Source organism: Perognathus longimembris, chromosome 28 (assembly GCF_023159225.1).
Source record: "Perognathus longimembris pacificus isolate PPM17 chromosome 28, ASM2315922v1, whole genome shotgun sequence".
NCBI lineage: Eukaryota > Metazoa > Chordata > Mammalia > Rodentia > Heteromyidae > Perognathus > Perognathus longimembris.
Genome location: NC_063188.1, coordinates 62,546,849 through 62,618,937, shown reverse-complemented (window position 1 = coordinate 62,618,937; position 72,089 = coordinate 62,546,849). Strand labels below are relative to the sequence as shown.

The window sequence follows — 72,089 nt, the reverse complement described above, 5'->3', positions numbered from 1 at the left end:
GAGATGCATCTATCACACCTGGGGAAAGAGAGGAGTCAACCCTGATTATAATGATCATATGCTTTTTTTTTTTTTTTGACGCAGCATCTCTTTGGAGTGTCATGCCTCCCAAATTCATTCATGAGATTCAAAGGGGAAACCATCCCATTTGCTACTCTCACAGAGTGCTAAGAAAAAGAAGACACACTATGCTTCCCTAGTAGAATCTTTCCTTCTGTTAGTCTTTTATGGTAAATTGTATTGAACACAGGGAGAAGACTTTAACAGGAAATTCCCTGTCACTTCTTCTCCTCCTCACTAAGGTCTGGGAAGAGGCAGTCTCAGTCAATCAAAAAACTTTTTTACAATAGACCCAGCAAAGCAAGAAGCAGAGACAAAAGGGGGATACAAGCCAGGAGCTGATGGCTCACACTTAAAATTCTAGCCACTCAGGAGGCTGAGATCTGAGGATCATGGTTCAAAGCCAGCCCAAGCAGGAAAGGTCATGAGACTCTTATCACCAGTTAACCACCAGAAAACCAGAAGTAGCACTGAGGCTCAAATAAGTAGAGCACTAACCTTGAGCCAAAAAGCACCCAGACCCTGAGTTCAAGCCCCAAAACTGACAAAAAAGAGACAGAGAGGTATACATAAGTGCTTGGTGATTCAGTTTGTGGTATGGTCCAGCTGTAACTGAAACCAGTTTTATTCCTGTCTATGTCAAGTTGGGCTTTTGTTGCTTAAATGTCCTGAATGTAGCCTTCAAACTTCATTCTTTTCATATTTCCTCTTTTGGAGATACTGATGCAAACAAGCCATTAAATATATTCATATTAAAATCATGGAATTTATGAAAATGCAATCGTGGCAAGTTAAAACTTTATACCTCTTCCTTTTTTTTCGTCTTATTCATTTTTTCCATTTTTTCTTTATTGTCAATTTGAAGTACAGAGGGGTTACAGTTTCATATGTAAGGCAGTGAGTACATTTCTTATTCAACTTGTTACCTCCTCCCTCATTTTTCCCCTGCCTCCCCCCTTTCCCTTCCCCTCCCCCTGCCTCCCCCATTTCCCTCCACCCCCCATATACACCAAATGGTTTTGCAAGTATTGCTTTTGGAATGGTTTGTCTTTTTATCCTTTGTCTCTCAATTTTGGTATTCCCTTTCCCTTCCCTAGTTCTAATACACATATATACAGTATCCAGGGTACTAAGGTCATATACAGTGATAGCGGGGGGAGGGGGGGGAACACAGGAAGGAACACAGAGAAAAAAAGAAAAAAAAGGGTATGGTTTCACACAGCATGTTGAAAATAATTACAACAATAATATAACACTTGTTTCCATAAGATGGAGTTCATTTCACTTAGCATCATCTTATGTGTTCATAAGGGCATAGCTATTGGGCTATTGTGATCTTCTGCTATGACTAGCCTAAACATGCACTAAACATGCACCGTAGAGTCCATGTTTCTTTGGATCTGGCTCACTTCATTTAGTATAATTTTTTCCAAGTCCTTTCATTTCCTTACAAATGGGGCAATGTCATTCTTTCTGATAGAATTTATGCCTCTACTTTAGTCTTCTCCCACAACTCATACATTTCTAGAAGCCCGCATGGAAAACTATAGAAATTAGATACATTTGAGTGGCTTGGATATAATCTTGGAAATACTCTTATTCTCTTTCTCCTGAGTCCTTTGGAGATTTCCTTTGATGAAGATTTGGGCTTCTTGAAAATAGTGAAGGGATCAGGAGTCACACAGTGTTGTTTTATTTAATAACCAAAGAAATAAAGGGACCATAGCAACTACACGAAAAGAGAGGACAGCCTCACCCATACTGTCTAAAATAATCTGTTTCACATTTTGGGTCCATTTTCTTTCTCTTTTTGCTTGTATTGGGGTCTGAATTCATGGCTTTGTAGTTGTTAGTTAGGAACTCTGCCGCTTGAACCATATTCTTAGCCCTCATTTGCTTTAGTTTATTTTTCAGATAGGTTCTCACACTTCTGCATTGCGGTTGGCAGCTTCATCCACAATCCTCCTTCCTCCATGTCCTACCTAAATGGATGACAGACGTAAACTTCCATGTCCTGCTTGGTTTTGAGATAGGATCTCACTAATCCCTGCCCCCTCTGCCCCAGCTGGCCTAGAACTGCTATCCTCTGATCTCTGACTATTATGTATGTGAGATTATAGGCCAGTGTCACCGTGTATGGTAAGCCCACTTTGGAATTTGAGGGCATCATGAAATGTAAAACTCTGAATTTTGGAACCACTTTCTAGAGTCAGATTCTGAAAAACTTGCTTTACTTCTTTGAATCTTGGTTTCTCTCCATATAAAATGAAAAAATGTGCCCTGTGAATTTGTCTGTGAGGAGTAAAGAATATTTCAGTGCCTACAAAGTAATTGCAATATCTTCCAGTGAATAGCTCTGCCACATTTGCCTTCTACCATCCATTCCTGACAGAGCATCCCCAAAAGAAAAAAAAAACATGTACAACCAGCAAAACCAGTTCAGTAGTAGCATTTGATGATTTGATGATATGACTTAACAGTATGGCTTGATAAATATTGAAAGATTAATCAACGTATGAAAGCACCACTGTGGTAAATACATCACCTCCTCTATGTCCAGACTCACAGTTCACAACTGGAGTAATTTTGAACATGGAGCTCTATCCATGGTAGTTCTCTGCTTCATGCCCTACAAATTACTTGCCACCCTTCAGGAAATTAAGTTTCCATTGATTCTTGTGCCTTTCAGTGTCCTTTGTGTCCTACATCTTGCCACCTTACATAATATGGCCCCCTCTCAAGGCTCTGTTGTAACCACACTGGCCTCCTCTGTGTTCACAAAGCTTGTCTAGCCATTTCCCACCTCCACACTTTCTGTTGTAATTTCCATTTCTTGGTATCTTCTTTCCCCAGTTATAATCACATGACTTTTCACCTTTCAAATCTCAGCTTAAATGCCACTCCTTCAGAGAAGTCTTCATAAAAATAGACTTCTCTGATGACTCTCTCTCAAGGTATTCCAAAATACCTTGCTTCTTTCCTTCACAGCTCTTATCTTATTATCTGTCTCATTCTGTTTGTTCTCCATGATAGAAAGATCATAGATCTTTACCCTTCCTTATTTTATTATAGTGTTTAGCATACATATGTCACTCAATAAATATTTGTCACAAGGCTTAATGATCATTAATATACTTAGAAGAGTGCCTAGCATAGAAATACATGTGCAATAACTATTAGTTTCCTTTGCTAACTCCTATTCACCTTTCTCCACATGATAAAGTGCGTATATAAAACACTCAAAGCTAATATCATTTCTATTGGTGAAAACTGAAAGCTTTCCCCTAAAGATCAGGAATGAGACCAAGATGCTCCCTTTATCCATTTCTAGTCAGCATAATACTGGAAGTTCTAGTTTGATCAATTGGTCAGTAAAAGAAATAAAAATTTTGCTGGGCACCAGTAGCTCATGCCAATAAACCTAGCTACTCAGGATGCTGAGATCTAGATATTGTGGTTTGAAGCCAACCCGAGCAGGAAAGCCCCTGAAACTCTTGATTCCAATTAACCAACCAAAAGCTGGAAATGAAGTTGTGATTCAAGTGGTAAAGTGCTAGCCTTGAGCGCAAAAGCTTGGGGATAGTGCCCAGGTCCTGAGTTCAAGCTCCAGGACCACACACACACACACACACACACACACACACACACACACACACACGTGGTAGAGTGATACCCTTGAGCAGAGATACTCTTGAGCAGAGAGAGAGAGGTCAGGGACAGCACCCAGTCCCTAAGTTTAAACCCTAGGACTCAAAAACAAAACAACAACAAAACAAAAACACTCAGAAAATAAGCACTGGACAAATTGGAACCTGCATGCATTACCAAGGGAAATACAGAAAGTGTAGACACAATGTAAAACTATTTGATGATTCATACACATAGAATTTGTATGTTATCCAGAAATTCCACTAATAAGTATATCGGAAGCAATTGGAATTAGAGACCCAAACCTGTGTCACAGCATGCATGAATGTTGAAAATCTAGTGTTAAGTGAAGTAAGCCAGACACAAAAGGACAAATATATGATTCCAATTCTAAGAGACTTAGAAGGACCAAATTGGTAGAGACAGAAAACAGAATAAAAGCCACTAGAAACCAGGAGGAGGAAGGAACTGGTGGCTATAGTTTAGTGGGCACAGAGTTTCTGTATGGCATGATGAAATTATTCTGGGAATGGATGAGGGTGATGGTTGCTCCATAATGTACTTAACGCTACTGAATTACAAATTTAAGAATGGTTAAGCTGAACACTGACAGCTCATGGCTGTAATCCTAGCTACTCAGGAGGCTGAGATCTGAAGATCACGGTTCAAAGCCAACCCAGGCAGGAAAGCCCATGATACACTTATCTCCAATTAAGCACTAAAAAAGGAAGAAGTGGAGTTCTGGCTCAAGTGGTATAATACCAGCCTTGAGCACAAAATCTTAGGGATACAGTGCCCAGGCCCCAAGTTCAAACGCCATGACTGATACAAATAAAAGTTTGAAATTGCAAACTTCATGTGGATTGCTACATTAAAATGCAAAAAACAATGATGATTTTTAAGACAGAATTGCTTTTTTGGAAATAAATAAAGGTTTGGAAGAAGTTTCTTGTTTTTTTGTTTTTTTGTTTTTATATATAGACATAGCTCCAGGCCAAAGCCCTAGGCATTTTTTTTAAATTATCAAATTGAATTACAGAGAGGTTACAGTTTCATACATTAGGCATTGGATACATTTCTTGTACTGTTTGTTACCTTGTCCCTCATTCCCCCATCCCCCATCCCCCTTTTCCTCCCGCCCCCATGAGTTGTTCAGTATATTTACACCAAACAGTTTTGTTGCAAGTATTGCTTTTGTAATTGTTTGTCTTTTTTTACCCTGTGTCTCTCGATTTTGGTATTCGCTTCCAATTTCCTAGTTCTAAAACCAGTATACCCCGTTTCCAATAAACTCAGATAAGATACAGAGAAAGGGTAGGTACAACCACAGGAAGGTGATACAAGAAGATCCTCAATAATAGAGGCTACAGTTACATATGGCACATTGAAAGTAGTTACAACTGTGATATAACAATCGTTTCCATAACATGGAGTTCATTTCACTTAGCATTATCTTAGGTGTTTGTAAGGGTATTGCTATTGGGCTCCTGTGATCCTCTGCTGTGACATGCCTAAAGCTGTGCTAACTATTCCCTATAAGGGAGACCATAGAGTCCATGTTTTTTTGGGTCTGGCTCACTTCACTTAGTATAACTTTTTCCAAGTCCTTCCATTTCCTTACAAATGGGGCAATGTCATTCTTTCTGATAGAGGCATAAAATTCTGTTGTGTATATGTACCACATTTTCCTGATCCACTCATCTACTGAGGGGCATCTGGGTTGGTTCCAGATTCTAGCTATGACAAATTGTGCTGCGATGAACATTGTTGTGCTGGTGGCTTTAGTGTGATTATGTTTGTGGTATTTTGGAAAGATACCCAAAAGTGGGGCTGCTGGGTCATAGGGGAGTTCTATATTTAGCCTTCTGAGAAATCTCCATACCGCTTGCCAGAGTGGCTGAACCAGTTTACATTCCCACCAACAATGAAGGGTTTCCTTTTGGCCACATGCCCTCCAACAGTTATTATTGTTGTTTTCTTGATATAGGACATTCTTACTGGGGTGAGATGGAATCTCAATGTTGTTTTGATTTGCATTTCTTTTATGGCCAGTGATGTAGAGCACTTTTTCATATGTCTCTTGGCCATTCTCATTTCCTCATCAGAGAAGTCTCTTTTTAAGTCCTTAGCCAACTTGATGAAGGGGCTATTGGTTCTTTGCGGTTTTGTTTTTGGAGGAATGTAATTTTTTTTAGTTCTGCATATATTTTAGATACGAGGCCTTTGTCCATTGAATGGCCAGTAAAGATCTTCTCCCAATCTGTGGGCTTTCTGTTTATCTTGCAAGCTATGTCCTTTGCCCTGCAGAAGCTCTGCAGTTTGATGCAGTCCCATTTGTCTAACCTTTCTTTGATCTGTAGCCTTTCTTGGTCTTTGTTAAGAAAGTTCCATCCTGTGACAAGGAGCCCAAGTGTTTCTCCTACTCCTTTGATTAGTGTTTTCATGGTGTCTGTTTTGATTTCTAGGTCTTTGATCCATTTGGAATTGATTTTGGTGCAGGGTGATATACAAGGATCTAGTTTTAGTTTGTTGCATGTGTTGAACCAGCTTGGCCAGCACCATTTGTTAAAGAGGCTATCTTTCTTCCAGACTATTGTTGTAGCACCTTTATAAAAGATTAAGGCGTAGTTCTATGGGTTCATTTCTGGGTCTTCAATTCTGTTCCATTTGTCTTCAGGTCTGTTCCGGTGCCAATACCAAGCTGTTTTTTATTACTATAGCTTTATAATACAGCTTGAAGTTGGGTATTGCAATTCCTCCAGCACCATTCTTTCTGTTTAGGATTGTTTTTGCTATTCTAGGTCTTTTATCGTTCCATATGAATTTCTGGATTGCTTCCTCTATTTCATTAAAAAATGGTGTTGGGATATTAATGGGTATGGCATTGAATTTGTAGATAGTCTTTGGCAGTATTGTCATTTTGATTATATTAATCCTCCCAATCCAGGAGCATGGGAGGTTTTTCCATTTCCTTAGTTCTGCCTTAATTTCGTTTTTCATGTTTTTAAAGTTCTCATCATAGAGGTCTTTCACTTCTTTGGTTAAGGTTATTCCTAGGTACTTTTTTTTTTTGAGGCTACTGCAAAAGGAGTTGTTTTCCTGATTTCAGCCTGTCTTTGGGTCGTTAGCATAAAGAAAGGCCGTTGATTTTTGAGGGTTTATTTTATATCCTGCAACTTTGCCAAAATTTTGGATCGGCTCTAGTAGCTTGGGGGTATCGTCTATGGGGTTTTTAGGTATAGGATCATGTCATCTGCAAAGAGAGAAAGTTTAACTACATATTTTCCTATTGGGATCCCCTTTATGTTTTCTTCTTGCCTAATTCCTCTGGCTCGGAATTCTAGTACTTTGTTGAAGAGAAGGGGAGAGAGTGGACATCCCTGCCTTGTTCCTGATTTTAAAGGGAATGGCTTTAGATTTTCACCATTTAGAGTTATGCTTGTTGTTGGTTTGTCATAAACTGCCTTGATTATATTCAGGAATGTTCCCTGGAATCCCATTTTTTCCAGGACTTTTAGCATAAATGGGTGCTGGATTTTATCAAACACTTTCTCCTCATCGAGTGATATAACCATGTCGTTCTTTGTTGATTTGTGTGATGAATAGCACTAATTGACTTGCGGATATTGAACCAACTTTGCATCCCTGGGATGAATCCAGTTTGGACATGTTGAAGTCAATTGGCCATAATTGTGTTGAGAATTTTTGAGTCTATGTTCATGAGGGAAATCGGTCTATAGTCCTCTTTCCGTGATGAATCCCTGCCTGGTTTTGGGATGAGGGTTATACTGGCTTCATAGAAAGTGTCTGGTAGTGAATGTTCTCTTTCTATTTCATTGAAGAGTTTGAGAAATATTGGTGTGAGTTCTGTTTTGAAGGCCTTGTAGAATTCTGCAGTGAATCCGTTTGGACCTGGGCTTTTATTGGATGGGAGATCATTTAATGCCGTTTCTATTTCAATACTGGATATGGGTCTGTTTAGGTTTAAATCTTCATGGTTCAGTTTGGGGATATCAATTTTTTCTAGGAATTCATCCATTTCTTCCAAGTTCTCGAATTTGTTGACATAAAGGTTTGCAAAATAGTCCCTTATTATGGTCTGAATTTTGGTTGTTTCTGTGGTGATGTTACCTGATTCATCTCTTATCTTGTTTATTTGAGTGTGCTGCCTTCATTTTTTGGTCTGGTTTGCTAGGGGTCTGTCTATCTTGTTGATTTTTTTCAAAGAACCAACTCTTGGTTTTGTTGATTCTTTCGATGTTTTTTTTTGTCTCTAATTGATTTAATTCTGATTTGATTTTAATTATTTGCTTCCGTCTGTTGTCTTGTGGTTTGGCTTGTTGTTCTCTTTCAAGTAAATTAAAATGCTTCCTTAAATGATTGAGTTGCTGTTTCTCCAGTTTGTTGGTGTATGCATTCAGAGATAGAAATTTTCCTCGGAGTACTGCCTTTGCTGTGTCCCAAAGGAGCTGGTACTTTGTGTCCTCAACTTGGTTGTGTTCCAAAAACATTTGAATTTTCATTTTAATTTCTTCAATGACCCACTGATGGTTCAGCAGTGTGTTGTTTAGTCTCCACGACCTGTAGGATTTTCTGTGGTGGCTGTTTGAGTTGAGTTCTAATTTTATTCCATTGTGTTCTGAGAGAATGCAGGGAATGTTTTTGATACTTCTGAATTTGTACAGATTTTCTTTGTGACCTAAGACATGATCTATTTTGGAGAATGTTCCATGTGCCCCTGAGAAGAATGTGTATTCTGTTGTTGCAGGGTGGAATATTCTGTAGATGTCGATTAAGTCTAGTTGGTCTATGCAATTGTTTAGTTCTGTGGTTTCTTTGTTCAGTTTTTGGCGTGTTGATCTATCCAGAGGTGATAGTGGAGTGTTAAAGTCCCCAACTATCAATGTGTTTGGGTCTATGAGTGTTTTTAGAGTCAGTAGTATTTGTTTGATGAAGTTGGGTGCTCCTGTATTTTGTGTGTAGATATTAAGGATGGTTATATCTTCCTGTAGGAGAGATCCCTTTACTAGTATGTAGTAACCTTCTTTGTCTCTTCTTACCTTTTTTAATTTGAAGTCAATTTTGTCTGATACTAGGATTGCAACTCCGGCCTGCTTACGGGGCCATTTTCCTGGTAGATTTGATTCCAGCTTTTCACTTTTAGAAGATGTTTACTTTTGCTGGATAGATGAGTATCCTGGAGGCAGCAGAAAGATGGGTCTTGATTTTTCATCCAACTTATGAGACTGTCGTTTGATTGGCGAATTAAGTCCATTAATGTTGAGAGTTAGGATTGAGAGCTGGTCATTTGTTCCTTTCATTATCCCTATCTTGTTAATGGCTGAGTCTTCCCATTTGTTGTTCTGATATTCTGGTTTACTATTTAGGGTCCATTTCTCTGTCTGCACTGGGATCTTGATTATTTTCCCTGTATAGTACATCTTTGAGTATTTTTTGTAAAGCTGGTTTGGTGGAGATATATTGTTTCAGTTTTTCCTTACTGTGGAAGACTTTTATTTGAACTTCAGCTATGAATGAGAGTTTAGCTGGGTACACTATTCTTGGTTGGTAGTTATTTTTATTTAGATTTTGTCATACCTCATTTCAGGCTCTCCTTGCTTTCATGGTTTCTGCTGAGAAGTCTGGGGTAATTCTGATTGACTTTCCTTTATATGTGATTATTTTCTTCTCCCTAACAGCTTTAAGGATTCTTTCCTTGGAGTTTATTGATCCTGTTTTGATCACAATGTGTCGGTGGGATGTCCTATTCTGGTCTGGTCGGTTTGGGGTTCTAAATGCTTCTTGTATCTGTATCGGCCTATCCTCCTGGATATTTGGTACGTTCTTGGCTAATATTCTGTTAAATAGGTTGCCTATTCCATTAACTTCCTTCTCCAGGTTTTCCTCAACACCTATTATCCTTAAATTGGGCTTTCTGATAGTATCTTGTATCTCCTGGAGCGATCTGTTTTGTCAATTGGATTGATTTTGTATTGCTTTTTGATCTTTTTTTTTTTATTATAAAACTGACGTACAGAGAGGTTACAGTTTCATACGTTAGGCACTGGATACATTTCTTCTACTGTTTGTTACCTTTCTCCATAGAATCTAGGGAATCTTCAGCTCCTGAGATTCGATTTTCTGATTCAGTTAGTCGGGACTGTAGGCTAGCTACTTGATTTTGAATCTCTTTTCCTTCAGATTGGTCTTTCCTGATGATTTCCATGTCCTTGCTGTAATTATCTCTTAGGTCCTGCATGGACTTCTTTACTTCATTAACTTCATTAATTTGGTTTTGAGTGCTGACTCTCAAATCTTATAGCTGGGTAGTTATCTTTTCATTTGATTCTTGAAGTTCATTTATCTTTCTATTTGTGGAGGCCATGAAATTCTCCATTAATTTTTGCTTTGCCGCCTCACGCTCTAGTATAATTGACCGAAGAGATTCAAACTTTTCATTTATCATGTTTATCAGTAAACTTTGTAGAGTATTTTGAGGGTTCTCTTCTATGTCTTTGATTGACTGCTCTGCTTCCTGCTTGTTTTGAGTGGGAGATAATACTCCATTGTTTGCCATCTTTCTTGTGTTTCTTCTGCCCACTTGAATTGGGAATGCCAGTCTACAAGCACCTGTGAGCACTGTTTAAGACCCAAAGCAGACCTTACCAAGCACTGTTGTGTAAATCTTAGAAGTTCACAATTATATATGAATACTTTTTATACCTGTGTATAAAATTATATTTGGTGTTCCTAAAGAAAACAATTTCAATATAACAACCAATCCTGAGCCCTGTATTCAGTAGTTACTTATTTACTGTTACAACCCTATGAGCAATTCTTGTTCTTATACTAAGTTCTTTTTGGACTGGCTTTCTCTATGAACCCCTTTGATTCACTCGGAATAAGCAGGGATACTCTCTATCCAGTAACCAGGAGTCAATGGAATCTGGAGGTCCTAGAAATAAGTCAGGAGGGTAAGTTAGAGGTAGTAAAGAGAATAGAGTAAAATGTATTGGGGCGGGGGGTGATGATTTTGGTTTATTTTCACTTTTGTGGAAATGTGGAGGAGAGTAGAATCAGTAGAAAGAACAAGGTTAAAATGATAGACAGTGGAGAGTTAGCAGTAAAGAGTGGAGGTGTTATTAATAGGAAAGTAATTTTTAAAGAAAGAGAGAAATGAAGAAAAATACTGGAAGACAGATGCACATAACAGAGAAAAATTATTAAAAAAATAAAAAGGAAAAACAAAAAAAAATCAGGAAAGAAAAAAAAACTACAAGTAACAAACAAAAAAGAAGTTGATAGAACCAACAGGTAAAAATGGAAAACAAAAACAAACCAATGACGTTTCAGAAATGAGAATATATAAAAAAAAGAAAGCTTAAAAAACGTTTGAGAAAAAAGAAAAAAATAAAAAGTTGTCTTCCTTGTTTGGGTGGACTTTCTATAGTCTCTGGTTTCCTTGCGATGGTCTGCAGTCTATTCTGCTGCTTGGCTGGTTTAACTTGCTTTTAGTTCGCAGGGGGTGGATCTGCTCTGACCCTCTTCCCCTGTCAGTGAACTCCTGGGGCTCTGTGGTTCCCTCAGCTTGCAGGTAGGCGCGTCCTCTGTAGGTGGCGGACGTGAGCCATCTTGGGAACCATGGTTCCTCCCGTCTGCTGTAGGGCTGCTGCCTTTAATGCCTGCCTTTGAATAGCCTGTGGACTCAGCAGGACGGGCTGCCTCTGGTCTGGTTTACCCAGCTGAGTGTTGCTCACCTGGGGGAGGTTCCTCCCTCCTGGGCGGTGCGGCCTCCTGGGTAGAGCAGGGTATGGAATTCAGCTCCATTTCAGGCTGGGAACTGGGCTTCTAAACAGGACCGTTCTCTGTCTCGGGAACTGTTTGTTCTCCCGTGTGGCTGTTCTGTGCCGCCGGTACGGTAGCTGTTCGCCGCTTTCGCTTTTAATTTAGAAATTCCAGCGGTTCGGGAAGGCACCTCTAGCTGAGCAGAGGCTCAGGACAAGCCCCCCGCCTGGACAGGGGTCATACTCCTGGGTGGAGTTGGCTCTCACTGTTCGGTCCCTCTTGCCCTTCTCAAAGATGGCCGCTTTGTCCTCGCTTTCCCCAGGCGGGCTTTAGCTCCAGTCAGGTCTGACCCTATGCCAGTGTCAAAGATGGCGCTTTGCTCTGGCGGTGGGGGAAGGAGCTGCTCTGTGGGCATGAGTGAGAGTGACTTTTGTGGGGGGTACTCATGCTTCCTCTGCGATTTCGGCCTGTCCGTGCTCAGCCTGGCATCTGTCTGTACGCCGCCATCTGGAGGATTTCTCCCTGGTCTCCGCTGGGTGCTTTAACTGCGGGGAGTGCGGGGCGCTGTGCCGGCGCCAGTACTGGTGTGGTGGCAGAACACCTCCCTGAGCTCAAATCTGTGTTTTCAAACCAGCAACATCAATTTTTCCTTCCTGGCCAGAATCCCTGTACTGTTATAACTTACTTTTGCTATCTTTCTAGGGGTAAAAGTTTCTGTGGGATGGGAAAACTGTGATGTCAGAGGGAGCTCAGCTAGGGCTCTGCTGCTCCTCTGCTCTCTTCCCAGAAGTCCCTCTGGAAGAAGTTTTATACTATGCTGATAGTAACCAAACAAAGATATAACTCATATACAAACATATTCATGTATATACATGCATACACAAAATAAACTAACTTCAGGACAAGGAAAGTTATCAGTAATAAAACAGACCTTTCATGATGATAAAGGAGTAAAAATTTCATATAACACTCTTTAATGCAAATATGTTAATAGGTTAAAACACCTAAGACAAAAACAGATTTTGTAGAGAAATAAACACATCCACAGTTTTATGTTTCAAGCTTCAACAGACTTCTTTTAGGAACAGAGTGGAGAAAATCAGTAAGGATATGGTGGTACTGAAGAGCACCATCAATCAAATAGATAGAATTGACATTTATAGACTACTTCATCCAATAAGAGCAGAATACACATTCTCCTCAAGTTCATATGGATCATTCACCCATACATATTAAAAGCCATAAAACACCTATATTTAAAAACAGAAATCTTACTAAGAATGTTCTCATTCTAGAGTGGAATTAAACTAAAAACTCTCTATATAAACAGAAAGATAAATGGAAAAATTCCAAAAAATAGAGATTAAATCACATATCTCTAAACACATGAGTCAATGAACTCACAAGAGAATTTTTAAGCACTTTGAGTTTTTTTGTTTTTGTTTTTGTTTTTTTTTTGCCAGTCCTGGGCCTTGGACTCAGGGCCTGAGCACTGTCCCTGGCGTCTTTTTGCTCAAGGCTAGCACTCTGCCACTTGAGCCACAGCGCCCCTTCTGGCCATTTTCTGTATATGTGGTGCTGGGGAATCGAACCGAGAGCTTAATGTGTAGGAGGCAAGCACTCTTGCCACTAGGCCATATTCCCAGCCCCAGCACTTTGAACTAAATGAAAATATAGCTTGTCAAAGTTTGTGGGATGCAGTGAAATTTATAGTATTAAATGCATATATCAGAAAGGAAGATCTAAAAACAGAAATTGAAGCTTCCACCTATGAAACTAGAGAAAGTAGAGTATCTAAGCTGAAAGCAATCAGAAAAAGAGAAATAATAAAAATTAGAACATAAAAGTCCATGAAATTATAAAGAGGAAAAGAATACAGAGAAAATTAGCAAAAGTTGATTTTTCGAAAAGCTAAGTATGATGGATAACATTCTAGTTAGGTTGACCAAGAAACAAAAGGAGGCACAAATTCTCAATATGGGAAATGAATGAAGATTGGAAGGATAATAAAGGAATATGAACATCTTTAGGCCTACAACTATGAAATGGATCAATTTCTTGAAAAGCATAAAACTACCAAACACACACGAGAAGAAAGCTTAACTAAATAGGCCTACATCTAATAAAGAAAGAAATTTAATCAGTAGTTAAGAGTACTATAAAAATAGAAATGCTAGGCTCAGGTAACTTCACTAATAAATTCTACCAAACATTTCAAGAAAACATGATAGCAATTCTCTACAACATCTTCTAGCAGATAAAATAAAGGAACTATCTCCTAATTCCATATGAGGCCAGCATTATCCTAATGATAAAGATATTACAAGAATAGAATACTACAAACTAACATCTCTTATGAACAAAGATGCAAAATTGTTCTACAAAATAGTACCAAATCAAACCCAACAATGTTTAAAAAGAATTACACATGTGACTAAATGGGATTCATTCCCAGTATGCAAAACTGGTTTAGCATTTAAAAAAATCAATTAGGGGCTGGGGATATGGCCTAGTGGCAAGAGAGCTTGCCTCGTATACATGAGGCCCTGGGTTCGATTCCCCAGCACCACATATACAGAAAACGGCCAGAAGTGGCGCTGTGGCTCAGGTGGCAGAGTGCTAGCCTTGAGCAAAAGGAAGCCAGGGACAGAGCTCAGGCCCTGAGTCCAAGGCCCAGAACTGGCCAAAAAAAAAAACACACACACACACAAAAAAAAAAATCAATTAATGTAATCCATCATAACAACAGCCAAAAGAGGAAAAACCATATTATCATATCGACAGACACATAAAAAGCTTTTAAGAAAATCTAACCTCTTTTGCAATAACTCTCAGCAAGTTGGGAATTAAAGCAAGTACTTAATTCTTTTTGTGCAGGTACTAGGCTTGAACTCAAGGCCTTGGGTGCTGTCCTTCAGCTTTTTTTTTCCTCTAAAGGCCATCACTCTACCACTTGAGCCACAGTTCTACTTCTAGTTTTTCAGTGGTTAATTGGAGTTAAGAGTCTCCAAGTCTTTCCTGCCCAGGCTAGCTTTGAACTGTGATCCTCAGATCTCAGCCTCTTGAGTAGATAGGATTACAGGAGTGAGCCACTAGCTCCCAGCAAGACATGTATTCAATCTGATAAAGAACACCTACAAAAACCCTACTGTTAACATCACACTTCATGGTGAGAAATTGGACAATTTTGCCATAAGGTCAGGAATAAGGCAAGATTATATCTTTTTACCACTTTCCTCGACATTGCACCGAGTCCTAGGTAGTGCAATAAGGAGATCATCAGGTGGGACAAAGTAACCACATTCTTGCTCATCAGTGGAGTATAGACCGATGAAGATGATGATGATGGTGACGACAGTAATGGTAATGGATTATGAGAGATGAAGAGAATACAAAAACATTACAAATTTGTAAATATTATGTTGTATGCATATATATGAGAACATTACATATACATAAATATGAGAACATTATACATAAATATGTCATATTCATGCAAAATAGTGAAACCCATCAAATGCTGATTAAAAAAGAAAGAGGAGGGAAGAATGGAATGAAAATATGGCAGAGGGGTGAGTTTGTTCAAAGTGCACTGTGTATATGTGTGGAACTAACTAAATCAAACCCCCTCATATTACAAATGTATGATAATTAAAAAAGAAAAGAAATACAGACTGGAAAGGAAAAAATAAAACCTTTTTGGTTACTGATAGTATAAAAGTCTCCAAATTTTAATCTAAAAATCAAGCCTCTTAGAACTAATAAACCGCTTCCCTCTTATACTAGAAATGAGCAATTAGAATTTGAAATTTAAGACATAGTAACATTTATAATAGCACCAAACCCAAAGATAATTAGATGTAACTATCACAATGTGTGCAGGATCTACACGCAGAAAATTATAAAAATCAGATGAAAGAAAAAATTTTAAAGATCCAAATAAATAGGAAATGTTCTGTGTTTGTGAATTGTAAGACCTGATGGTTAAAGTCTATTCTTGATCTCTATATTTGATATCATTCTTATTTTTTAAAACTCCTAGCCAGTAATTTTGTGGATATAAACAGATTCTAAAATTTAGATGGAGAAGCAAAGATCTCAGAATAAGCAATGAATAGGAATACTAGCACTGCCAAGCTTCAAGACTTACTATAAAGCTAAAGTAATTGAGTCAGTGTGCTATTGGAGAAAGAATACACAAATAGAACACATCAATAAATTAGAATCCACAGTCCAGAAAAGAGACTCATGCAAACCTAGTTAGTTGTTGCTTGATTAAGGAGCAAAGGCTACTCAATAGAGAAGGGATAGTCTTTTCAACAACTTGTGCTGGAAGCACTGGGTATCTATATGAAAAAAATGATTGTAAACAAAGACCTGGTATCATTCATAAAAATTAACTCAAGCTAGAACATAGACTCAAATATAAAATGTAATATTATAAACCTAAGTTATGTGCATATGACCATATAAAATGATACTTATCAAAATAAACTCCAAGCAATGGAGTACTATTTTTTCCTTTGGTTTATTCCCTTTTGTCGCAGTTTTTGATTTCTGTACCCTTTGTCTTGTATGTAAGTCTATCTCTAGAATATGGAACCAACCCAGCTGCCCCTCAGTAGACAAATGGATCAGGAAAATGTGGTACATATACACAATGGAATTTTATGCCTCTATCAGAAAGAATGACATTGCCCCATTCATAAATAAATGGAAGAACTTGGAAAAAGTTATACTAAGTGAAGTGAGCCAGACCCAAAGAAACATGGATTCCATGGTCTCCCTCATAGGGAATAGTTAGCACAGGTTTAGGCAAGTCACAGTAGAGGATCACAAGAGCCCAATAGCAATACCCTTATGAACACATAAGATGATGGTAAGTGAAATGAAATCCATGTTATGGGAACAACTGTTATATCACTGTTGTAACTACTTTCAGTGTGCTATGTGAAACCGTAGCTTCTATTATTGATGACCCTCTTGTATCCCCTTCCCGTGGTTGTACCTGTACTATCTCTGTATCTTATCTGAGTACATTGGAAACCGTGTATACTGGTATTAGAACTAGGAAACTGGAAGGGAATACCAAAATCGAGAGACACTGGGTAAATAGACAAACGACTACAAATGCAATACTTGCAAAACTGGTGAAAATCAACTGAACAACTCATGGGGGGAAGGGAACGGGGGAGGGGGAAGGGGGGAATGAGGGAGGAGGTAACAAACAGTACAAGAAATGTATCCAATGCCTAATGTATGAAACTGTAACCTCTCTGCACATCAGTTTGACAATAAATTTTTTTAAAAGAATATCAATCACAAGAAATGTACACACTGCCCTACTATGTAACTGTACCCTTTTTGCACAACACCTTGTAAAAAAAATTGTGTTCAATTAATAAACACATTTAAAAAAAAGAATATCAAACCAAAACAAAAAAAAAGTCTATCTGATTTGGAGGCAGGGCGGGAAAGCACAGAAATGGTGGGACAAAGTGTGAACCAATTCAGCAGTGAAACCTACTAAATACTATGTTGTAAATGAACTATATAACTTACTGGGGATGGAAGTTGGAGGGGAAAGATTGGGAAAGAATGAGGGAGAGGGTGACTCTGTTAAAAAAAAAAGAAATGTACTCATTACCTGACTTATGCAACTGTAACCCCTCTGTATATTACCTTGACAACAAAATTCTAAAAATTGAAAAAAAATCTTCTACACAACAATGAAGAAAAAAATCTCTGTGACCTCGGGTTTGGTAATTAATTTTTAGACACAACACCAAATCACAAGCCATGAAAGTAAAAGATTTATGTTAAATTGACTTTATTGAAGCTCTAAATTTCTCAGTGAAATACACTGTTTAAAATATCAAAAGACAAGCCACAGCTGGGGGCCAGTGGCTCATGCCTGTAATCCTAGCTACTCAGAAGACATGAGAAGATCATGTTTTGAACCCAGACTTTAGTGAGAAAGCCAAGGAAGAAAGTGAAACCCTGAGTTCAAGCCCCAGTACCAGAAAAAAAAAATCTCCAAAACCCATTAGACCATTACAGCACAAAGTGAATCTTTGAGTCAATTATGCATTTGGTAAGCATCATGTAGGAGGTCAAAGATCCCAGGAAAGAATGGAGATTGTGACAATAAAATCTCACACCATCACAAATTTATGAAGCAACACTGCAGAAAGGGATGGGGTCATAGGGCCTGACCTAAATAACTTGGGAAAGGTATGGAGACTGTGAGACTAGCAGAAAACAAATGTTCATAAGCACTGTAATCTAGTTGATAAAGTCTATTTCCCATGAGGCTATGTTTTCGCAATTCTCTTAACAACTATTCTTGTATATTGAAACTGAACAATTAGCTAAATACATACCAGATGGTGGGAACTACATTTCTCACTGTTGGCCTGGAAATTTATAGATAAGGAAAAGGAGGCTAGAACAATCCATGTAGCAACAGATTAGAGTTGTTGGAGACATCAGTATGAACTCACATTTAACTTAATATAGATACAGACAGTTACATGCAGAAGTGTTTGTAGATATACATCCTGATTAATATATGCACCTATATTTCTGCAATCTCTCAGCTGAAAGGACCTAAAAGCAATGACACTGCAGGAGCCAAAAGCATATCTAGCATCTGGATTTCTAATGCTACTCTTCACTAAAATGAATGAGGACTTGAGAAATGGATGATTCTAGGACCAGGGTAGGATGGAAACACACAGGATGAGTCATCTAGAATCCTGAAAGTCAGGAAGTGCTAACACACACACACACACACACACACACACACACACACAGATTGATGGGGGTATATAAAAAGACACAGGAGTAGACTGAAATACCTTATGATAGCCAAAGCTAGAATTAATTTGAACAACAAAAGAAAGTAGTATCAGATTATATGAAAGGTATAAAATGAATCTCCATGAGCCATTCATGCTGATAACTGAATACATTAATAAATGTGGGAAAGAAACAAATCCATCACAAGGTTTAAAATAATTTCTATAGATTAAGGACAGGGAACCCCATTTCCCAATCCTCCTTAGGTGTGAGCTACCCTTAGTGACTTCCTTCTAAAGAAGAGGGGGGCATTGAAGGGGAAGGCCAATATTAATAGACACAAATCATTTTTATAATATGCATCCTCAGTATGATGTCAAGAAAATGGCACTTCAACCTTGTGCTTTTCCTCCCAAAGGTCCATATCCCCAGGCTTATCTCTTGTCTTCGAAAAACATCAGACAAATTTCCAAGTAAGGAATTCTGAAAAATACCTAACTAGTATTCCCAAATTATAAAGCAAAGTCCGAGAAACTGTAACAGCCAAGAGGAGTCCAAAGAGACATGATGACTACCTGTCATGGATCTGAGAACAAAAGAGATGTTAGATAAAAGCTAAGGAAACCTGAATGAGGTATGAGCTTTGGTAATAACAAGTTTCTGTACTAGCTCATTAATTGTGACAAATTGGTCATGTCTATATAATACTGTTCATAATAAGAGAAATTGAGTGCAGAGACACTTTTAAGAAACTAGGAGGACTTAGCCAGGCACCTGTAGCTCAGACTTGTAATTCTTGTTACTCAGAGGAAGGCTGATATCTGAGGATCACAGTTTAAGGCAAGCTCTGGCAGGAAAGTACATGAGACTCTTATCCCAAATTAACCACCATAGAGCTAGAAATATGGCTGTGGCTCAAGTGGTTAGAGCCCCAGCCTTGAATGCAAAAGTGAGCAAGAGTTCAAGCCCTAAGTATGGCACAAAAGAGAAATCAGGATTATCTTCAAATATTTTATAAGCCAAAGATGGTAAAGTCTATCTTATGTGGCTCTTATTTGTGTCAGTTTAATTAAAGGTGATATGGCACTGCATTTTCTGGATTTATTGTGGGTGAGTATTTTTCTTTAGTGACTTTCTATTTGTTCCTTTTTTCCACTTTCCCATCTGGAGTATTTGTATTGTTGTTAATGGTTTCTGATGAGCAAAATTAGCCATCATAATGCTCTTTCACATTTGTGATTTGCCTTCCAGTCTTACTTTATGAAATTTTCTGATGCATAGAAATTTTTATTTTTTGTATTCAAACCTGTCAATATTCCCTTTATGGTTCATGCATTTCATATCATGCTCAAAAGGGCCTCTGTTACCCTCAGAATAGAAAAATGATCATTCATATTTACTTCTACGGCTTTCATAGACCAACTTCTTCACATTTTTATGTCATGCCAAAATTTGTATGGTATAATAAGACATTAGTCTAGACTTACTTACTTTCAAAAGAGCTACTTAGTTCTACCAATAGTGCTTATTGAAGATTTCTTTCCCCCGCAAGTTGCAATGACACTTCTGTAACAATAAATTCCACCTATAGAGACATTTTTTGGATTTTCTCTTCTGATTCTACTGATTTATCTCTCTATTTTTAGGATAACACTACAGTATTATAACTATTGTAGCTTTGCGATATAATATCCATCAGAGTAAATCTTCTCTTAGGAGTTTGATTTTTTCAAAATGTCCTTGCCACTTTTTATTATTTGTTCTTCCAGATAATTTTTAGAAGAATTTTGTAAAGTTTCAAAAGCTAAATAAAACCCCAAACTCTTGGAATTTTTATTGATTTTTTTTTTACTTACCACGTAATTACAAGACAATTGGTAGCTTTCACAATACCGAGTCTTCCTATCTAAGAACAAGGTATGTCGTTCCAATGTCTTATTGTAGGGCCAGGTATGTAGCACAGTGGTGAGTCACTAACCTAACACGCATAAGGCCCTGGGTTTGAGCTTCAGCAGCAGAAAAAGAGGAGTCTTATTTTATGTGCCTAAGTAGAATTTGTTTTCCTCACATGAGTTTTGCTCATTTTCCCTCATATAAAGTTTTTTCCTTCTTAAGTTCATATATCTAGGTAACCTTGGCATTGCTATTAGCAACTGAATCTATTCTCACCATTATATTTTATAATCTTTCATATTAGTACCTATAAAACTATGGAGGCTGGAGTAAGTTTGCCTAAATATGTATATATGCACTAATACACAGACTCTATTGAAACTGAGACCTCCAAGAGTTGGGAAGTAGTTTATCCTCAGAGGATCTAGATTTTCTTCCTCCCCTAAGTATATTTCTCCAGCTGGGGGAAGTTATCTCAAGTAGGAAAGGGAACAATTAATAATCAAGATTACCAGTGCAGTGGTTGAAAGGGCTCCCATTTCAGACTGCCTTGGATCATATACAATATTTCCCAAATGTGTGACATTGCACAAATAATGTATTGTCTCAATACCACAGTTCCCTTATATTAAAAATGGGGTGATAATAAAAGCACATACTTCATAAAATGGTTGCTAATATTTTATAAGCTAATGTCAGACAAAGCATTCAGAACAGTGCCTTGGGGCCAAGGATGGTGATTCATTCAAGCATGTAATCCCAACACTCAGCAGGCTGAGGTAGGAAGATCCTAAGTTCAAGAACAGCCTGAGCTACATAGTGAATCCTTGTCTCAAAACAACAACAACAACAACAAAGACAGTACCTTGGAATAGTAAAGATCATCTATTACTGAAATCACTCTTCTCAATCCTTTTACACTACGTAACACATTATATAACATCATTGTTTTTTCTTTTTGCTTAATTTGATATGCATCTGTATACAATCAGTGAATGTTTAACAGTTCATATTAAAAGTCAAGGTTTTATTGTGTGTTTGTGTCTTGGTATTGTGGTTTGAACTCAGGGATTCATGTTCTCATTCAACTTGTTTTCTCACAGGTAGTGCTCCACCACTTAAGCCATATACCAGTTCAGCATTGTTCTGGTTAATTGAAGATGGTGTCAGGTGGATTTTTCTCCAAGATTGGCCTTGAACTTTGGTCCTCTAGTTCTTAGCCTTCTTAGTAGCTCCAGGCACAAGTTACCAATCCCTGGTTTAAAGTCAGTTTCATCTAAAATATTACTTGGTTATGTAGCTATATTTCTGATTTAATAATTATCTTTTATTTTTGCAAAAATAATTAAGTGTATACAAGTATATATTCTTATTTTTTTCAGAGACTATAAAATAAATAAATTGAGGGTTTTTTCTATTCTCTAGGATACTTGTGCGAGATCAGATTTATCTGCTTTTTGAATATTGACAGAAATCACCTATGAAATCATCTGGGTTGTATAATTTGGAGTGGAGGTGGTAGAGCTGTAACTATTTGACTCAACTGTTTTTGTTTTCTTGCCAGTCCTAGGGCTTGAACTCAGGGCCTGGGCACTGTTCCTGAGCTTCTTTTGCTCAAGGCTAGCACTCTACCACTTGAACACCAGCACCAGTTCTGGCCTTTTCTGTGTATGTAGTACTGAGGAATCGAACTCAGGGCCTCATGCATGCTAGGCAAGCACTCTACCACTAAGCCACATTCCCAGACTCCCCCCTTTTTAAAAAAGCTATTACTTTTGTCTTTTCTTTTTTGGTACTGGGGATCGAACCCAGTACATTGCACTTGCTAGGCAAGCACTTTGCCACTGAGCTACATCCCAGCCCTTTGACTAAACTTTTAAAGTTTATAGATCAATTCACATTTTATACTTCTTCCTGAGCCATTTTAAGTTATATTTGTTCAGCACTTCAGAATTATCAATGTAGCACAGTTCATAATACTAACCTATTGTTCTTAATCTATTCTATACTTCCTGTGCTTCTAGTTATGAACACTATCATTTAAAAACTTTTTGTAGCCTCATATTATTGGATTTTGAAAAAAGTCAATGAGAAATTTAGTATTTTAATTGTTAAATTATATTCAACTACATTTATTTTGATCATCATTTTTGTCTGCATGTTTTAAAGGGTCTCATCTTTTTACTACAATATGTCCATACATACTTTGTCTTACGTGGCCTGGGCTATTGTTTGGAAGTTAATTGCTACCCAAAGGCCCAAGTGTTGACATTCTGGTCACTAGTCTGTAGTGCTACTGGGACTTGTAGAACCTTTAGGAGGTGAAAGGAAATTAGGTCATTGGGGTCGTAACCTTGAAGGAGGCATTGAAATCCTAGCACCATTCTGTCTCTCTTTGCTTCCTGCTCCATCACTTCCTCCTTGCTGTGATGTTTTGCCTTGCTACATTCCTCCAAACAATGGCTCTAACATATCATGGACTGAAGCTTCTGAAAACATCAGCCAAAATTAACCTTTCTTCCTTTAAATTGGTTTTCTCTGTATTTTGTCAGAGTGACAGAAAGCTGACTTATACACCCTGCCTTAGATTTGTTATAACTCTTGAGTGTACCAAATCATGTCTCTCATCAGTAAATAAAAATAATCAGCCATTAATTTTTGAATCTGGCTTCATTCTCATTTCCTGCATTCTCTCCACCTATAAGTGTAATTAGATTTTCTCACTGTGGTATAAACTCACTCATCCCTTCTCTCCCTGCTGAATACACCCATAATCCTACAAATAACACAAGAGTCAATCAAAAGAGAACTCTGGGAGATAAAAAAGGACTGCAGACTTGATAGAATGGGATAAAACTTGTACAACAAATATGCCTGAACAGCAATTTTTATCCCGAATACGTAGAGTATCTCTATAAGTCAGTGGTTCTCAACTGAGGGTCATTTTTGTCCCATGGAGACAATGGACAATGTATGGAGACATTTTTGGTTGTCACAAGTTGTGGGAGGGAAATTCTAGCAACACTTAGAGGGTAGAGACAAGGATAATGCTAAACATCCTCCAATGTATTGGCTGTCTCCCCTCCCACCCAAAGATTATCTGGCCTCCAATGTCACCAGTATTGTTATTGACAAACTCTGTTACATAAATCAACAGGAAAAAGGACAAAAAACTATTTTAACATTCAAATAGCACAAAAAAACATGTACAATAAACTGATGAAAGGATTCAGAATCTTTAGTCTTTAGGGCAATACAAATTCAACCCACAGGATACAACAGTACACACAGAACAATGACTAAAATAATTAATAATACTAAATGATAAGTAATACAACTGACTTCCTCATACATAGCAAGCATGTACATGTATTTGAAAAGGAGGTGGCAATAGTCCTGTAAAGTTATACATACTCATTCTTTCTATTCTTATGTACTTATCCCTCAAAGATATTAAAAATGAACTCAAAAGATGTATACAAGAATGTTTGTAGCATCTTTATTCATAACAGCCTTAAATTACAAGCATCCCAAATATCCATTAAACAAGAGGATAGGTAAATTGTAGTATATCCTTATAATGAAATACTCTTTACTAGCAAAAGAAAATAAAGTACAAACAACCATGAGATACTTCTTCACAACAAGTAGGACAGCTAAAGTCAAAAGTCAGGTGACACCCTATCTGGGAGGAATTGTTTTACAGTTAATAATCATAGAGGATATAAGCATTGTAGACTAGAGTGACAATGTAGATTAAGAATATAAGATTTTTTTTCATTTATCTTTGAAAAAATGATGAAGAAAGCAAGGGGGTGAGGTGAGGGGTCAGGGGGAGGGAAGGAGAGAGAAAGATGAGGAAGGGGATAACAGGTATGACAAGAAATGTATACGTATTACTACATTAAGCATGTAACTATAACCCCTCTGTACATCATCATGACAATTAAAAAAAGAAAAAAAGTCAGGTGACAGTGTTGGTGATGATGGGGAAAAATCAGAATTTATATGTTGCTGGAGGGATTGGAAAATGGTGCAACCTTGACTTGAAAAAGTGAGTGGCAAGGCAGGTGTCAGTGGCTCAGATCTGTAATCCTAGCTACTCAGGAAGCTGAGATCTGAGGATCATGGTTCAAAGCCAGCCCAGGCAGAAAAATCCCCATGAGACTCTTATCTTCAATTAGCAGCTCAAAACCTGAAGTGGCACTATGGCTCAAAGTGTTACAGGGCCCATGCCCTGAGTTCAAGCCCCATGGTCAAAAAAAAAAAAAGAAAAAGAAAAAAGGGGATGGCAGCTTGTCAAGAACTTAAATATAATCGACTCTACTCTTAGGTACCTAAGAGCAATAAAGACATATAACCATGGAAGAACTTGTACATGAATATTTATAGCAATATTATTCATGTTAGTCAGAAGATAGAAAAAAAACTTGTGTTCATCAACTAATAAACAGATAAGGCTAGGAAAGTGGCTTAGTGGTAGAGCGCTTGCCTTGCATTCAAGGGTTTGATTCCTCAGTACCACATAAACAGACAAAGCCGCAAGTGGTGCTATGGCTTAAGTGGTAGAGTGCTAGCCTTGAGCAAAAATCAGCTCAGGGACAGTTCCCAGGTGTTAAGTTCAAGCCCCAAGACTGGCAAAAAAGCCCCAGATAAACAAAATGTTGCATATCTATAAAATGGCATATTATTCAGTCATAAAAGGGGATGAAATGGGGATGTAACTCAGTGGTAGAGCATTTGCCTAGCATATGCAAACCCTTGGGTTAGATCTTCAGTGAAGGGAAGGAAATGGAAGAGAGGAGAAGAGGAAAGGAATATAGAAGAAAAGCAAGGAGAAATAAAGTACTGCTACATGCTACAACATGGAAGAACCTTGAAAATATGCTACATTAAACAAGTCTATCATAAAAGACCACATGTTGTATATGATCCCATTTATATGAGATGTTAACAATAAATAAACTTATAGAGCTAGAAAGTATTCTGTTGGATACTTGGGGGTGGGATTGGATGGGGGAGCTGGCGGGTGATGGTTGAGGAATCCAGTTTCCTTTTAATATAATGAACTATAGGTTGGGTGAAGGTTGGATAGCTCTGTGAACATACTAAAAAACATTGACCGGTACATTTATAGGTGTGGATCATATATTATATGCATTTTATCTCATTATAGCTGCTACAGAAAGAGAATGAAGTATATGATTCACACACATGCATTGTCTAATGATAAGAATGACTTTAAAGAACATATACTGTGTTATTCTACATACAGGAGATTCTAAAACAGTGTCAGAAAATATATCCATGGTTACAAACTGAAAGTGAAAATGAGAGAACTTTCAAGTGTGGTGGAAACATTTTACATTTTGATTTACAGTGAAAAAATAGGCTATGTGTGTGTGTGTGTGTGTGTGTGTGTGTGTGTTCATTAGAACTCAATAGGTTTGTACACCCAAAATGTGTGTGGTTCATTGTGTCTGAAAGTGGAGACAGAAGAAAGGAATAAAAGAGAGAGAGAAAGCAGGAAAAGAGAGTCAGAAAAAGAGAAGGGTGAGAGAGGTTTAAATAATGTTCATAAAGTAGAATCTGTAGATTTGGAATCTAGTTGAATAGAAAAGATCAGAGAGAGGAAGGGGCTGCAAGAATAAAAGGTAGAATAATACTGTGAGATAATACTGACTTGAAAGTTAGATAAAGAGCACCTCTAGGGCCCTGGGTAATCACTTCACCTCTTCAAGCTTTTTAGCCTTATTTATATTATATTATAATAATGTCTCTATCACTAGATTTTTATGAGGATTATGATGCCCATATTTCTAAATTGTCCCCTCACAAGCATTGCTCCATCTCTGAATGAGATTAGTCTTGAATACAGAAAGGAGTTGTACAAAAGATATCCAGAGAAAGGACAAGCAGAAGTTTCATAGCATGCTGAGAGCTGGACTTGAAGTCTAGAAACAGATTTGCTAGTTCTATACATAAGAGTAATCATCTCTCTACCAGATTTTTTTTTCCTTTTTTTGGTCGGTCGTGGGGCTTGAACTTGGGGCCTGTTCACTGTCCCTGAGCTCTTTGCTCAAGGCTAGTACTCTACCACTTGAGCCACAGTGCCACTTCCAACTTTTTCTGTTTATGTGGTACTGAGGAATTAAACCCAGGGCTTCATGAATGTTAGGCAAGCACTCTACCACTAAGTCACATTCCCAGTTCTGTACCAGATTCTTTTTTCTTCCTTTCTTTCTTTTTGGTATCAGTACTGGGGCTTGAACTTGAGGCTTTATGTTCTTGGTTAGCTTTATCTGCTCAAGGCTGACTCGACCCCTTGAGCCACTGCTCCACTTCTGACTTTTTTGCTGATCAGTTGGAGATAGTTTCCTAGACTTTTCTGCCGAGGCTAACTTTGAATTTCGATCTGTAGATCTCAGGCTTCTGGGTAGCTAGAATAACAGGCATGTGCCAGGCTCTCTATCAGATTCTTACAATAGGGAAAGGGGTTGCTGTTAGCATCCTTACTCAGAGATACACAACCTTCAACTTATTATCTGGACTATCAAGCTTGCATTTGTACTTACTTCCCCAGACTGGACAGATGGCAATGGATATTTCATTAGGTATTGTCAGCCCCTACATCTTTCTATCTTATCAAGTTCCTGCTTCCCTTTCTATTAATTCACAAAGTTCTGCAGAACCCTGAGGATGGTTCTGGGGAACCTCTGACTTGTCAGAGCCACCAGACAAAGCACAGTAGAAATCAGAGTCATAATTTCTTGGTTAAGCTGAAGAGTACTTGTGAAGGACGATGCTCTCTTTGAGATAGGTGTTTGGGTGTCTTAGAGGCTTCTGGCTGGAGATTTGGAGCAGGAGCACTAAGAGAAAACATATAAGAGAAATCATCCTATTTCTTGTGTTTTTAACCCATCCCCTGTGTTCACTTCCCACATTCCCAGAACACTGATCTGAGAAATGTGGGTATAAACCAAAGGGGGAAACAGTTTCTCAGTTATGTCGCAAATTTCACCAACTTTCGGACATGACTGAGTTGTGTTCTGACCCTGTCGTGAACAGCCATGTTCTTGGAAGCACGGAGGGGAGAGGATGCAGTAAAAACCTTGGGAAAGTGGTTGGAAATTTGAGATTCTGACAGTCTTTTTTCAAGCCTCAGGTGAGGAAAAGTAACTTCAGTTGCCATGGGGGGGCAGCAGAGGCCAGTCTACAGATCCCTGAGCCTAGCTTAGGAACCCATGGGTTAAAATAGGTGGGTCTGTGAGCTAAATCATATCTAGGATCAACTCAATCTCACACCACCCTAACTTCCCTGTAAGCCAGGACAGACTTGGCTCAGTGAGGGAAGGTGTGACCCAAAGAGCAACCAGAGGGGAAAAAAAGGAAAGGTCCCAGGACAGTAAGACAGCCTTGGGGACCCAAAATGTCACCACAGTTAAGTCCCAGGTAAAGGATGAGACTTTTATTTACATATAATTTAAATTTACTTCAGTTCTTACTGTCTATGCACAGAAATCTCTCTTGCCCCAATTAACTCTCACATAACTACATTCTTTACCAGATTTGATATTCCAGCCAAATGTCTCCCAGAATTGCTCAGAAAGCTGATACAACTCCTGCAACTCACCTAGCAATGAGTTTTTCCCATGTCCTCCATGCTAGCCTCTGTGGCCTGGAAAAGTCACCTTCTTATTTTTATATTCCATGAATTTATGGTTTCTAGATATTGTAAGGAAGAAATTCTGGGATTCTGGGGAAAAGTTCATTCCCCCTATCTTAGTCTACCAGTGGTTTGTTGGGGAAGACGATGAGACTGGTAACCTGGATCTGTTCGATTAGTTACTAAACTCTCAAACCTGGCTATTCACATTCTGAAAGCAAGCTGAAAGCCAGAAGAATTCCTGAACCAAGGGAGCTTTAAACGTGAGCTCAGACTTCAGGAGAGAAAGAGAATACCTGCTGACATTACTAGGGTGAGGCACCATCCACTCTGGACACCACACAACTCATACAATTTGGCTCAGATATGAGTTCAGATCAGCCAGTGCAGGCACTGAGATTTCCCTGGAGAATGTCCTGTGGAAGCCTCATTTGCTTTCCTCCTACTTTTCCAGATCATGTGTCAGGTTTGGGTCTGCTCCAAGGATCTGGCTTCCTTCCTGCAGACCTAGGGATGAAGTCATTTCCTTTCCTCCTTAAAGCTGCTGTTAACACTCTATCACTTTTGGTAAGGGCAGGGCTCTTCTTTGAATGAGATATTGTCACCCCAATATTTCTCCCAAAATAAACCTAAAGACAATCCTCAGATAAAGGGCTCTGTTGACCATATCAAGAAAAAACAGGACAGAGGTTTAAAAAAAAGTTACTCATTACACCTGCAAGGTTTGTGACTTGTTAGAGTAGAATAAATATAAAATGAAAAAGGCTCCACCTTCCAAAGTCTTCAGATAGCTGAAGGTTGGGGCTTTATCTTCTAATTCTCCTCCAAAATGGCCACTGTAAGTTCTTCCTTCCCCTGTCCTCACCCTGAGGGAGGAGATTATTTGGCCCTACTCTCCACCCACACCCACCCTAATACCACACACACATTCCTCTGAACCCAGTCCTGAAGCAAAAGCATTCAGACCTTGTTTCTCTGCTCTAAGAAACCACGTCTCTGGGGATGTTCACCCTGGGTGGTGAGAAGTGCCCAACCCACAAGCCTTTGCTATACTTAGAAATGGTTCCCTCTGGGATTTTTCTCCTAGCAGAGAATCAGACTTAATAACCTTCCCATGAATGTGTCTCCAGCAACAGAACAAAATAGGAAGATAGAAGGAAAGAAGCAAAGTGGAATGCTTAGCTTGGCATGCAATGAACAGTCCAAGTTGGATATGTAAAAGACATTGTAGAGCCATCAGGATATTTCATCTACACAACAATCTTATGAAGCAGTTGTGTCTCCCATTTGACTGACAAGGAAATGGGCTCTGACCACTTGTACTCAGGGATATTAGGTTGGGATGTAAACTTAGAACTTCATGACTCCAAAGTGGATGGTGTTTCTAGTATCAATGTGCTCTTCCTGAAGATGTGGGGGAAGTGTCTAGGGCTCCCACAGCCATAGGCTAGGCCCCAGAAGGCCACTCATAAGATCCAAACTGCAGGAGGACCATTACCTTCCAGGGGACAGGACAACCTCAGGTTGTCGTTGGAGGTGTGGCTCAGTTGATAGAGTGCTAGCCAATGACAGAAAGCATCAGATACCGATGAGTCCTAGCCTCTGATCTAAAAAAGAGGAAGGAAGAAAGAAAGAAAGAAAGAAAGAAAGAAAGAAAGAAAGAAAGAAAGAAAGAAAGAAAGAAAGAAAGAAAGAAAGAACAGAAAGAACAGAAAGAAAGAAAGAACAGAAACAGAGAGAGAGGAAGACAGACAGACAGGCAGCCTCAGAGACAAACTGAAGCATGTCCCAAGGTATATACCACATATCCTCCCAAAGGCAGTGATATGCAGGTTCTTATAGGCCCTGAAAGAAAGGCCCTTAAATCTAGATGATCCAAGCCTGGTTTTGTCTAAGGACACACATGAACCAGTATCCAAAATGACATCAATGGTAGTGACTAGTCAGGGTTTGCATCCTTAAGACCTCAACTGGGCTTCCCCTCCATACCCACCTCTGATAGATGCAGGAGGGTGACACCAAGAGATTCTGGAAGATGGAGTTCCTTTCTTGTTTCTCAAGTCTACCTTTTACCATCTTCATGAGGCAACATCCCTGGGCACGATGATGCAAGGAGGTGAGCAGTGATTTTTCTTGCCTTCACGAGCTACCTGCATCAGGCTTCAGATGAAGAGTCTCTAGGTCAAGGTTTTTCTCTGCCTAGTGACTTGACTCTAGATGATCTTCAGATCAGTGCTGGATCCCAGCATTCTCACTACCAACTGTCTCCTGACCCATGAAGTAACCAGTGAAGGACAAGGCCATTTCTTTTATATATATATATATATATATATTTTAATTATCAAACAATTACAGAGAGGTTACAGTTTCATACATTAGACATTGGATGTACAGTTTGTTACCTCATCCCTCATTCCCCTCCCCTTCCCCCCATGAGTTGTTCAGTTGTTCAGTTCATTTTCACCAAACAGTTTGTAAGTATTGCTTTTGTAGTTGTTTGTCTTTTTTTACCCTGTGTCTCTTGATTTTGGTATTCCCTTCCAATTTCCTGGTTCTAATACCAGTATACCTGGTTTCCAATATACTCAGATAAGATACAGAGATAGTGTAGGTACAACCACAGGAAGGTGATACAGGAATATCATCAATAATAGAGGCTACAGTTACATATGGCACATTGAAAGTAGTTACAACTGTGATATAACAATCGTTTCCATAACATGGAGTTCATTTCACTTAGCATTATCTTATGTGTTCATAAGGGCCTTGCTATTGGGCTCCTGTGATCCTCTGCTGTGACTTGCCTAAGCCTGTGCTAACTATTCCCTATAAGGGAGACCATAGAGTCCATGTTTCTTTGGGTCTGGCTCACTTCACTTAGTATAACTTTTTCCAAGTCCTTCCATTTCCTTACAAATGGGGCAATGTCATTCTTTCTGATAGAGCCATAAAATTCCATTGTGTATATGTACCACATTTTCCTGATCCACTCATCTACTGAGGGGCATCTGGGTTGGTTCCAGATTCTAGCTATGACAAATTGTGCTGCGATGAACATTGCTGTGATGGTGGCTTTAGTGTGATTATGTTTGTGGTCTTTTGGATAAATACCCAAAAGTGGGGCTGCTGGGTCATAGGGGAGTTCTATGTTTAGCCTTCTGAGGAATCTCCATACTGCTTGCCAGAGTGGCTGAACCAGTTTACATTCCCACCAACAATGAAGTAGGGTTCCCTTTTGGCCACATCCCCTCCAACATTTGTCATTGTTAATTTTCTTGATATAGGACATTCTTACTGGGGTGAGATGGAATCTCAATGTTGTTTTGATTTGCATTTCTTTTATGGCCAGTGATGTAGAGCACTTTTTCATATGTCTCTTGGCCATTCTCATTTCCTCATCAGAGAAGTCTCTTTTTAAGTGTCTAGCACGCTTGATGAGGGGGCTATTGGTTCTTTGCGGTTTTGTTTTGGATGAAGGTAATTTTTTTAGTTCTGCATATATTTTAGATATGAGGCCTTTGTCTGTTGAAGGGCCGGTAAAGATCTTCTCCCAATCTGTGGGCTTTCTGTTTATCTTGCAAGCTATGTCCTTTGCCCTGCAGAAGCTCTGTAGTTTGATATAGAAGGACAAGGCCATTTCTATAGAGACAAGAAATGCTTTGCATGGAAGAAACAATTGCCTTAAGGGAAGGGACTGTGTTAACCTACGACTTGGACCCTTTGAGTATCTCTTTTCCTGTTAGGGCCCCAAATAACCTTCTAATCTTATTACTGCTTTCCTTTTGGTAAAACAGTCTTCTGGATTGGAGTACAAAAGGTCTTGGGGATGAGGACATACAGGAGGAAAACTCTTGATCCCAGAATTCAAAAAGTTGGCCCCATGACAGGGCTTTATGACTTGATAGGGCTCTTTTTAAGAATTTAGGAATTCAAGTCCAGGGCGATCCCTGAGCGTTTTTGCACAAGGCTAAAGCTCTACCACTTGAGCCACAGCTCCACTTCTGGCTTTTTGGTAGTTACTTGGAGATAAGAATCTCATGGAAGCTGGATGCTGGTAGCTCACACTGGTAATCCTAGCTGATCAGGAGGCTGAGATCTGAGGATTGCAGTTTGAAGCCAGCCTGGGCAAGAAAGTCCAGGAGACTCGTATCTCCAATTAATCACCAGAAACCAGAAATGGTAGACTACTAATCTTGAGCAAAAGAAGCTCAGGGACAGCATCCAGGCCCTGAGTCCAAGCCCCATGACTGACAGACAGACAGACACACACACACACACACACACACAATCACACACACACACACACACACACACACACACACACACAAATGAATCTCACAGATTTTCCTACCCAAACTGGATTCATATCTCAGCCATCTGATTAGCTAGGATTACAGCCATGAGCCAATAGTGACAAGCATCTTAAGATCTCAATTGTAACATACACAATTCCAAACATGTCAGTGTCTTAACAGTTAAGTCTGAGAGGGACACAAAGCTTATCATAGTTTTTTTTTCTCTTCATGGGCCTGGTGCAGGGAATGGGAAGTATCTGTATACAATACTCAAAAATATGCAAATAAGGAAGCCATTTCTGTAAGAGATAGAGTGGAGAAACCTGACCTCACCAGGAAGAACTGCTTGAGGAAATTGTCCCTGAGGAAATGGTGCTGGAACTGAGATCTAAGAATTGGATGATACAGGCAAATTGGATGAAGGTAGAGAGTGAAGAGAATGTTCTGTGAGAGGGAAACTATGATCAAAGGTGTTGTGGCCAATGAGGAATGAATGAGGTGATCCATGGGTCAAAGAATTTAAAGTGATTCTTTAGGCTTTCTTTTATTCTGAGACAGGGACTTGAACTTGGTATCTGACACTTGCTTTTGCCCATTGGCTGGCACTCTATGAGCTGAACCACACTTCCAACCCCTCTTCTAAGGTTTTTTTTTTTTTACAAGAAATATTTGGAATTGAAAGATGGTCATTGTGGGTGAAGGAGAGAGCATAAGGGAAAAGAATGTTATACCCTAAGGCTGGAGGAACAAGTTTAGTCAAGATCTTACATGACATTGTAGGCCATGTTAATAATTTTTCCTTTCAAAGGTCATAGGAAATTATTGGAGTGTTTTTATACAAGGTGGTATGAAGATGATATGATCAAATTTGTTTTTATTTTTATTTTATTGATACTGGGGATTGAACTTAATATCTCACACTTGCTAGGCAAGTGCTCTACCATTTGAGCTACCTCCAGCCCTTAGAATGAACTTAGAAAAAATACTTTCTCAATGTAGAAAAGTAGTTGTCTGGGAACAGTGTGGATGTATAGAGAGACAGCTTATTGTAGGAGGTTAAATGAGCGATGATAATAATGTAGACAAAGATGGGGCCTTCGAAAAAAGATTAGAGATGAGGACAAGGAGATGACTAGGATGACTCCTAGCTTTCTGAATGGCATGAATGCATAACTAGGAGTCAGAAAGGTGGAAAACTATATTGAAGAGCAAAGAACATTGGTTTAGTCTTCCATTATTGAATTTGCATTGCTCTGCTGTCATTTAAATGAAGATATAGACTGTAGATGCAAGTGATGGAATGAATGAACTTTCCTAGGGAAAAGAGCCTTGAGGACCTCCAACATTTAAAAAGCAGTCAGAGAACAATAGGCTCTTAAAGGAGACCGATAAGTTCTCAAAGGCAGGAGAAAAACAAAGGAAATAGACTACTAGAAGAAAGTGTCTCAGTAAACAGCAGGTAGTGAATACCGTCAAATGCCAAAGAAGAGTCAAGTAATAAAAGAACTAAACCGTCCTTTGGATTCAGTGACCTGAAGTCATTGGTCCTGATGAAAGCACTTTCAGGTTGGTGATGAGGTGGAAGTGACATTGAAGTGGGCTGAGAATGGAAGGCAAACAACTCTTTTGAGAAGTTGGACTCAGGAGTGGTAGAGTAGATGTATATGAATGTGTGGACATTTACTTTTCTCTGTGTTGACTGAGAAAGTATCAAGACATCTAGGTGCAATCTCCTGGGTTAGTAATTCATAAAATGGCACCCCTTCTATCTCTCAGCCCTTTCTGTCTCATCTCACCCACATCTTCCAAATAATTAAAAAATGTCAAAGGTTATCAGGTCCGTGAATATAGGCAATTATCCAGAATCATGACTTTTCTTTGTTCTTGCTTGTTTGGCAGTACTAGGGGTTTGAACTCAGGGCCTTCCACTTCTGAGGCAGTTGCTCTTACTTCCAGCCCTGATTAGTCTGTCCTTCCTTCCTTCCTTCCTTCCTTCCTTCCTTCCTTCCTTCCTTCCTTCCTTCCTTCCTTCCTCCATACCTCCCTTCTTTTTCTCTCTCTCACTCTCCATTTCTCGCTTGCTCTTTCTATCTCTCTCTCTAACTCCCCTCCCTCCTTCCCTTCCCTTCCCTTTCCTTTTTTCTTCCCTCCCACCCTCCCTCCCTCCTTCCCTCCCTGCCTCCCTCCCTTCCTTCCTTTCCTTCCGGAGATTGAACACAGGGCCTGTCTCTGAGCTTTTTTGCTCAAGGCTTAGCACTACCACTAGGGCCACAGCTCCACTTCCAGCTTCTTGCTAGTTAATTGGACATCATAGGCTCATGAATTTTCCTGCCCAGGTTGGCTTCAAACTGAGGCCCTCTGATCCCAGTGTCCTGAGTATCCAGGATTATAGGCATGAACCACCAGTTCCTGACCTGGTCTTGTTTTTAAATAGGGTCTTACTTCCTGCCCAGTTGCACACCTGGGCTCAATCTGCCTATTTAGATTTCCTGTCTAGCTAGGAAGACAGGCACACTGTGTCGAGCTCTACACTGAGAAAGGATCTCATTAACGTTTCTGTCTGGGTTGCTTTGAAGCACCAATGCTCCCCACCTCAGACTCCCAAGTAGCTATATATGCATGTATGAGCCACCTGTGCCCAGCTGAAACTCTTCTTCTGAGAGGAGACAAGGTAAGATGAGCATGGACTCTGAGCCAGGTTATATGCATTCAAATGCTGTCATAGGTCCTTGCTAATTGTGTGACATCTGACCAGTAACTTAAACTGTTAATTTCTTCATCTGAAAAATGTAGACAATAATAATTCTTACCTCACAGTATCATTGTCATAGATGTGGGCACTGGTGGCTCACATCTATAATCTAGCAACGTCAGGAGGCTGAGATCTGAAGATTGAGGTTCAAAGCCAGCCTGGGCAGGAAAGTATGTGAGACTCTTATCTTCAATTAACCAACAAAAAGCCAGAAGTGGAACTGTGACTCAAGTGGCAGAGTGCTAGCCTGTTGCAAAAAAAAGCCCAGGGACAGTGCCAAGCCCTAAGTTCAAGCCCCAGGACAGGCAAAAAATGAATTACTGTCATTCAAAAGTAAATGACTTCATAGATGCTTACCACAGTACCTGGTATATGTTGAACCTATATGTAAATACTATACAAGTACTTATTTTGATTGTTACTTATTCTCTCATCCTTTCATTTAATAACTTGATATTACTTGCTCTAATCTCCCTGGCTTGGAACCTGATTTGAATAAGCACTTTGGAGCCATCACCTGAGTGGGGTTTGTTTACCACTAGATCAAATAAGCCCAGGGACCTCAACTGTTTCTCTTGTGATTTTGCTGTTGCTATACCAGCTGAGTAACTCACCTCTGGACACCTTGTATTTCATCATTGTATCTTAGTTTAAATGGATTTTCCAGAATGGACCACAGTGCTCCAGGTAGGATGTGACAAGTGTACAGAAGCACAGAACCATCACTTCCCTTGTTCTGGTTTTATACTACTATTAATGCAGCCTCAAATCTAATTACTTCCTTTGGCAGTATCATCACTCTGTTGGCTTGCATTGACTTTACAATCAAATCAAGGTCTTTTTCACATATGCTGTTGTTAAACCAGACAGGTCTTTTTTACCCTGTGCTAGAGGAACAAACCCAGCTGCAGTTGCTAGGAGAAAGACAAGTCTAGCAATCAAAGCACTGTATCTAAGGGGGTTTAGAAATAGAGACATGGTCTAGACCCCATTGGAAGGTTGAGGATCCTGGCAAATGCTACTAGCTTCCTGCCTCTACTTTACCTATAGAATTGCCAACATTATTCAGAGAAGTATTGTGCTCAGTCAAAAGTATTGTACCTCCCAGTTTCCTTTGCAGTTAGGAATGTCCACATGACAGATCTAGTGAAGGAGATATACAACAATGTCACTGGAAAGAGTTTCTCTTCTAGATAAACAGATAAACCTTCTCTGCAATGTCCTATGTCCTCAGCCTCCTTGTCCCCTGGTTTGTTTCTCTCTTGCTGCCTAGAACAAAGACATGAAACCTGAAGCTGCAGCCATTCACTCAGTCAAAAATGCACGAATGGAAACCTACCTTAAGGATAGTGTAAATAAAAAGCCAGGGTCTCTCTCTCTCTCTCTCTCTCTCTCTCTCTCTCTCTCTCTCTCTCTCTCTCTCTCTCTCCCTTTTCATTTTTTTGTGAAACAGAATCTAACTATGTAACCCAGGCTAGTCTTGATCTTTTAATTCTCCTTCATTGGCTTCCTAAATAAGTGGAATTATAGGTGAATGCTGCCATTCCTAGCAAAAGCAAATTTTTTTTTAATATATCACTGTATTGCTCTATGGGCTCCCAAGTACCTATTAAGGGAATGTTTGTTGAATGAAAGTAACATACCTTTATCTGTTTGACAGAATTGTAAAGGTGTCTATTGTTTGTGGTCAAAGCATTCCTAACAAGAAAACGAGGGATCCACACAGAGGGCAAATATGACTATAGCAATCAGGAGAGGTGTTTAGACATACAGGTGGGTGTAGAGATCAAAGGAATTTCTCAGTGATCCTCAGGCATTAGGTGGTAGTTGTGGCTCCCTAGATGGTAGACTAAAAGAGAATGGCAAATTCTGGGCCTTTCCAGGGGATAGGTAGGCAGGCAGGGATGGTACTGATTCAAGACGGTACTGAAGGATAGGTATAAGAAGTAAAGACTGAGCTGGGCACCAGTGGCTCATACCTGTAATCCTAGCTACTCAGGAGGCCAAAATCTGAAGACAGTGGCTCAAAGCAAACCCTGGCAGGAAAGTCCATGAGGCTTTATCTCCAATTAACCACCAGAAAACCAGATGTGGCGCTGTGGTTCAAGTGGTAGAGCACCTTGAGCACCTTGAGCTCAACCAACCAAAAAAGGAGAAAAAAGGACTGAGGTAGAGAATGGAAACCTGACATCAGACTCAGACCAGCTGCAAAGGGACAACCTCATGATGCTGAGCTCAGGGAACAAGTTACAGTGTCTTCAGTCTTTTTTTGCTTAGGACAGGTGTTGCTTTCAGACAGGAGGAAAGTTACTCCAACTATGGAGGGAGGATGGCATCCAGACAGAGCCTGATGAGCTTCAGTTCAAGCTGTCCTTTAGCCATTTTGACACTTAGAAGTTTGTAGATTCACCTTTTATTACATGCCCTTCTGTTGGTCTTTTGTCATGACCTTTAAAGACCTGGCCTTAGTTGAAAGCTCTTGTGTATCCACACTAGTCTCCAAAAAGCTCCCACTTTGTCTTTCTAATTGTCAGTATTTTACTGTGGAAAACCTTTCCTTCTTCCTTCTACTCCAAATTGTCTATCTCCTCATCTATCTGGTTTGAAGGTGTACTTCCTGGGCTGTGTGATGTGCTTAAAGAGTGACTCACCTTTATCCTCTGCTGGGGTGGGGGACATTGGAAAGGAAGGGCTGAGAACAAGGCTGGCTAGGGCATACCAGTTATAGGAACCAAAGGGACACTCCACCCCACTTCCTTGGCCATTATGCTCCAGCCACACATTAGCGGCCAATGTTCTCCCTGGCCCCATCCCATTTGTGTCCCCTATAGTAAGAGAATGAGAGCCTCCTCTGACTGTTGCTGTGCTACCACTTCTTTGTGTGCAGCAGGTACTATGTGGGTAAGTTATTGTTATATTGTACTTCTTTGATAAATGGATTTTTGTGATACACTTTTCACCCTGTGTGTGCTGGGGGATAGAGAAGGAGTCTTGCCTGAGTGACTTCTCACAGAAAGCTTCAGAGGTGCTCAGAGCTGTTAGCCTAGGCCTGGAAGGTTGCTCTTTCATTGGCACTCAAGGGTGACAATCATGGTGGCTCTTCCAATCAGCTTTAAACTAGGTATCTGTAAGCGATTAGACTTCTTTGTTAAACAGAACACTGAACTCTCCAAGGACTAAACAAAGAATGGCTCAGAAAAAACATGTCCTAAATGGGCAGGGGCAGTTGTTCCATTGCTACTAACTAGAACTCTGATTTTGCCCTTCTACAGGCCCTGTCTTGTGTTGCTTTCATCTGGGTCAGTCCTAGGCCCCTTCAATTCTACCCCTTTCATTTTCCTTCCATATGCATTTGTTTTCCCCATTCCCACCATGCTGCCTTTGTTCAGCCCTCATCCCCTCTCACCTGGACTAATCAAACCTGTCTCCCAACCATTCTTCCTGTTTTTTGTATGTGTATGCAGGTACTGGGGCTTGAACTCAGTACTGTCCCTTGGTTTTTCACTCAAGGCTGGTTCTCTACACTGTAGCCACATCTCCATTTCTAGCTTTCTGCTAGTTAATTGGGGATAAGTGTCTCATGGAGTTTCCTGCCTGTGCTTGCTTTAAACTGCAATCCTCAGACCTAAGCCTTCTGAGCAGCTAGGATCACAGGCATGAGCCACTGGCACTACACTCAAGCCAAGGCCTTTAAGGATCATGGGCAAGCAGGTGCCAGAGGCTCATGCCAGCAACCTTAGCTATTCAGGACGCCGAGATCAGAGGATCATGGTTCAAAGCCAGCCCAAGGAGAAAAGTCCAGGAGACTCTTACCTCTAATAAATTATAAAAAAAAAAATAATAAGCCAGAAGTGGAGATCTGGCTCAAGGGGTAGAGCACCAGCCTTGAGCAAAAAGAAGCTCAGGGACAGTGTCTAGATCCTGAATTCAAGCGCCAAGACTGGCACTACCCTCCCCTCAAAAAAGACATAAGCCAAAGATCAACAGAATGGCATGTAATAAAGAGAGAACCTAAGAACTTGTAAGATAAGAATCAGGATAGTTAAAGGCAGCCTAAACTTTAGCTCCTCGTGCTCTGCCTGGATGCCATCCTCCATCCCTTCCTGTCCCCATAGTTTGAGGAACTTTCCTCTTGTCTGTGGGCAACACCTGTCATAAGCAAGAAAAGATTATAATCACCCAACCTTCTTACTAATCTTAGCATTAGGTTGCTCCTCTGCTGCTAATCTGGTAGCGGAAGAACAGTCAAGGAGAAGAGAGGTGCTGTAGTGGCCCTCTGCTTCTTATGATTGGTAGCCTCTGACCAACCTTCTCAGCTCTTCCTCTCTATGCCCTCATCAGCAGAGGTGAAAGCCAGGGAAGCTGGTTAGGAGATAGGTTAGGCGCTCTCCAATCTAGTCTCCCTGTAGCAGCCAAGTCAATCTTTTTAAAAATAAAAGCTTATCTTGTCACCTCTCCCTGAAAACTTTTCAATCTTATCCATGACTCCTAGTACCCTTGAAATAAGCCCCCAACTACTTAGCATGGCACCCAAGGCTCTGCATGATTTGGCCCCTGCCAAATCCTCAGGCTTCTATTTGGCAGTGCTCCTACTTCACTTCTAGTCACGATGAACTACTTGGCAGGTTTCTGAACATGCGCTTCCTGGCTTTGCTACTGGGCTTTTACCCATGCCTTGCCTATGCCCACACTGCCAGTTCGCATTCATCCCTTAATTAAGACTTCAACTCATTTCCCTCAGTTTTAACACACATCTTTTACCCATGTTTATATTGCTGATGCCTAGGTACCTAGTATGCCATATGGAGCATAATAGACCTCTGATAGATATTTGTCAAATGAATGAATCTTAACTCAGGTGATCATGGGCAAAATCACCTCTGAGGGAAGCCAGAAGGATTGACTTCTCCCTCTTTCCATGGGAGGGAAATCTCTCAGCAGTGTCCTATTACACAAGGGTGTGATTCCTTCCTTTAGCCCCTGTAACTCAAGTGTGAGCATCTCAAAGACAAGGCTATGTTTGGATGTTTGGTCCTTTGTCAACTCCAGTAGATTGCTAACATAGTGATTAAATAGGCATCTAATGATTGATAGTTTTGTTTCTTGTCTCATCTCCCTCTACTTCTCCATTAATGACCTGCAGCGACTGTGACAGTTTCATGTCATACTCATGGCCTCAGAAACATGCAAAGTTGAGTTTCATGACTTCCTTGACATATACCCCCTTTACCTGGAATACTCAAGCCATTCACCAAGGAACCAGTTCCTGTTCTTCCAGAAACTTTTTATGCTCCCACCATAGTCGGCAACTTAATAGGCCTAAAGATTCTCACTAAGCTTATTTACCCTTGGCATGTTGTCATGTTCCTCAGGGAAAAAGCAAGATTCAAAGGGAAAGGATATAAGTCAGAAACAATAGCAAATTCAGTGATGGAATGTGTATTATGTTCCCACTCCATGAATCCTTCCACTAGCATGTATATACATACATACAGATATATATATATATGTATATGTGTGTGTGAATTACTCTTATAGACTGTGATTTCATTTAAAGCAGGTCCATGTCACTTACCCTTTCATCTTTTCAGGGCTTTACTTGAATGTTAAGAGGGCTCTTACAGGCTGTGTTTCTATTCCTTAGGCAATGTTAACTCTCTCTAAATCTCGGCTTCCTTCTCTGCAAATGGAGATAAGAGTAGCACTATCTCATAGGATTACTGTGAGCATTACTAGGTGAGTAATGGACACAAAGTACGTAGGCAGTGTCTCACACATACTATCTGGTCAGCATTGTTAGTACTCTTCATATTAATAAATCTTTGCCGGCAATAGTTGGTTAAAAAACTAGAACGCAAGAGTTAATGGGAGTAGGAAGGAGCAAGGAAAGGGAGTAGATCACAGGAAGAATCTGAGATTTGGGGGAGCCCAAACAAGGGTAGTGGCGCGGTAGGACGTTTATCTATCCCAGTTCCTAGTGAGGGCCCCAAGCACATGGTTCCATCCCAGCAGCACGGCGCAGTTTGCCTAACTCTAGCACAGCTATTCCAAGTTGCCTGTAGGGGGAGCCAGAAAGCCAGTGCAGGGGTTTGGGGGGAGGTTGCTGGAAATCTTCCTAAGGGCAAAAATGACACTCCACCACTACTACCCATCTTAGCCAGTCAGGCTTCCTTGAGGAAGCTCTCCAAGGGCAGCGGTCTTCGGTAGCTGAAGTGAATGGGAGCTGTCCTTCAGGACCAGGGGCCGCCTTGGCCTGGGGCAGGACAGTGAGGGCAACAGCAGAGTTAGGGACACCGAATCAGTCCGATCGGCAGCAGCCGGCTCCGGTATCTGCTAGTCATGTGGACGAGAAAGCGACCCAGGGAGGCAGCGAAACGCTAGGGAGACACGTCTTGCCTCCCAGCTCCTAGAATCACCCTCAGAAGTCTCCTCGCTCTCGGGGGTGGGGGGGGGGGGAGCGAGGGGCTGCCCTGGGGAGGGAGGCTGGCGCCGGGGTCGGTGGGGGAGGGTGAGCACCGGGGCCTGGGACTCAGCGTGTGGCGTGTGCACGCGGGGAGCGGGCGGATGAACGGAGGCGCTGAAGTGAATGGAGTTGGGGGTGGACTGGAAACATCCCCAAACAGCACAGGCTGCGGCCGGCGGGGGCTGGGTTGGGGGGGGTGAGGAGGGGGGTAGTCCTGAGGCGCAGGCGCAGTCGGGGCCCCAGACCTGCTCCCTCCTCCTCTTCGGTGCCTCTTTCTCCGCCCTGCTCCCCCCCAAACACACTCGCACACGGGCTCTCAAGGTGTTCTCCGCACAGCGGAAGATGGCGACAGACTGAGGGGGCATGGCCAGTGGGAGCCACGGGGCCGTGCCTCTGGGCGGCCACCACAGCGGTGTGAAGGAGAGGCGGAAGTGAGAGGCGCACTAAGTAAAGCTGGGTGTTGGCGTCCGGCGCCTGTGGCGCTGCGGGGAGCCAGGTGGCCCGCCAGAGCCGGTAGTCCGGGAGCAGAAGGTGCAGAGCCACAGCGGAGCCGGCCCAGGACCGACCCCGGTCAACGGCCGGAGCACGAGAGAAGCCCAAAGGGCTGGCCAGTGGACTGGCCGGCTGGCCTAGGAGGGCGCGAGGGAGGCAGGGAGCGGCACGGAGCGGACAGCGGGCGGACGGGCGAGAGCGGCGTGGGGCGGCGGGGCTAGGGGAGCAGAGAGGAGCGGTAAGCGGCGGTGGGGCACGCAGGGCGGCGCTGAGGGGCACAGAGCTGCGCTGAGCCGAGACGGCGGGAACAGAGTGGTAGGCGGGCGGTCCGCCGGGGCGGAGTGAAGTGGTGCGGAGCCGAGGGCAGCCGAGGGGCCCGACACTATGAGGAGTGCGGCGCCGCCGCCGCAGCCGCCACCGCCCCTGTGCCCCGCACCGCCCCCCGCCGGGACTCTGGGCAGCGCCTAGCGGGGGCCGGGCGGCGGCGCCGGGCGCTTAGTGAGGGAACGCGGGAGGGGCGCGGGGACGGCACGAGAGCGCTCTGCCACTCCGGCCTGAGCGGAGGGGTGGGGAGCCCCCGGGGCCGGCCGGCCTGTGTCACCATGCGGCCCCCGAGGTAGAGCCTGGACGGCGCCGGGAAGCGTGGAGCCGTGCGCAGCCTGCCCGCTTCAGACGAGACAGCCGTCCGGCCTCGCGCCTGCCTCCTCCCTCCAGCCCGGACTCCCCTGAAATATGTTCTGGGGCGCTTGGATGTGGCCCGAGAAAGACGCCGCCGCGCTGACTATCTGCTGCTGCTGCTGCTGCTGGGCTCCCAGGCCGAGCGACAAACCTTGCGCCGACTCTGAGCGGGCGCAGCGATGGCGACTGTCCCTGGCGTCCCTGCTCTTCTTCACCGTGCTGCTCGCTGACCATCTGTGGCTGTGCGCGGGGGCCCGGCCCCGGGCCAGAGAGCTGAGCAGCGCCATGCGGCCGCCCTGGGGGGCCGGCCGGGAGCGGCCGCCGGTGCCTCCTCGAGCGCTGCAGCCGCTGCCACTGCCGCCGCCGCCGTTGCCGGGTGAGCCCGGAGCACTCCCAGGCTCCTGCAGCCCCCGACACAGCAACCTGACCAAAGCCGCCCCCGCCGCCGGCCCCAGGCCGGTCTGCGGCGGCATCCTCGAGCCTATGGGGCTGGATGCAGCTTGCACCAAATTGGAATCTTTGCAGAGACTTTTCGAACCGACTACCCCGGCCCCCCCTCTGCGGCCCCCTGACTCCCCTCTCCGTGCCCCGGCCGAGTTCCCTTCCGCCAAAAAAAACTTGCTCAAAGGCCACTTTCGGAACTTCACTCTCTCCTTTTGCGACACCTACTCGGTCTGGGACTTGCTGCTGGGCATGGATCGCCCCGACAGCCTAGACTGCAGTCTGGATACCCTGCTGGGGGATCTGCTGGCTGTCGTGGCCAGCCCGGGCTCCGGAACCTGGGAGGCATGTAGCAACTGTATAGAGGCTTACCAGCGACTGGACCGACATGCTCAGGAAAAATATGACGAGTTTGACCTCGTGCTGCATAAATACTTACAGGCAGAAGAGTACTCCATCCGGTCCTGCACAAAAGGCTGTAAGGTAGGAACAGGCAATCGGGGCCACGAGGGCTGGGCCCGGGTAAGGGATCAGGAGCAGAAAGGGTCCCTCTCTCCTCACCTTTCCCAGTGCAGCCACTATAAGTTCCGCCCTGAGCCCCTCCCAAGGGAAGAGGCCCTGGGATTCAGGATAGGTAATCCATCACCTGGGCAACTTAGTGATTCAGGTTTGGGCTCCTTAGGGCTGGGTCTTTTTGGAGCCCCATCCCTGCAGGAGGAAGGAGGGGGAGAGGTCCTGGGTCCTGGGCTGGCCAGCTCCAGAGACTTCCTCCCAACCAACAACCCTCCCCCCAATCCCCAGCCAGGATGCTTCCCTCCTGAGCTGGGATCGAACTTCCTGGGACTGGCCAATGCAGGGCAAGGCCAAAAGTGGGCAGAACATTTTGGCAACAAAATCCATGCCCTTTGGCTCCTGCCACTCCTGGTGACAGGGCACACCACACTGTTGACCTTATATGACCTGAGGTAACTGGCCACAGCCTAGGCAGGTGGAGCCCAGAGGCTCCTGCCTTCTCCCTAGGACAAAACCTGCAGGCTCCTGTCCTTTGACAAAGGAAGAGGTAGGTACAGCACACACGAGGTAGGTACAGCACACACCAGCTTTAAAAGGGCCACTGAAGATTGGTACAATACAAAACTGCCTTCTATCCCAGCACCCTAGGTTGATGGTGGATGGAGGGAAGCTACCTTTTCCTACACTGCTAGCCACAGGCATCCAGAGGAAGCAAGAGGCAAGGCAGCTTCAGAACAGGCCTGCCTAGGGAAGAGCTGAGCGCTGAGAAACTTCTTCACCCCCAGTAGGGTTGTTCTGAATAATATGTGAGTAGAGGCTGTAAATATCTGGGTTCTCATGCTACTGCCATCTTCTCCTCACCTGGCCAGGTAGTCCTCTTTGGGGAGGAAGCAGAAAAAGCAAGGTCAAAGGGTCAAGTGACAAGGAGACTAAGATGGGACGGTGGCATCATACATGCAGCTGGGGCCAAGAGCTGGAGTGGGAGATGGTTTCTTCCTAGCCTACCTCATCTGCCTCCAAAGGCTTTGGGGAGAAACAGAAATTGTATCCTTTCAGCTAGCATGACCCTCATGGACTTCTGCAAGGTTCCAGCTCTGTTGGTGGGTTCCATCTGTATTTGGGGCAGAGGATTGTGGAGGAAAGGGGTAGCTCCTTGCTCCTGACTTCACTTTCTCCTCCCTTTTCCTGTTCTCGTAACCTAGCAGTCTCCCTCCCGCCTCCCTCGGCCTCAGCTGACTCACTGCCTCACTCACACTACCAAATGAGATATGCCACTTCTTAAAGGTGTACAGACAGACACACACACAGAGCCAGAACACTATCACCACTACCCCAGGCAAAGTCACATAGAGACCCAGAGAGGTTGTTACATCCTCCAACAGTGCCACAGAGGCAGACACTGTCTCTTACATGTGTACAAATGCACACACACACACACAATTTCCCCCAGAGTGTCAGTGGCAGGTAGGCAGAAGTGCTGTCACATGAAGAAGGACACATTTTGTCATACACATACTGTCAATGTCCACCACAGACCCATTCACTCAGTAGGAGCAAAGGGACATATCCTCTAGAAGATGGAGTAAAGCATTTCAGGTTCTTGTTTTCTTCTCTCCAAACCCGTGGCTTCAACTGTGGACCACCCCCTCAATCATCAAGCTGAATGAGAGGCACATCATAACTTTCTAGTTGGATTTTCTTTATGTTATAGTTGGCTCCAAGTCCCATCTGATCTCATACTCAATAATAACTCCTTATATTGATTGTTTTTACCAAAGAGTTTGATGTAGGAGAAGACAATTGAACTCTTAATTCAGGAGGCCTCTATAACTTGTTAGCTATATGACACTGAGCAAGTCACTTCCCATTCCTAAGCTTTCATTTCCTTATTTGTTAAACTAGAATCATAATCCTTGTTCTACCCACATCCTGAGTCCTTTATGAGATTTAAGTGGAAAGAAGTAACTAATAGTATTTTGCAACAAGAATTTAATATCTAACATCATTATAATGTGTAGGGGTTTCAGCCCCTTTCACCTAAGTTATGAGGTTACAACTACCCAGGAAGGGTAATGATACTAGCACCATTGGCCCCACTTCCAGATGAGGAAACTCTGGTACAAAAGGACTAGGTATTTTGCCATAAGGTCACTCCACCAATGAGCAGGAGTGCCAGGACTCCAACTTACATGTTTCAGTGCTAAGTGCATTACCTCCTGTCAAGTTCCCAAAAGTCCTCCCTCCACTCTCCTGTGAGCAAGTGAATTCCTTCTGCTCCCCTGCTGCCTGCTGTGCAGACAGAAGGGCAATGCCAGCTCTTCAGCTCTTTTCCTGTCTTTCCCACTTCTTCCAAAGCTCTTCCTCAACTGAGGCCTGGAACCACAGGGCTCTCAAATCCAGCTGTATTATGAATATTAATGGAGGGGGAAAACAGCCCTGCTCTTCTTCCTGCAGTCCCCCTTTCCCACATTTCCTCATTCCCCCTTTCTCACAGCCTTCTTTGTCCATCCCTGAGCCTGCTCCTAATCCCTGTGCCTGTCTGTCCAGCTCCCACCCTAAATGGAACTGCTGGCAGAAGATGCCTCAGCCTCATAGTCATCTTGAGTGGAGAGCTCACAGCCAAAGGCCAGGACAAGAGGCTTCCTCTCATCTGGTAAATAAGCCTGGAACCTGGTTTTGAGCCACGTGACCCAGGGCCCTTGTTTACAGCACCTCAGTCAAATCTTTCCTTGGTGGCCCCAGAAACCTTGTTCTCTCCCTCTGAGATATCTGCCCCTGTTTTGGGCCCCACAGGGCCCCACAAATCATACCTGTCTTCACTGCTGTCTGTGACACCTCCCAATTTAGTACCAGCTGCAACATTTACTTAATGTGCGACTGACTTCCTCTCACACAGCAAGGCAATGTTAGCTCAGGCAGTCTGATGCCCATCCCTATCCTGGTCTCTCTCAGCTCCTGCAATCATGGCTGACCCCTCCGTTACCTCCTCGTGCACCCCCAAAGTTCCAACTATCCCTTAGCTGTGCCTAGGACTACTGGACAATCGCCGAATTCCTCCAGCTCCATCCTTCCAATCCTGCCATGCCTCTGTCCCTTATTTCCTCCCCCCAACTTTTTCTCTTTCCTCTCTCAGTTCAGAACAGTCAGACTGGGAGGAGTGGTAGAGATGGGAGCAAACACTTGGCCTCTTCTGTCATGGCTCTTCATCCAACAGAGGCTAGTAGCCACTAATGGCTGCACTGATCAAGGTTAGTGCAAGGAAAGATGGAATGGTTCTGCTCAATTCTAAACTGATCCACACCCACCTACAAGATTGTTTGGTTCTGGTTCTCAAACAGGCTAGGTCACATAAGAGCATAGAACCCAAGTTCTGGAGAGAGTAAGAGCAGTTTGACTTGGAGAAGAGGAGACTCAGGAGGATATTGTCAGGATTCAGATCCTACACCTCAGAAGAGTTGTTCTGGTTACAAAAGAAGAAGCATGTCTTGCTTGGCACCAGACAGACATCATAGTTAGAAAGGCCTGCCTTCCATCCTAGCTTCCGCATTTATTACTGGTATGCCCTTGAGCTAAGTACTTCAACTCTCTGGGCCTTGCTTTTCTCATTTGTAAAATGGAGTTAATTAATCAAAACAGCCCTGTGTGGTCAGTATTAATGAGAAGTCTATATAGGAGCTAGGTCTGGCACATTAGAGGCACCCATTTCACAATATTTTCCTTCCCAAGGACCAGGCTGCCTTAGGATGAGTGTTTACTACTGATCTCAGGAAAGGTCTGGCTTGATTCCTGAGTAGAAATGCTAGGAAGTGATTCCCACTACTAGATTATGGGAGTAGGATTATGTGGCCATTGGATGAAGTGACCTCTGAGATCTCTCACAGTGTAGCGTGGCCCATGAATAGAGCCAGTTGCCCGAACAGTGGCATTGGAGAGGGAGGGCTGACATGGAGGTTGGGCTTCAACACCCCCCCACACAGAGGGTGGGGGGCTGCCAGAGCCAGCACCTCGCCTTCTGCCCATACCCGCTGGGGCCCTGCTCTTCCTCCACTCCAGCTGGCAGCTGTTTCTGCCTCGCTGCCTTCTCTCCTCCCACCTGCCACAGCTTTCCTGCTAGGCAGGACTCTGGTCTAATGGTGGGAATGAGGGGTGCTGAGAGCAGGGAGCTCAAGGTGCTGGGGAAAGGGAAAGAGCCCCGGTTGATTAGTGTTGTCACCCATGCTGACATTCAGAAAGCATTGTGCCACAAGTGTACTTCCTGATCCAAAGCTCTTGAAGCTGAAAGTGGTGCACTAATACCTGTTTAGGGGTGGAGGAAGAGGGAGGCAGTCAATAAGCAGCCAGCCATTTAGGAACCCAGACAAATCCAGCCCTGTGGGAGGGGCCTCCATATCCATAGGCACTCATTCTCTCATTACTGAGGATTATGAGCATGGGGCTCCGGGAAAGACTAGGAACTAGGGATTATAGAGCAGAGACAGAGAAGAGGCAATGCTTATGGCTAGTGTAGCATATAGGCTAGGAATGGCAAAGCAGTCTCAGGCTGAAACAAACTCTAGATTACTATCCTGAACCACTCCAACGACAGTCTCATGCTCCTCCTCCATTTCAGCCTATACCCAACACTCCCATCCATATACCAATGACACACAGCCTGCCTAATTTCGTTTTGTCACCCTTTCCAAACAATACACCTTATTTTTTAATCCTTATCCACTGTATTCAGTCCTTTGCTCCTCCCAAAGCTTACTTCCAACCTCCCACCATGCTCCTCTCTAAGTGTGTGCCCCTCCCATGTCATTGCCCTATCTTCCACTCCCATTCCTCCCACTCTTTATCCCAAATTCCACACCCTCTTCTGGCTTTCCTAACTCACCTCCTTGGCACTGTGTCTCCTGCACTCACACCTCCAAGCCCTCATATCCCTCACTTTCCACTCACTCATCCCCATCTCTCTTCTTGCCCCTCTCGTATTCTCATCCTCTCTTCTCCCGCCCCCTTCTTCCTCTTCCTCTCCCTCTCTTCTATCCTCTCCTTTCCTCCCTTCTTCCTCTTCACTCAGAGTGGACATATGCATGTGTACACACACACTCACGCTCGTACACACACACACACATCCCAGTCTTCATGGCTACTTCCCATCCTTCCCGCAGGCTGGTGCCTGACTACTATAGTCACCATAGCAACGGGAACTTCAAGAAGGATATACTGGTATCTTCTGAAGATGGGGGTGGGAGGAGTTAAGTGGAAGAAGGGAGCCTAGCATCCTCCCGTCCAATATCATCGTCTGGCTAGAAAAGTCTGCTGGACATGATGGAAGTGGAGTAAGGAAAAGGAAGATTGAGGGTGGGGCTGAAATCATAAGAGATCCAGTGATCTCTGAGCACATCACAAACAAGAGAGGGTGCTTCTAAGCCATGTGGTGTATATGCCAGTGCCCTCTGCAGACATTAGTACCTCAGGGAAAATGTACACCCACTGTTGAAGGGTGATGTGAGGTGGGGATGCAGACTGACACTTCAGATTCATGAGTGGGAGTTTGCCCTAGAAAAACTTTTCCCTCTGGGCAGTTCTTTTGTGTTCCCCATGCTCCAAAGCTATTTACCTGTGGTGTGCCTGTACAGACTGGGCATCAAACCCATCCTCCGAGCCCTCCTCTCAGTCATATGTAGATTCCAGTTACAGATGTTTGCTTCTGAGGACAAGTCTGAGCCCAGAAACACCATTCTTCTATGTTGGCCTGGAAGAGTTGGGAAATGGGTATGTCTGGCTTCTTATGGTTACAAGGTGCATAGACCACAGTCTCTGCAAGTGATGAGGGATGCTGGACTGGCCTTTTATTTCTAGGCATCAGAGAGGGTTCAGAGTAGCCTGAATTCCTGAGTCTTTGAGCTGAGTAGTTGCTTAGAGGGGAGAGCAAGGGCACCAGGTAAACTTTCCTTGTGCAGTAACAGAGATTGCCAGGGTCAAGTCTCCTGCTTGAATGGATTCTGGACAGAGAAACTGGAGCCTGAACTATAAGTCTTTGGGCCAGAAGATGAAGCCAACTGGCTTCATAAAAAGATAATGAAAAGAAAGAGAAAAAGAATATATAGCTGGATGCCGGTGGCTCATGCCTGTAATCCTAGTTACTCAGGAGACTGAGATCTGAGCATCACAGTTCAAAGTCAGGTGAGGCAGGAAAGTACATGAGATTCTTACCTTCAATTAACTACCAAAAAGCCAGAAGTGGAACTGTGGCTCAAGTGGTAAAACTCTAACCTTGAGCGAATAAGCTAAAGGATAGGGTCTAGGCCCCGAGTTCAAGCCCCTAGTACACACACACACACACACACACACACACACACACACACATACACACACACCACACACATACACACACATACACACACACACCACACACACATAGAATATGTGTATATACATATATATGTCTCTCTATATATAATTTAATCCTGACAATTATCTTAGCAGACAAGCACTATCATTATCCTCATTTTACAATTGAGACAAGTGAAGCTCAGTGAGGGGAAATGACCTACCCCAGGCTATGTAACTAGAAGGCAGGATAGCAAGGATACAAACTTAGGTCTGTCTGTACTTTCCCTGGTGCATGAATTTGTAAAGATGATATTAATAACCCCCTCCAGCTGTCAGAGGCAATTCCCAGGTGGCTAGAGTGAGAAGCTGGACTGACTGGAGAGCCTATTGGCAGCTTGACGTGTCTCAGATCCAGAATGAGGATCTACTAGCATCCTCTTTGTTCTAGATCTCAGACTTTTGTCCTTGAGATCCTGTGATAATTGCTGATATATTAGGATAGTGGTGGAAATAAGTCATGAGTGTGGGAGATATTTTCTCCCTCCTTGTACTACAGGCACTGCAAGGAAGAAGGGAGGAGCTAGACTCCTCTTTCCTGGAGAGGCAATGTCGCTGTTTTAGTCTCAGCTTCAATCTGAAAAGATCAACTAGAGAAGTAAGGGATATGATGCCCTAGGCAGGTCTAATGCAAGCCTGACCCCTATCCTGCCCGCAGCGTATGCTGGTAGAGCTGGAAGGCAAAACAAATGCACTGAGACCTTAGCACCTCAGCCTGCTGAGGCCTGTCCTGGGATTTGAATAGCCAATTCTCACACCAGGCTTTGAAGCTTAGACCCCTAAGCTTCTCCTGAGGGTCAAAGTAAGGGCAAGCCCCTCAAGTTCTACCTGGAGAAGGACATTTGTATGAGTTTTACCATTTCCCATCTTACTTGGTTTGAAGCAGATAGAATGGCTACCTGGCTGATTTGTGAAAGGTGAGGTGAGTATGTCTGTTTAGTGTTGAATTCAACTAAATCTTCGAACCATGTTAATACTTCAGAATTATTATAGACTTGGAATTTTGTTCAAATTTATTTTTTCCTAATTACAAAAAAAAATGGGCTTTGAGCAATTTTGGAAAATAGAAACATGATAGGAAAAGAGATCCAAGACATACAAGAGTTTTTCATTGTGTTAAGGTATACATAACATCAAGTTCAGTGGCATGGAGTTCATTTCCAGTGTTGTATGAAATCATCACTATCCATTTCTAAAACATGTTTTATCCTTCCAAATAGGAATTCTGTGGTCATTAAATAATAACCCCCGTTCTTCCCTCTGTTCCATCCCTGGTAATCATGAACCTACTCTCCAACTCTAAATTTGGTTATTCTAGGGCTGGGGATATGGCCTAGTGGCAACAGTGCTTGCCTCTTATACATGAGGTCCTGGGTTCAATTCCCCAGCACCACTATACAGAAAATGGCCAGAGGTGGCGCTGTGGCCCAAGTGGCAGAGTGCTAGCCTTGAGCAAAAGGAATCCAGGTACAGTGCTCAGGCCCTGAGTCCAAAGCCCAGGACTGGCCAAAAAATAAATAAATAAATAAAATAAGTTTGGTTATTCTAGATAGTGCATAAAAATTGAGTCATATATTATTTATTCTTTTTTTCTGTCTGGTTTATTTCATGTACCATGATTTCAAGGTTTATTAATGTTGTAGCATCTCTCAGTACTTCATTCCTTTTTGTAGTTGAATAATATTCCACGTTTTGTTTATTCATTTGTTGTTGGACATTATGGTTATTTCCTACCTTTGGGATATTGCGATTAACATCGTAAATGAAAATATCTGTTTAAGACCCTGCTTTGAGTTCTTTTTAGTATGCTCAGGAGTGGGGTTGCTGGATCATATGATAATTTTTTTTTGTTTTTTTTGAGACAAAGTCTTATTGGTTAGCCCAAGCTGGCCCTGAACTCATGATCCTCTTGCCTCAGCCTTCCAAGTGCTAGGATTACAAGTGTGTTGCACCATGCCCAGTATGTGATTAACTTTTTGAGATGCTGCAGTCTGTTTTCCATAGTGATTGCACCAATTCAAATTATACTAAAATTTACATTCTACACCATTTTACGCATATATCAGCAATGTACAAGTGTTCTAATCTCCACAGTTTAGCAATATTTATTATTTTCCCGGTTCACTTTACCATAGCCATCCTGATATGACTGCATGATGTTACAAAGTTGAGACCATTTATACATTAACTTTCCATGTATTTAGATAGTCACAAACATAATTCTTGAGTATACAATATTGTGTCACATAACTATTACATAATTTATTTAACTTAGTTCCCTTATTGTTATATATTTACACCAATTCCAACTTTTTGGATTGTTTTTGGTTTTGCAACGGGGTCTCACTAGGTAGCTCAGGCTGGCCTGGAACTCACTATGGACCCTAGGCTGACCTTCAACACACAATTCTCCTGCTTCTACCTCCCAAATGCTTAGATTACAGGTTTGTGCCCAGCTCTACCTCCAACTTTTTGCTATTTTAAAAAATATAATGAGGAATATCTTTGTTTGTAAATTTGTGCCGGATCTATGAAGCTTTTTTTTTTTTTTACTACTAAATACTCTTTCAATCCTTTTTTCTTATTTCTCTATGCTGAGTTTTTCAAATCACAAAATAATGCATGTTCATTGTATCAAATCTGACAATATAAAGGCTTATAAAGAAAACATTAATAATCCTCCTATTCACTCACTCCTAGTCCCACTGCCATTAGGTCACTGATGTTAACAATTTTGTGTGCATTCTTCCACCCCTGTCTCTAGGCTTACATAAACATCTACACACAAAATGACTTTGTTTTCCTTTGTTTTTCATACAAATAGGAGCATAAACATTAATTCTGCATAATAGTTTGAAACTAGATTTACAAAATCAAAGAATATTAACCTTTTTAATGTTCTTGACATACATTTATAAATTTCTTTCAAATTACTAGATTATTCTAGTTTATGTCCTTGCAAAAATGTGAGACTAATTTACTTGGAAAACCATATAGCTTTGGCTTTTCATTTGCATTCCTTTGGTCAGACATTTGTTTTTCTTGTTTATAGACCATTTGTGTTGCCTGTTTGTGAATTATCTGTTTCTGTTTTTCTTAGTGATTTCTATGTATTCTTTTTATGTATGAATAATGACCTTTTCCAGATCACATTTGTGTCAGATTTAGGAAGGTTGTTATTTGTGTCTTAGAGCTGAAAGGAGAGAATGAGAGGAAAGTAAGCTATACCAGGCATTTCATACCCTTATCTTATTCAATTCTTACATCTGCCTTGTGAAATGCATACATACTTTTCCCATTATTTGATAGAGTAGACAGACTCATAGAGGTCAAATGACTATCTCAAGGTCATCCAGCTAATAAGAGTTGGAGCTTAAATTTGAATGGAGGTCAAATCCAGGGAGTTGAATGCTAGAAGATATTGGTTGCACCTAATATATACTGATGCACTTATGCTACAGGTAAAGCTTTGTGCTATTGACTTACAGACATCATTTACAGAAAAGAAATGGTAGTTTCTCCTATTACCTTTGTTTAGCAGATAGGGAAAGTATGGATGAAAGAAGTAAAGTAAATTTTCTGAGTTATTATTACTAATGAGCGCTCAATTGAGGATTTTGACTGCAAGGCTGTCTGAGTTTAAAGATGTTTGACCCTATTTCCCCACCATCCATACTGTCTTTCTATGGACAATCTCATTGGATCCAGATTGAAGTCCAGAGAAGAAAAGTAATTGGCTCCTCACAGATATATTGACTGAGTACCTGTCTTCTTGTTGATGTTTCCAAGTTCACACAGCCAGTTAGTGGAAGAGGCAGAATCAAAATCTTATTCTATCTCTCCATATGGCTGGAGCAAAGGCTTCTTGAAGACCATTTATGGAGTAAGCTGTGGAGAAGGGGCAATTACGTGAGATGTGTAGCTGCTATGAAAAGAAAAAGTCTGTGGCATTAGGAGTCTTCCAGGGTGAGCCTATTCCAGAAGCACCCAAATAGTAGGATTTATGAGAGGAGAACTCATCTTAGGTAAGACAATAAAACACTTTTAATTAAGATAGCATCCCTCTCTATAGCAATTGCCAGTTGTCATAGATTCCACATAGATTACAGCTCAAACTCTGGGTAGGAAGCTAATGGGTGTAGAAGAAGCAAATTGTGTGTGTGTGTGTGTGTGTGTGTGTGTGTGTGTGTGTGTGTGTGTGTGTAGAAGGAATAGAGGAAGGAGGCTTTGATAGGGAGAAGGAAATGATGGTTTGTAATTCCAAGTATGCAAGTGTCCCTTGCTCTCCCTCCTCGTTTACAAATCTTATTCACAAGTCAATGGACTGAATAAGAAAATCACCACCACCACCGCCCCCCCTGCCATAACCAAGTTTAGAGTTCTCTTCACAACTTGGCTTGAACTTCCACCAAAACCAAAATTTTTGAATGATAACCTTTCATAGTGGTGCCAAATCAAAGGAACTATTCCAAGGGAAGTAGGGGATGTAAGAATTTGAGCACTGAAGTATAGGTAAACTTGAATTCAAAATCTTCTTTGAAATCTGTCTTCTCTGTAAAATAAGTTATTGAGACCTTGAATGTATTCCTTAAACTCTCTTGGAACCTTACTTTCTTCACATTCAAAGCTAAGCAATAGGATAGTTATGAGGCCAATCTTAAAGAGTACAGTGCTCACATAATGCTAACCTCCATATTATTACTGGCTGTGTGCCTTGGGCAAGTTATTTGAACTCTTTGGTCCTCCCTGTCCTTATCTGCAAAGATCTGCCTGTACCTCAGGGGGTGATTTTGGGGATTAAATGAATTAATAAATGCCAGGATCAAGTGCTTAGAACAGAGTCTGGCATATAGTAAGCACTTAATAAATGGTAGCTATTATTCTCATCGTAATTAGATGTGTTTAATCCAACTGATTGCTTAACACCCTATTGAAATTCACAACACTGAGTTAGGCTGCTTAGAATAAGGGAAAGGTGTTTTGGGAATAGAAGGTAAAATGTCTAGGGTGAGGAGAATTGGAGCCTAGAAGGCAACTGGGGAGATCTGAGTGAGTATGTGAGCAAAGAATGCTTAGCTGGCTTAGAGAAGAAGAATAAGCACAGCTATCAGTCACCTTTTATTAACTCTTCTTTTTAGCCTCTTATTTACCTACCAAGGCATGGTATTGGGGGAAGGAAGTGAGGCAGGGACAAGGAGATGGTTTTATGGTGAACTTGCTGAAATCAGAAGATGGCTTTCTGGGCAAACAGATGTGCCTGGGAGGTGAGGAGTATGTGCAAGCTACTACAGTTGCCACTGTCTCACTAACAACATGCCCTGGGGACCTGCACGACCATTGTGCACAGAATCCCCAGAAGCTTCTCTCCTTTAATTTTAGTTAATTTCTCTGTCTCTGGGACTTCTCATTAGCCCTGTTACCCTGTTAAGCTCATATAACCCAAGTTCATAATTCAGACACTTGTGATAGAGTAGATGATTCAGGGCAGGGCAGGACCTCTGGTTACGGGCATGTGGGCTGAGTCTTGCCAAGTTAGTTAGGTCAACTGTTGGAGATTTTGAGTTTGTTTCTATTTAACTTTCATTTTATCAAAGTAATATATGTTCCTAATTTTCAAAATCTTATGAAATTCTCTATTCTGATACATACCTCCACATTTTAAAAATGTTTTGCTACTATTGCTCTTTGTTGATTTTTCTCTTAAAATCTTTATATGTTTGTGTGTGTGAATATATCCAGCCCATTTTGCTTTAGTTATGTTTTGACTAGAGTCTAGAGTTTATGTCCAGGCTGGCCTGGACCATGATCCTTCTACTTCTACTTCCCTTGTAGCTGGGATGACAGGCTCTCCTCTGATGTCCAGCTATCTGGTTAGCTGATTAGAAAAGGATCTAGCTGCAGCACTGTATGTATGCTTCTGCTTCCTTCATACATGCAGAATTGGCATATCACAACTTCTAGTTTCAATAGTATAATTGATTTACATTATTAGGTTTATAAATATTATTTATAGCTGAGTCATGTAGACTACTATGATTACATTTCTTTCCTCGGTCAACTTGTTTTCTTACAGTTAATAAGCTTCTCTTGCTGGGTGCCAGTGTCTCATGCCTGGAATCCTAGTTACTCAGGAGGCTGAGGTCTGAGGATTATAGTTCAAAGGCAGCTAGGCAGAAAAGTCCACAAGACTCTTATCTCCAATTAACCACCAAAAAGCCAGAAGCGGTACTGTTGTGCAAGTGGTACAGCATCGTTAAGCAAAAATTAAGCTAAGGGATAGTGCCCAGGCCTTGAGTTCAAGACCCAGTACTTCCACCCCACTACTACTACTACTGCTACTACTACTACTACTCTACTAGCCTCTCTTTTTTCCTGTTTGCTTGGTTTAATATACCTTTCTTCTATCAGCTATAAAAGCCCATGAAAACACATCTGTAACACTTTTATTTCATTTAGTTCCCTTGAGCTCTTTAGTCCAGGCTGGGATAATTGATGGAAGCTTAGTTTTAATGTACTTGTCAAACACCTTCATGTGTGTACATCTTACATTTGTATGTCAGCTCCCTCTGTTTGTAACTCTGAGAAAAATACACTTATAACTAGTATGTGGGGTACAATCCCTGTCCTCTAAGAGCCTATAGTCTTATAGATGTTTGATTATGCAGAGGTCTTGCCAGAAGGCTTGGACTCTGTGCTGGGAGTTGGAATTAGGCCATATCTTTGGTCTTACACTCCAGGCAGGCCTCCCTCTTCCTATATTTAATGAGTTATTATACAGTGCCCTGGAGAACAAATGGGATCTTGGGCTGCATTAACAGAAACTGTCTTTAGGACAGGAGGGCTGATACTTCAACTACACTTGGTGTTGATGAACCCTATCTGGGGATTGTTTTCAGTTTTGTAGGACACACATACAAAACAACAACAACAAAATGGGGACTTTTATGAATGTGAACAACCATATAAAAGAGAGTACTGTAAACCACATGATACTGTCAAAAAGCTGAAGATATTTGATTTCATGGAAGTGGAGTCTATACATAGCTATCTCCATTTTTCTTCTCTCACATTACCTTCTCAATTTACTGCAGTATGGGTTCTACCCCTGCTGTTCCATTGAAACTATTCTGACCATAATGAGAGTGACTCAAGCCAGTGTATCCTCATCTATGTAAATCCTTATCTGCGGATTACTCCACACTTGAAATTCTTTCCTTAATTTATAGAATGCCTTTCTCATCTATTTCTCATCCAATCTCTGGGTTTTGTTGTTGCTGTTTTGCTTGTGGTACAAAGGCTCCAAACCAGGGCATCATGCTTTCTAGGCAAATACTTTGCCATTAAACTACACACTCAGCCCTCCTCCAGCCTTTTAAACTACTTTTCCATCTTCATCTAATTTCCTCTACTGATAATCCCTTTTCTCTCTACTATCTACTCCCTTGGGTTCCAATGTTTCTGTATCAGTCAGGGTAAGCTAGGTTATACTGTAGTAGCAAAGAACCACCAAACATCAGAGGATTGACAAAACAAATAATCACTGCTTGCTCATGATACATGTCTAAAATTAGGTCAGCAGGATGCACCTCTTCATGACAGTCAATGAAATACCTAGCATAGTAAAAAAAAAATACATCTCAACTTTGCTTCCATAGTCAGAAGCAGAGGAAAGAGAATGTGGCAAATAATATACTGTCCCATAAATCAAGTCTCACTTAACTGACTTGTAAAAGTCAAATGGCTACTCTTAACTTCAGATAGGAAAAGTATGTTCATACTGTGTTCCTAACTCCTTAACACCTGACAACTCCCAAACTTTTACCTGCAGCCTCCTTGTTAGCAAGACTGATGCCTCTTCTTGATATTTCCATGTAGCTGACGTGTACGTGTGTGTGTGTGTGTGTGTGCATGTGTCACCTTAATATCAAATCTTACCAAAACCTGAACTCATCTTCACTCTCAAATCTACCATTTCTTCTATTTTGGTTTCCTTATAAAAATAAAATTCCTATTCATCCAGCCACCCAAGCTAGAAATCTGGTAGTTATCCTAAAACTTTTCTAATCCCTCATTTGCCACATTTGTGAGTAATAATTTTGGTTCCATCTCCTTAACATCTATTGTCATATCCGCACTTTTCTTCCATTTTTTTCTGTGCTGCTACTGCTGCAACTGAAGTCCTTTTCATCTCTCACTCACATGGTTGCAGTAGTTTCCTAACTGATCTGCCTCCAAACTCAATGTCTACATTTTATCCTCCATATTTCCACCCAGATAGAAGTTTAGAAAGTCAGTTACAAATATAAGTGCTTAAAAACAATTCATCCAGGAGCTGGTGGCTCATGCTTGTAATCCTAGCTACTCAGGAGGCTAAGATCTGAGGATCATAGTTTGAAACTAGCCTGGGCAGGAAAGTGTATCAGACTCATCTCTAATTAACCACCAAAAAGGCCAAAAGTGGTGTTATGGCTTAAGTGGTATAGTACTAGACTTGAGCACAAAAGCTCAGGTACAGCACTCAGGTCCTGCGTTTAAGCTCTTGGACTCGCATGCACACTCGTGAGTATACACACACACGCACGCGCGCGCGCACACACACACACACACAATCACTTAGGTTTTAAGGCAGTGTTTTGGTTGGTGTCCCAAGCTGGCTTCAAATTTGCAATCCTTTTGCCTCCGCCTACTAAGTAGTGAGATTACAGGTTTGTGCCACCACACCTAGCGTACACTATCTTTAACTATACATTTTGTAAAAGTTTATTAAAGTCTCTATTATCTCCCAGAAGTGAGTTCCTCCTCAGCATCACAGCATATTGATATGGTCATGGCCTTCTTGTGTAGCCTTATGTTCTATTGTGCCCCACCTTTTCACCCTGTAATTACACTAAATTACCTACAGTGTCTGAATCCAGAACTCTTTCATGCCTCCTTGACTTTACACCACTTTATTCCATTTTCTTGAGATGCACTTTATTCTCTCCCTAGTCCTAACTCAAGCAAGCCTCTCCCACATATAAGTATTTTCCAGTCCTTCAGTCTTCAGCCTTCAAAGCAGTCTATCACTCCTCTTGTTATGTTACCACTGTACCAAGCACACAGTACTTACTACAGCAATTTATGATTATTTTTCCCTGATCCTTGAAGACAGAAAACTTATCTGACTCATCTCTATTATAGCTCCCAGCACAATGCCAGGCACTCAGAAGATTTTCAGGGTATGTTCATTACATGAACAAATGAATGAGGAGACTAGATTCATAAACACCTGCAGTGCTGACCTGGGGCAGGAAGGAAGGTGACTGTTCTGCATGACCTCTGATAAGAATCATGAGCTAGTAAGAACCATGAGTGAAGCCACAGGGTGCATTAACTCGGCTTAAAGAAGGAAAAATGTCTTTAACTGCTAGAGTTTTCTGAAGATATGGGCTGCCTTAGGAGAATGAGCTTTTCTGTAACAGAAGCTAGGTAGTACTTGGCAGTACTTGAAGTGGGAATTGCTACAGCAGGTAGGACAGTAAAAAGATGGCGCTCATTCCTAGTCCTTTCCATTCTGAAGCAGTTAAGAAGCTGTCTCCTCTGCTCACCTAATTGATGTGGGTCATTTCAGCCCTTTTGGAAGCATACTTGCATTACTGCCCTAATACTACTTTTGAACACGGTCCAGCTAGCCATATGGCAGGTGCCCTAAAAGTCTTGACAACACAAAGGCCCTCTGGAACTAGGCTGGCATTATGGTCTCACCCCCATCTCTAGTCATCTCTGCCATCTTTCTCCTCCAGGCCAGGCCAGTTTGATTCAGGATTGCTCCTTCTATGAAGCAGGATGGCTGTTGCTTATTTTTATAGCCACTTAAATAAAGCCCTATCATCTTCATGGATTTGCCCTATAATGCCTCTAATCCTATTCTGACTCTGCCAAACCCAGTGAACAATTGTTGTCCCCAAAATTATATCCATGACCTTCTTTCTCTTGTTGGAGAGACTGATACTGACTTTACTGTTCTCATCCATATCTTTGAAAACCCAGAGTGGTAAACGGGGATGCTTGGATCTTTTCAGAACTTGCCAAGTGGGTCCTTCACATCATTCTATGCTGATCAATGAAGCACAAGGAGGCATCCAGTTACCTTTCAGGGTGCCTCCTCTGTTAGCCTCTGGTAAGAAACATGATCTTGCAAGGAATTGATTTGGCCAAGACAATCCCTCTCTCTGGGCCTGTGTTTCCTCAGGGGTAAAATTGGGAGTGAGGTGGTTACTAAAGTAGACAGTGAATTTCATCCCAGGCCCAGCCCCCATGGCAATTGTGCTTCAACAAGCATTACAGCTATAGCTCCTGGCCAAGGGTCCCAGGAGAACATTAAGAAGACAAGCAGCCATGAAGAGAAGGTCTATGGGAAAGATTTGGATGGGGAAACAGCTCTAGGGAGGGAAGCAAGGTAAAATTCAAGAAGGAAACTATGTACTTCTTGTAGCTCTCTTCTCTGGAGGATTCAACAGCTCCAATACCAAGGAACTTAGAATGGCCTCCTCTCTCTAAATCCTCTGACCCGGAGTACCAGCTTTGGGATGTGAGTGTGCATTCATGCAACACTGGGTGAAGTCAGGCATTTCTGTGTGGAGGATTGTAGAGAGCATACTCTGGCTAGGGCTGCAAGCCTAGCAGTGGGGTTAGGCTGGGTAGGTCTTCCCTCTTCTCCCTAAACTGGCGACAGCAGGACCTAAGATGGGTGGGGGTCCACTTTATCTTTCCCCTCACATTTCAAGAGTAGCTCTGTCATCCAGCTAGGAGGGGAATGGGACAGCATTCCCAGCTTCCTTTTTGAGTTAATTGGTGTTCACTCTAGTTACTCCCCACTTCCTTTCCCTCCCAGTTCCCATAGCAACTGAGCTGTAGCTGCCAGAACTTGATTGAGCCCAGCGGTGGCCTGACTAAGGTGGGGAAAGGAGGGCAGTGCCAGGTCAGGGCTTCCCATCCCACCCTTAAGGGTTTAGGGTGGTCCAGCTCAGAAGATAAGATGTGATAGAGAAACCTTTCTGTCAGGCTTCTCAGAAGCCCAGAGCAGGCCTGGTTCTCCACAGCTCCTGTCTCCTCCCCCAAGCCCCTGTGTCCTGTCCTAGTTTAGAAGTCAGTTGCTGGTAGGGTGGTTCAGTAGGAAGATCCCTAAAGTTGGAATGGAAAAATCAGGTTTGCGGTTCTTCCCTCTGCCACTATTTTACATACTTGTAGATAAATGCGGCCTTCCCCCTGCCCCAGCTGTAAATGGTTCTCTACCCTGACCACATACTAAAAGAGCCTGAGGTGTTTTGTGAAGTGGTAGATGAGTGGGCCCTACCTGCAAGGACACTGACTTTGTTGGTCCTGGGGTGAAATGAGGTTGGCATTTTAGAAGCTCTCAGAGTGGTTCTAACATGCACAGAGCTGAGAAATTGGAGAATAAAGATCTTCACAGGTCTCCCAACTGTTATCTAGTTCTGTGACATTTCCTGATTTTCCTTGTAAGCCCCACAACCCTCCTAAGCCTGGCCATTTTGGCCCTCTCCCTGTCATCTCAGATAGGTGCCCAGGCTCTTGTGACCATCCCAGCCAGCCAGCTCCCTGGCTCAGGTCTTATACTGATGACACAGGGAAAGCTCAGGTTAAGACCATCTTGAGGGTTTGGAGGCATAGCTTAAGTGGTAGAGTGCTTGCCTAGCAAGCTTGAGACTCTGAGTGAAAACTTACAGCCAATTTTTTTAAATGACTATCTAGAGAACAGAGACACAGAGTCAAAGTGGGCTTATTGTCCTGAAAGGGAGTAGCACTGAGAACTAGCCCTTTCACTTGAGAAGGACCCCATGCCACCTTCAAGCACTTGGGCCAGCAGTGGTTCAGGTAGCCCACTGTGGGGCCAAGGAACTGGGTTACCTCTGAGCTCCATGTCATTCTTCTTCCTCCATTCCCCTCATTAGCTCCTTGCCTGTTCCTGCCTTACCACCCACAGGCCTGGTGTCCTCCCCAGGCAATCTGCTCACCCACTTGTTGCCATGGTGACTGTGGCTGAGGGTGTAGAGACTGGGGGGTCTTCTAATTAAGGAGAAAGGCCACACTCCCACTGTCAGGCCACCCCTCTCCCCTTCCCTACCTTCCCTCTCTCCCTTCTTCCCTCCCTCTGGGAGCAGAGAAGGGAGTGCCCTGCCAGTATAGCTTGTTACTGGGCTAATTGCAATTGCCTGTGAGGGGGCCAGAAATGCCACCAGGGCTTCCTCATCTAGGAGCAAGAACATTGACATGGAAGAGCTCAGAGCCATTCTCTGATGGCCCTCTGAGCCCCCACTCCACCCATGGACATGGAGTGGAGAGCTGATCCTCCACAATTTGGGTTAAGAGTGAGGTAGATTCTGGGCCCAGGCTGCAGAGATGCACAAGCAAATGCTGTAAACAGAGACTCAACTCATTTTGACACTCGGGAGCCTCGAAGACAGAGGACAGTCTCTGAGGTGTCAGGGCCCTTCACTTTTAGGAGATTTTACTTTTTTTTTTTTTTTTTGGCCGGACCTGGGGCTTGAACTCGGGGCCCGAGCACTGTCCTTGTCTTCTTTTTGCTCAAGGCTAGCACTCTACCACTTGAGCCACAGCACCACTTCTGGCTTTTTCTATATATGTGATGCTGAGGAATCGAACCCAGGGCTTCATGTATACGAGGTGAGCACTAGGAGATTTTACTTTCTTTCCTGCCTTATTTCTATTTCTCATCCACACTTTGTTTTGCTCCCTCTTACTCCTGCCTTAGCAGCCCAACTTCACCTCAGCTCTTCTTTTGCCCTCACCTGCTCTTATCTCCCTACTTGTTCAATTTTCTCTCACCTTCAACCCCCTTTTATTTTTTCACTCATAGTTCACCTCTTATCCCCCCTCTCTTTATTCTCCAGGTTTCTACCAACCAATCCTGATTTTTCCTGCTCCCATAATTGCCAGCATTCCCTATGCTTTAGTACCTTCTTGCACTTTCTTACACATTTCTCTTTTACTCCTTTATCCCACTGTCACTTCTTCTTGCCCTATAAGCTCCTTTCATTGCCTCCTTTATCTCTACCTCTCTCTTAGACTGCCTCTAGCCTTCACCCATTCTTTTTCACCCTCTCTCCACTCCCCTCTCATTCCTTTGCAGATACATTATATCCTAATAATATCATAATATCTTTAGGAATTTATATAAGTAGAATTGAAGACAATGTGCAAGTAATACGAAGGTATTCAGTGGAGAATTGACTAACCACAGAAACAACTTAAATATCCACAGACAGGCAAGTGGTAGCTTCTCATCCTATTCATGCAAAAGCATTCTCTGTTCTCTTGGTACACCGTGTAATCATTCTTCATACTTTACTCAAGCTACAACATCACTATGGAATGCCCCTTTATCCCATCTCTACCCTACATGTAAAATCCTACTTTGAATTCAAGCTCAACTGTTAGTCCCTGCACGGACTCTTTTCCAGCTTTTCTACTTGCATTGTTTGACTTCTCCTGTTGTACAAGTCATATGCCAGCTGTTCAAGTTAGATGTTGTCTACTTAAGCAATGTGAGTTTCCATGGGTGGGGGGAGACTGTCCTCATCTACTCATCCTCTTTATTTAGGTGACAGATACTGTATGAAGAAACAATGGATAATAGACAATGGTTAATAGACAAACACACATCTGCCCACATGCAGTTTACCTTTCAATGGAATCAACAGAGGCAAAACAAGGGCGAAGACAAAGTAATATTTGTTTTTTTTTGTAGTGAATAATATTAAAGAAAAAAGAATGGTGAGGATGGTATCCTTTGGTGCAAGTGGTCAGTCTAAGGAAGTGATATTTAAACTTACACCTGAAACGTGAGAAGGATACTGTCATACAGGTGAAACATGATAGTAGCCTGCATGAAGGTGTAACAATAGAGCCCCCGAAGGTACATCTGACAATGGCTGGGGGTATTTGTTGTTGTTCACAATGGAGAAGACAAAATGTTCCTGTCATATGGTAGATAGAGGCCAGTGGTATTCTCAGTATCCCACAACACATAGGATCACCCCCACAACAAAGAATTGTCTGACTCAAAATGTCTGTAGTATTGCTCCTGAGAAACTCTGGGCTTGATGTGAGCTAGGGTGTGGAGCAGGGGGCCTTTCTTGCTAGGACCCAGTATCTGGTAGCAATGGGCTAGATGAGGGACACAGTACATTCATGAAAGTGAAACTGCAAAACAGATTGCAGTGTGTCGATGATGCTTGTACTTTATCAGAGTTGAAGCCAATAGGACAAAGCATGGATTAAGTGGAGCTCAAAAGCACATGCAGTACCGGGTATGGCAGATTCTGGTTTTTATTAAAAATAACCCCTCACATTTGTATTTCTCTTTAGAGTTTACAAAACCTTTTCTTATGTGTCATACTATTTGATCCACATAATGCCCTAATGACGAAGATTATCCTCTCCATTTCTTTCTTGAATTTAGAAACTTGGTGCCATTAGCCAAGGAAATGTTTGCCAAACAGAATGCAACTGAAAATTGCCTCATTATATATAGGTAACCTTGGATAAGTCAAAACACCTCTTTGAACTGAACGTAAGATGATAGGGCAGGATGAAGTGGTGATTAGTAAAGCTCCTTCCATTCTAGAATAGAACTAATTTTGTGATTTTTTGCCAACAAACAAATTCTATCTTGGATGACTGCATATTGGGGAACTTGGGAGTCCTGGCTATGACATAAGAGATCTTAGGGGAGGATTGGGGACCATGATGCAAACCCTTCTTCCTCTCCATCTCCTTGGGTCCTGGGGTAAGTTGGCCAGACCTTTCTTGAGAGGCTACAAATACTCTCCCCTCAACTCTGAAGGTAGGAAGGGACAGGCATGTGGACTGACACTGTTTCCTCTCCCCATAGGCTGTCTACAAGGCCTGGCTGTGCTCAGAATACTTCAGTGTGACCCAGCAGGAATGCCAGCGCTGGGTGCCCTGCAAGCAATACTGCCTGGAGGTGCAGACCCGGTGCCCCTTTATTCTCCCCGACAATGAGGAAATGGTGTATGGCGGGCTCCCTGGTTTTATCTGTACAGGTAAAGGCTGGGCACTGGGAAAGAGGGAGGAGGTGTAGACCAGGGCAGGAACCAGGTCAGAGGAGTGGGGACAAACAAGGGAGGACAAGGAAGACAACGGGGAAGATAGGTTAGGAGATCAGTGGTTGGATGAGTAAGCAGCAAAAGCCCTTGGTTGGGATGGGGCCAAATGGAATAGGAAAAAAGACCAGGGTAGCCATGTCTGTGCAGAATATGCTCAGCTAGGGAGTCATTCCCAGAGAAACTGACTAGTATACCTGGGAGAGAAGAGCTCAGAAAGGAAAGGTGCTGAGAGACAAGGGGAAAGAAGTTGCATTCAGCTACCTGAGCAGTCCCAGCTTTGCAAATCTCCTCTCCAGGTAAGGCAGAGCCATCGCCCCTGCCCCCAGCACCCCACCCCACCTTCCTTATTCATTGGCAGGGTTGCTGGATACTTCACCAAAGCGGCCGGAAACCAAGTGCTGTGACGTGCAGTGGGTCTCTTGTGAGTCGGAGAAGAAGAAGTTCAAGGAGTCTGAGACCCCCAAAACCCACCACCAGCAATTTCACCACTCCTATTTCCACCACTATCACCAACAGTACCACCACTACCACCCCCGCCATGACCCCCCAGGCCGTGTCAGCCACAAGCCCTCCCTGCTGCCAGTCTCTGGGGGCTCCCGCCTCAGCCCCAGCAGGATCCGGCTCTGTGTTCTTGTCCTCATGCTCCTCCATACCATGGTGTCCTTCTCCAGCAACCAGGGTGGTGGGGGACTGGGGCTGGAGACACTGCCTGCCCTAGAGGAGGGCCTGACACAGGAAGAATGACAGGAGTAAGGGAGAACAGACCTCCACCACACTCTGACATCAGCTTCAGCCCCCCCCCAGGTGGGGGGGGAGGGAGCTCCTCCTATGGGAAGTGCAGGACCAGGTGGGAAGGTGGGGGAAATAGGGGGTCAAATTAGCCCCCAACCCACCCCCACCCCCAAAGCAGCTCCAACGGAACGGCCAGAGGGCCCCAGGGAGCTATAATTTCATCTGGGAGCAAAAGGTAGGAGCAGCAGGTGCCCCCTCCCAAGCCCCACCTATGGGACTTAGCAAAAAAATAGGGGGAGTGGGGGCTGGAATTGTCCACCCCTGCTGAGAGCCCTGACCCCAGGGAAGGAGGCTGCTCACCCAATCTCAGCCCTGCAGGGAATGTTGGGGGGTACAGAGGGGAGAAGCTCTTTCCCCCCTCGGCATTCCTTTTGTTGCCAAGATCCTTAATTCCCTCCTGCCCATATCCCTACAGGCAACGGCAGACAGTGCAATTGCCCTCCTGCCACTTCAGTGCACCTTGGCCCATGTGAGGCTATCACAAGTGAAGCATCAGATTGAAAGATGAGGTGTACACAGTTGCAGCTGTATTGGGGCCCCAGTTAATCTGTGTCCTTAACCCCCTAGGCAATGAGGAGTAGAACTGGGGTATGGAATGAACAGTGACAGAAAATGAAGATAGGGAAGAAGAGGACAGGAGAGATGTGAACTGAGGTCCTGAAGAGATGGCCAAATGGGCTCCAGCTACCTGGCCCAAATCAGAGCGTTGCATAAGGATCTCTCTGGGGAAACAGCACAAGAGCTGAATAGCTTGGTGGATCACAGAAGGCTGAGGGCAAACAGTTGGACTGCCACTGTCTGGAGGGCCATATCTTACAGAAGGTGCACACACTCCCAAGGGCCACTCTTGCCCTGGAGATCTTGGCCTAGGGGCCAAGGACCTTTCATTTCCAATCTCCATAGGGAGGAGGGACTTGAACCCAAGTGGGTCAGGCCTGGCCTGGGTCCTCATACTCCCTTATCTTGTTCTAGCCCAGGCCTCCATGAAGGAGAGTCTGGTGGTTTTGCCCCAGTGCTCTCCAGAGATGAGCCTCCCTCATCCCTAACCTGTCCCTATCCCCAGCCTACCAAAGAGTATTCATCCCTTCCTATCCCTGACCCCATGGGTTACTAACCTAACTGTGGAACAGCGAGACTCCTACTTACCCTGGAGTGGGTCCCTTTCTCCAGTCATCCCTGTCCTTGCTGGAGAAAATTCACAAGCTAGCAAGGGAACCCTTTGATAAAAGATACTGTGTTGTTGTCCCTTCAAAGATCTGAACTCTTCAGTTAGGCTAGAGACTGGATGAGAGAAAAGGTATGCACTGGTCTTCTGGGAAGGGTAGGCTACATTATCTGGGACTTCTAAAAGCCAAGAAAAGCTGACAAGAACAGGACTTATAAGTGTATGCCACAGGCCAGGGGCTTTCAGTGCCAGAGGTGATAGAAGGACACACAATATCCTATGGTGGAGAAGGGTGGTCCTAGAGGATGGGGGTGGGGGAAGAAAGCTGAACTTGCTCAGCTTAGGGACAAATGGGAAGCCTACCTAGGAGAGAAGGACTTCCTCAATTGGGTCTCCAGTTAGCTTCATGAGCCTGGGGAGTCCTGCCCTGCCAGTTTCTCATATCTCAAAATCTGTCCCCCAGCCCTGTGCCCTGTCCATACACTCTCTTTTGGCCCACAGCACTTCGGGCCTGACCACATACCCCATCCCTAGAGTGCTCTTTTCAGCTGGGGAGGGGAAGAGGTGCTGGCTCCTTTCCAAATGTGCTTATGTATATGTGAAAGGCAGGCACTTGGACTCCAGAGAGACCCTAGTTACTGCCTTCTAACTCCTGCAGCCTCAGGAGGAGAAAGGGGACTGGGCAGCAAAAGGGGACCATATGGCCCCAGGGAATGGGCCCTTGGAGACTCCCATCCTCTCTTCTCCTTCACCAAGTGCCCAGGAGACCCCTGGCTCAGACTAGCCCAAGGCCTTGCCCAGTGGCAGGGGAAAGGGGCACCACACTCCACCTCAAAGTCATATGACTGTCCCCATCCACCCCTACCACCCTGACCTTCCACCACCTCTCCAGCTGCCCCTGCCCTCCATCACAGGCAGCAGAGCTGGGCAGCTTTCTTATGCCATTTTCTACACTGTGCTTCATGAGTAGGACTTTCTTGCACTAGTTCCTATGATTGAGTCCATGCTGGTTTCCTAGTAGTCCCCATCCCTTCCTCCCTTACCTGGCTACAATTCAGTTGTCTCTCTCCTTCCTCTTACTTCTGCCTCTGTGTTCCAGTGAGAGTCTCTGTATGTGTACTGCTTTCTGTTTCATTGCATTGTAGGGCAGAGGCCTCTCTGCTCTTGTTTAACCCCATAAAGAAATAAATGGTAAGACTTGATGATAACCCTCCCCCTGTGGCTTTGTTTTGTGGAGTCTAGCTTGCTGACCCTGTGCCCAGCCTGTCAGCTCAGATCTCAGAAGAAAGTGTAAACTATGTCATAGGCCATTCTGCATACGAAGCACAAAGCCAACCATCACCAGAGAGCAGGCAGATAATTAAGGAGAGAAGTGTGCTGGGCTGGACAAAGTTGCAGACCTAACCAGGAGTGGTAAGAACTGAAGGGTACATGTAAAAAAGGAAGCTTGGGTTTAAGCCTTGTCTTGTGGAAGTATGGGTCCATTGTTGCCAAATCTTCATCATTCTTCAAGTGAAGCAGGACTCAATTTCCACATGAAGTTCCTTAATTCCTAAGTGATGGCTCAAGTCTGCAAAGCAACTAACTAATCTACCTCAAGTGGGCTGAACAAGATCAGCAGGTCCCACATTACCTGGAGATTCCTACTTCCCTCTATTTGTCATGCTCTCTGGTTCTAGTCTTGTCCACCTCCTCACTATTCCACAATCTCATCTCCTACCACAGGAGTGAGGGATACTTAGGAAGAACTAGGGCAGGGCTGCTGAAAGGGTCTTGTGGCACTACACTTACCATGAAATGTGGGAAAAGAGAGCTAAGGTATGTGTGGCTCAAGTGGTAGAATACCTGCATAGCAAGCACAAGGCACTCAGTCCAAACCCCAGTAGAATAAAAATAAAATAAAAGTCAAGACCGAATGCTGGTAGCTCATACCTATAATCTAGCTACTCAGGAGGCTGAGATCTAAGGATCATGGTTGAAAGCACCCCAGGAAGGGAAATGCATGAAACTTATCTCTAAGCATCAAAAAGCCAGAAGAGGCACCAGTGTCTCCTTCCTGTAATCCTAGCTACTCAGGCTGAGGATTCTGATTCAAAGCCAGCTTGAGCAGGAAAGTCCATGAGACTCTTGTCTCCAATTAACCACTAAAAAGGCAGAAATAGAGGTGTGGCTCAAGTGGTAAAGCTTTAGCCCTAAGCAGAAAAGTCCTGTGACAACACCCATGCCCTGAGTTCAAGCCCCAAGAGTGGCACCCAAAAAAGCCAAAAATGAAGCTGCTCATGTGGTAGAGCACCAAACTTGAGCTAAAAAGCTAAGAGACAGTGCCTAGACATTGAGTTCAAGTCCCAGTACAGGAAAATACATAAATGAATACATAAATACATGTTTTAAAAGGAGAGTGCTTGCTCTAAGCTGCTGACTTACTTTGCCATGAAAACCTAAGTTCCTCCTTCCTCCCTCCCAAAGCAGCAGAGCATGGAGGCTAGAATATGGTCTCTATAGCTAGACTATGATTCATATTCTAATACCTCCAGCTCCTACTTCAGTGACTAGCCAAGCCTGGGTGTGCTCATCTATCAAAAGGGTTATTGTGAGAATTAGATGATGTCCATAAGCACTTAGCATGACAGCTGGCACAAAGGAGCCACTCAAATGCCAATAATGATCATTGTCATTAGTCATTCAGTCTTTTCCTTCGTCACCCCCACCTCAAGCGGTCACCAAATTCTTTCATTCTCCCTCTGTAATATGTATCAGATTCTTCCTGTTCCTCTCCATTCTGACTCCTACTAAGCTGCTTCAGGCCTTCAATAGCTTTTGTCTGGACTACAACAATAGCCTTAACTATGGTGCAGCGTTAACCTCTTGACCAATTACTCTGGCTCCCAGCCATCCTGCACCTAGCATTGTGCCAGGTACTTTGCAGGCAGTCAATAGGTACTTTGTAAAAGAACTGCTGCCATAGTCAAGTTTCCTAAAGAACATAGCTAATCTTCCTAAAGTAAATGTCACATACACACACACCACCACCACATTCTCTCTCTCTCTCTCTCTCTCTCTCTCTCTCTCTCTCTCTCTCTCTCTCTCTCTCTCACACACACACACACACACACACACACACACAAAATCAGATGGCTCCACACTGCCTGGAGAACCAAATGGAATGTTGAGTATGGCATTCTAGGCTCTTTGTTTCTGGTCCTACTTCATAGTGTGATCTTCCCCCATTGCACTCCTGGACTTATGTCTCAGCCCATTCATTTCCCAAGTGCTTGTTCCCTGAATGCATCCTGTGCTTACTTCCCTCTCATCCTTGGCTCATGTTGTATCTTCTGCTTGGAATGCCTTCTTTCCATTGTTGCCCATACTTGGCTTAGCTTGGTTTCAAAAGGCCAGCTCAAATGCCACCTCTACGATGGAACACCTCCACACTCGCCCTCCTCACAAACTGAAAACAATCTTTTTCCCCTCTGTACTTTAATCATAATACTTCCTATATCCTGTTGTGTTCAACCTCTTTACTCATTCAAAAATCTAGCTATTGCACAATTATGATATGTCAAAAACTGGGCTGAGTGCTGGCTGTGCAGCAGGACACAGACACATTATAGATCCACAAGATAACATAACCTTTAGCATTGGGCCACCATGACATGCTCACTATGACATAAGCATTTTGTTCTCACTCTATTTCCAAGAGAAGTGAGTCGGATTTTCCTGGTCTTGGGTATAGGAGAGAGAGTTGAGGGATGCAAGTACTCTAACTCTCACAAAAGTAGAAGGTACACATCTACAGTATTGGGAGTACAGTGGCTGTGACAAGCAAGTAGCTGCCTATGAAAAGCCTGTGTCATGCTTTTGACCACTGGACAAAGGTAGTTGTATTACCCTACAGCTACTTCTCTGAACTCCCTGCTCTAGTGAGGCTCAACTCCCAACGCCTCCCTTCATTCAGGTCAGTTCAACTGCTGCCAGCCTCCATCTCTTCCAGCTCAGCATGAAAGAAGAGCGAGCACTTCAGTGGCTCACAGTCCTGGCCATGTATCAGAGTCACCTGGAGAGTTTCAGCTGGATATCCACCAGCAGACTATGACTGAATGAGTCTGAATGAGAGTTACAGCCTCAGTAGTGTTTAACCAATGCTACAAGTGGCTCTAATGGGCAGACAGGCTTGGCAAATGGCAGGTGAAGCGAAGGGTTGCAGCTACCCAAGGTCCTTGTGATTTCAGAATAAGTGGTACTAGAAACTGCCACTTACCATGAAGCCACTTGAAATGGGGACCAATATTTCATAGTACAATAGAGGAAAGGACTTGATTGGAACTTTACCTTGAGACGTAAAACTGGAAATGTGAAAAAAAATCCATTGCCATTTAGACAATGTGTAAATAATTGTCAATATGCACTAATTGTGAGAATGAATAAAGAATGAATCAAACAAGGAGGATAATGTAATTTTCCTGACCAAAGTGCATGAGAGCAGAATGTTGACTTTTGCAACACAGTTATAACCAGAGTTGGTTTTTTTTTCCAAATTAAAGAGCTGCTTCAATTATACCAAGGACCTCTTGTAAGCCTTTAGGAGTTGAATCATTCTCTTTGAAGCCTTGATCCTGTCATTACCCGGGTCAATTTTCTCTTCTGCCAGTGGTAACTGGTCCATCTCTGCCAAACTCTCATTTATCAAGGACATTATGTAACATTAAAAATGGTCTTCAGCATCACTTGCATCGACTTCATAAAATCTTGAATCTTTGTCAAGATCTAAAGTTTCACCCTGAGATTTATTTGCAATGTATAATACTACCAATTACAAGGGACTAAAAATGGCCTTAGTTAATGGATGTAGATAAGCAGGATTGGGGTGTTTAGTTGGAGGAGGGAGGGATGGATGTGGGACTAAAGAGGTGAACATTTGGGCTGAGAGCATAGCTCAGTGGTGAAACACTTGTCTAGCATGTATGAGGCCCTGGGTTCCAGCACAACAACAAAAAGTAAGGACTTTTTGTTATGAAAACATTATCTTAAAAATTATATGTATATATATGCACAGAGAGAGAGAGAGAGAGAGAGAGAGAGAGAGAGAGAGAGAGAGAGAGAGTTGGTCCTGGGACTTGAACT

At 42.8% G+C, this 72,089-nt stretch overlaps 1 protein-coding gene across 1 annotated transcript; it reads left to right on the top strand.

The window, feature by feature from the left end:
• Window positions 1-42,546: 42,546 nt before the first annotated feature.
• Nalf2 (NALCN channel auxiliary factor 2) lies at window positions 42,547-65,960 on the top strand. The gene is made up of 3 exons (XM_048336179.1): window positions 42,547-43,457; window positions 64,777-64,948; window positions 65,370-65,960. The coding sequence occupies exons 1-3, from the start codon at window positions 42,588-42,590 to the stop codon at window positions 65,753-65,755; spliced, it is 1,428 nt and encodes a 475-aa protein (XP_048192136.1). The 5' UTR covers window positions 42,547-42,587; the 3' UTR covers window positions 65,756-65,960.
• The last annotated feature ends 6,129 nt before the right edge of the window (window positions 65,961-72,089 follow it).

Excerpts from the sequence above, each read along its gene's own strand:
- Nalf2 (XM_048336179.1), top strand. The coding sequence starts at position 42,588 with ATGTTCTGGGGCGCTTGGATGTGGCCCGAGAAAGACGCCGCCGCGCTG. Across the intron at positions 43,458-64,776 it reads CCTGCACAAAAGGCTGTAAG|GCTGTCTACAAGGCCTGGCT; the intron begins GTAGGAACAGGC and ends CTCTCCCCATAG. Across the intron at positions 64,949-65,369 it reads CCCTGGTTTTATCTGTACAG|GGTTGCTGGATACTTCACCA; the intron begins GTAAAGGCTGGG and ends ATTCATTGGCAG.